Consider the following 72,089-nt stretch of genomic DNA (forward strand, 5'->3'; position numbering starts at 1 on the left):
AGTGTTGTCTGGTCCAGTTTAGACTACGGAGCCACCAAGTGCAGTCAGACAAGGGTTGACACAAGGTAGGTTGGGCTTAGCTCTGCTTGCATCCACTATGAGGAAGAATCCATCCATGTGATGAGTAAAACATCTCTACTGGCTGTCTGCTGACTGCTCTCCCCTCCAGCAGTCTTCCCTCCATCTCTTCTATCCGCTTTATCCCGAGGATCTGTCAGTGCTTAGCAACCTGCATTCAGCGAAGTGTTAGAGATGTGAGTCTACACACAATTCATGTGACACGTCTTACACACAGAGTCTTGTGTTTTGACGGAGTTCAGGACACACCGTGTGCACAGCAGTGTGCTCAGGATCAAAGTCAGCGTATTATTTTTAGAATACACCGATGCTTTCGATGCGCTGCAATCATATGCAATTTCTCTTTAATGTTTAATTTTCTTGTGTTTGTTACTTTTTGCGTTCTTTCCTCTTGTTCTGCATGAGGACATTTATCTACACTTCCCCTGAGTTACTCATTTACCCAATGTACACACACTCAAACAGATACTAGAACGTTCTTGTGGCAATTTTTCTTTTTCTCTTTTGATAGATTGAATTAATCGGTTGCTATGGTTACCAGGACTGGGTATAAGTCCGTCTACAAGGGAACTTTAAGGCACTTAAATCCCATATGCTCATCTGGATCAGTTGAGGTGATCATACTGTTTCCTGATTAAACACTTCACTCCCCTGCTGCAGGTTTGATTTAGTGCCACTGTCCTGTACATACTGATCAGAGTCAGAGCTGCACCGCTTGAGCATCGTTATTGCCATGTGCATGTGTGCAATAGTCGCAACACAGGTCCTGCAATGTAAGAGGCAAATGAAGTCAGCATGTTCTCATCAATGTCAAGGGAACCTGAAAAACAAACCTTTATGGTAAACAAACAATTCATGTTTGCAGCTTACTGAAGGAAACATTTACCCAGAACTGTCAAAAACAGAAAAAAAAAAAAAACACTTGTAAGATCTGGAAGAAGAGGGAAGATCAGTGCAGGTTGATGTCAACAGAATGGCAGGAATGCAGCAGGTCTTCAAGTGGTAGTTTAATCATCTGTTGAAAATTGGTGTGTGACTTCATATCGGGATTTACTGTATATTGCAGGGTTAGAAAATATAGCTATGTCAATTTGTTTTTCCAATATCATGGGGCTGTAATTAATTACTGCAAGGAAATTTAGCCCCACACACACACACACACACACACACACAGCTGTAAACAATAACCACTTTACTTGTGAATAAGGAATGTGAGATGAGACAGAGCAGAGGATCAAGCCAGGTGAATGAGCAGCTGTTAGAGTCCAGGCTCCAGAGACAGGATGAGGATGGAGGCAGGAGGTAAAGATTAAGGCAAAGTACTTATCCATAGCGAAAGACAAGGCTTGGGGATCCAAAGGGAAAGCACGGGTCTGTGACCAGAAAATCCAAGACACTAGAAGTGTCCGTCGTGGGCAAGGCACGTAGGTCGAGAATCCGTAGACTGCTGGAAAACAACTAGACATGAATCTGCGGATAATCTGGCAGAGGGGAAGAGATTGATAGAGTTTAAGTAGGTTGTGAGACATGAAAACCAGGTGAACTGAATGAAACTGATGAGCAGCAGAGGCAATTAGGAAACCACAGGTGGATAGAGTTTCCACTGATGAGTGCCAGCAGATCAGGGAAGAAACGCATGACAGGAGCACTGTACCTTTAGGAGGAAAAGCAGTGGTCTTTTAATTGGAAAATTGAGAGATCGATTCCAGGCTTCCTGACTATGTGCCAAAGTGTCTTCGGGCAAGACAATGAACCCTAAGTTGCCCCCCCCCCATGTGCCTATCAGGTATGCAAGTCATATGTAAGTCACTTTGGAAAAGAGTGTCTGCTAAATGACTATAGAATAGAGGTAACAGTGGCCGGGGCATGTTAAAAACAAAAAAATAAATAAAGGAAAGAACAAACAGGTAAAAACGCCCTCCCGGTCACCTTGGTTCTTTTAAAAATCAGTCAGTCAACCACACTAATTCTCAATAAAAACCAGTTCATTAAAAACAAAATAATTAAAGAGGCTAAATAGGTTAAAATAATAAAACCTCAGTCCTCTAAAAATGTCTCCTAAAATGTCCACTGTGCAGCTTGGGGTGGTCGTCCTCTCTGCAGCGACTGATCCAGTCTCTCAGCCTTCCATTCGGTGGCATCACGTCCCAGGACCTGCAGAGAGGAGCATACACGGCAGTCTACGATATTAAAAGGGAAACCCTCCTGCCTGGCCCTGCAGCCAGCCTCTCCCTCTGGACCCTAAACTAAGCCATTTTACTCACGCTTGGTCCTGGGCCGGGAATATCCGTAGGCCCAGGACTGAGAAGCTGCGCCTTAGGATCCAGACCAGCTGCTGCACTTCAGGTTCCGCCTTGCCACCACCAAGCCACGGTGGCACCAGTCATCACTGGCCCCTCAGTGGTCCCTTCCTTGTCATCACCGTCATCCATTTTTCTCCTTCCTGGTCCTGCTCTCCTGCTTCTCTGTCTCTTCAAACCTGTTGCTCTCCTTTAAATGATCTGCCCAGACACTCACAGTTGGTCCGTCTTGCAATTAGGGGTTGAGTGACGGGCCTCCAGGGGGGGTGTTAGTAGCAGCACAGCACAAGTTAAAAACACATGCGCTTAAACAATTTCATTTAAAAACCATGCTTTTTACTCCGTCACATAGAATAGAATAAGATATTGTGCAACTGCAGACAGAGATGTATTACTGTGCTGACATGACTGACTGTTGGATCTATGTACAGTAGGACTGCCAACTGGGACTGCATGCTTGGCAGAAAACCTGACTGATGGTGTTTGTTTCTGTCTCAACCATAGACTGTGGGTGTTTCCCAATTCAGAATCTGCACCCCTCCAAGTGCGCAGACTACGTAGGCAACGAAGTGATGTACGAGGTCTGCACACACCGAAGTGCGCTTACTGCCAGTAAAATAAGACGGCCTCTCTAGTGGGCGAGAATTACCCAAAGGGCTCCAGTCCTCCGTTGCCTGGCAACTATATATGACAAGTTCATCTAATTACTGATCCCATTCTTCCACAAAAAGACATAAAAATATTTTTAAATGACAGAAAATGATGCCAGTAATTAAACTTTGATTTATTTTAATTTTCCTTTGTGTGTAAATGAGCAACATGAGGCGGTTTAGACGATCTCTCCTCTGGCTGACAGCTCATCCTGTCAAGCTGACGTTAACTTCAGTGGAAAATAATCCTTGTTAGACACATGTACATTCATCCTCATATGTATTCATACCCTCCCATTAAAGAAGGAGAAAACAGCTGCCTGGGAAATAAGCTGAAATTGACAATAGTAATAATAAATGAAAGTGTTTTGAAAACCATGACATTATTTTCTAATTCTGGTTCAATGGAAATATTTTTTAAAAACCAAACCAATATGATAAAATAACAAATGGTACATCACTCAAACTAATTATGTATGCATATATATATATATATATATATATATATATATATATATATATATATATATATATATATATATATATATATATATATATATATATACCTGTTGACAGGTATTTTGTCCCACTGTTCATCAGTAAAATGCTCTAATTTGTCCAGGATCGATTGTTTTTTTTTTTTTTTTTTTTTTTTTTTTTTAACTCAATTAAATGACAAAACAGTGTCTTAAATCACTGGATTATAATTTAGCACATTTTTAATTATTGTTCCTTATTCCTGTCTCCAGTTATCTGAGTGACTGTAATAATTTCAGCCTTTTCTTTAATGAAAGTTGACAAAGACATCTGAGGACGACTGGAATGAAATTCATTTGTGGTTATTGGACACAAATATGTGTGTGTTTATACATAAAAATAAATAAACAGTCTGGCTGGTGTGGTACCTACACCAGCTCTCTGCTGCTCATTATTTTATATCAGGAACGCAATGGATTCTGGAATAGGAGAGGGCACAAAGGATACATCTCTTGTACCCTTCGTTTTAATCTGGAGCCAAACGAAGTGCGCATTTGAAGGATGGATTCTAAGGAGCCTTTGAATTGGGACAGCACTTGGTGCGCCACGATGACGCACTTCAAAGTGTGCAGACCCTGAATTGAGAAACATCCTGTATAAAAAAGATGGACGGAGCCTCCGTGACATCACCCATTGGTTTCTGAAGAGCTGAATTGAAGCTCGGTGGGCGGTTCCTACCATCGGCATCTTGGCAGAGTCATACATGTCGTCTCGCCCAGAAAAGAGGTGGAGCTGAGAGGGGGTCTGTGAGCGTCATGGTGGATGATTGACATAGAGCGAAATCTGAGCTGCCTGTAGCTAAGAGCTAACCGAGCTAACAACGAGCTAACAGGAGCTAACCAGCTAACGGAGGTAAGCAGGCTAAAGCTAAATCGGGTTGTTAACCGACTAAAAACCGCAGTTGTTCTACGTTCTTCTTACTTGAAGCGAGAGATCAGGTACCTGTCAATCAAAAGGACACTCCCCTAAATATGCCGAATTTCGACATTAAATGACTTTTAAACGGGTGAGTTAGACAAAAATTCACTCCCCCCACAGTTGTCATGACCTATTAAACCGAAAATGGATTTTTGTACCAGGCTGTAAACATGTTTATTTCTGCTGTGAAGTTGGTCTTGAGAGCCTATAGGGATTTGCTCTGTTTTGCAGCCCCTAGTGGATGAAGGGGGAACTGCAGTTTTATTCACTTCCACAAAGGCTTCAGTTTTAACCGCCAGAGGTTGCTGCTTGGTCTCAACTCCCATGTATGATTGTCAGGAGGAAGAAGACATCCAGACATCCAGCATGAATACACTGAGACATTTTGTCTGTTCTTTTTTCAGGTAAAATCTTTTTTCAGGTAAAATCTTCCTTCTAGCACCATTGCAGGACAGCACTTAGTTAGACTACCAGTTAAAAGTTTGGACACACTTTCCCATTAAATCCAACAGGAAAGTGTGTCCAAACTTTTGACTGGTAGTGTATAGTATGTAGCCCAGGGTGATGTGGTTGGAATGCAAATCAGCACCTCTAAACCTGAGGTCTGAACACCAATGGCATGCTTAAAGCTGGAGGGTGAAAGACTATCAGGTGGAGGAATTCAAGTATCTTGTGATCTTGTTCACAAGTGGTGAAAAAGGAAACATGAGATCAACTGTGGAACTGATGCAGCCTCTGCAGAGGAAGTGAGAAGGTACTTAAGGTTGTTCATAAGGCAATACTTTTACTGCTAATTAGAATTTAATGCATTTTTTCACAAGTTTAGAAAGTCATTCTTCTCTTGCGACACCCAACATGACCTCCAATGGGAGATTTCTCTTGTGTCTGCACATTTCGTATCTTTTGCAAACTGAGGAGGTCATTAAAATGAAGTTTGGCTGCAGTAAATGAATTGTTTTCTGATGTTAATATCCAAACTTAGCCATCCAACTAAAATCAGTAAGAGTTTGCAGTGTGGATGACAACGTTCCCTGTATCTGTAGCAGAGATCTCCTTGGTGGATGCAGCTAAAAACTGAGGGGTGAAAATGGAGAAGATGTGCAGAAGAACTGCAAGAAAAGATAAGAAAAACAATGCTGCCAAATGTCCAAAAATAATTGACATGTTTGCCACAAATGGACCTTCATCAGCAGTTATGGATGATGAGGTTTATAATGGTAGAAGGTTGTCTAGCTGCACTGCCTTCACATGACTAATGAGACCCATTAAACCCAGTAAGTCTGAGCCGTATAAAACAGTTAGTGATCACACTGTTTACAAAGAGGAAGTGATGAAGATGCATCAATGAAACAGCTGTTAAATTACCACATTAGTTTGTTTCTGTACATTTAAGTTAGTCGATGATATCAGCATATCCAGCTGGAGAACATCTGCTGAACAGCTGGTTCTCCAGAACCAGCTAGACGTAGTTCTCTTATATTGTCCAGAATTAAACCATCTAAACCATCTTGTTCGAAGTGAGAAGGTGATATTTACCCAGCATTCATCAACAGTAACAGTGACTCAGCAGATTTCTCAGTTTATCACTGTCAGATAGTTTTGAGTCAAACTGTTTTAGAGGCAGCTTCTGTTGGTGTGCAGAAACAGTAAACAGAAATAAAACACCTTTTAAGATTGTTTATTTATTCACATTTTTGTTCAGTGATGAAGCTGTTTGTGTCTACCAGCAAATCCAGGTCCAGGTAAAAACCTCCAGCCAGTCTGTAGTGGAACCAGGTGGAAAGAAGACCAGCAGCAGACACAGAAACACTCATTTAACAGGAACAGTTCTCGTCTTATACATCCTTTCTCATGGATGTTCTATTTTCTTTCACCCCGCAACACAAAGTAGGATGAATGTTGCTCAAATATTCATCACCCTGCTGCAGCATGTACACTACCAGTCAAAAGTTTGGACACACTTCCCCATTAAATCCAATGGAAATTGAGTCTTTTATAAGACTGTTTACAAGTTCCAGTCTTCACCTGCACTTATTTCTGTTAACTCCCTGGATAATTTTAGTGACTTTAGGAATTAGTACGGCTGATATATTGACATTTAAAGAAGACCAAAGATTTGTGACGTTCGTTTAAAATACGAGTAGTTTTTTTTTTTCCAGCCCACCCCTCACTTTTACTCTAAACTTAACCGATTATAACGCTTTTAGAATTACTAGAGGTAAAACATTACCATGTTAATTACGATTTGGTAATTACAGAAAATTTAACATGTTAAAAAAATAACTAATTTATTAATAATCTGCATTTCAAACAACACTGAACGTTTATCAGAGCATGATTTCCTGCTAGACCTGCCAGAGCTTGGCTAAATCGCTGCTGCCTACTTTGTCGCTATATTTAGTTTTCAGATCCCTCCATTTAGATAAAGCAAAAGCAGCAACTTTTTCTGGTGCTTTTGGAGACTTTGGCGACTGACATGAAAGCCTGCATTTTTTATTCTTCTCAGTACTGCTGCAGGTCCTTCCATTGTCCAAAAGCACTCACTACAGCATCTGTCTTCAGCTGGCGCCCAGCTGCGTTCAGAGCTCCATGAAGTCTGCAAAGTCTGGCTGATCCTGCTTTGACTCACTGCCAGATATTAATGCCTTTTGATGAAGCATGGACTAAGTTGTGGAAGGTTGCGCACAGATATCTATGATTCAACTCACAAAGTTTAAAATATTGTGTCTTTCTCTGATTTGAAAAAAAAAATTTAATAATATAGGCTTAAATTGGCACAATAAAGTATAAAAAAATAAAAGTATGGTCGAAACTGTTTATCTGTTCGTCCTCTGCCAGCATAAATCTGCCTTAAGACAGAAAAATAAATCCTTTTTTCACCAGTTTTTTTTTAATCTGATTAAACTATTATCTCTAAGTAACAATCTTTGTCATCTTGAGATAACGGGTTTAACTCAGTCTCAAAATAATAATAATAATAAAAACATGTTCAAACATGGCCGTTTTTGGTGTCCGTATATTTCAGGATACCAACACATTTGTGAGTCTGATCTCTTCAGACTTTGCCGCTTTGCCAGAAGCATCCAGCAAACAAACACAGCAAACATATTTTGTGGACTGGTCTGGCGCTGTGGAGTCCTCATCAGCCTGACCAGCCTCTCTGCTAAGACCACAATGAGTCACCCATCTTCTCGCTCCACGGGGGGCGTTTGGCTTTGTAATCGAGCAGAAGGAAAACAATGCTCTTCCTATCTGCATGCTTGTTATAAGTGCTGCTTTTCCTTCCATCTGTCTCTCTTCACTCTGATGTATTTTTTTTTCTCTATTACTGTCATTCTCTATTGTGTTGTTTGTCAGCCCTGATAAAGGCTGACTGCAGCCCCCCACTCTGCCTCCCCACTGTAGGTCACATCTGGCTGTGAGACTGCTTATATTTCAGCTTATGGGCTCCTCCATCCCACATCTGGCCAGAAGCATCCAGCAAACAAACACAGCACAGTCAAAAGTGCTGTTACTCGTATATTTCTATACATCCAACTATAGCTTCCTCACTGTTGCATCTGCAAATTTTGTTCCCACATCTTTACTCTAAACCCTCCAATTTCATTCAAGGTATAATGCATCCCAACGCTTTCTCCTCATACTTAACATGAGCAGCAGTTATATAGTAACTGGGATATGGCTGGCAGGTTTTTACAGCCATTTCAGTCCCCTGGGCAGTCTTAATCTGGCACGACGGAGCACAGAAGCATCCTCTTTCTCCCTCCTCCATTCATGCTGATAGTTACTGTCTGTTTATGGATGCAGCTGGCAGCCTGCACATGTGTGTCATTACAAACTGAACGTACACAGGCTTTGCAGAGTTCACCAGCTGGCTGCATCGTATCTGTCTGCTCCTGTTCTCTGCAGTACGCTACCACAAAGGTCATTAAACTGCTATTTTAGTGCTTATAAAGTCAACATTCGGATGATGCCATCAACCCCATGAGCCCTGTGCTTCAGCTTAAACAATGCAAGGTAGCTCTTTGTTGGTTGTTTGGGATTTTAACAATCCAGGTTTCGATGGAAGTTGGAAAATTATTAATATTACCACATTTATTGATGAAATGTGGATGGGAAATAAAATCTGTTCACTTTGATGATTTATAGATTTAGCAGGACAAGATCAGGTTTGTGATTTGTAGAAAGAAATAAAAGAAAATGGGGAAAAGAGATAACAAGCATTGATGGAAAGACTTTTTAAAATGTCCAAAATTAAGATTAATGGCATATTAAGCAGTTAAGTTTAAATTCAAGTGATAATTTCTCCCTCATTTTTCATGCCTGCGTAATGTAGATCGTTCTCATTGTGTTGTATTGCTGCCATCCCATGGCGGGCTGAAGGAATGCACACACCTTCCTGCGCTCACCTCCTGTGATGCTTACATATGTCATTCTCTTTGCAAATTCATCAATAAGTCAAGCAAGCGCTGTGGTTTTGACCTTTATTGAGTCCATTTACATTTTTCCTACTGCAAAGCCATTAATAAATAAACACAAGCAGAAAAAGGGGTTGAACTTTGTGGAGTGTTGCCATAAATTCCAGGCTAACTCTTTCCCAACAATTCAGACACTGCTTGATTATGTGTTTTTGTGCCACGAGATCAAACACAGGACTTGTCTTCCATGAACTTGTGAGCTTTATAAAAGCATTTCTGCTAGGACAGCGGCTGAAAGCTCCGACAGACTGATGTAAAATGGACATTTTATAAAGGCTTCTTCAGCCAAAGCCTGACCGAAAAAAGATTTGTCTACTTAGTAACAGATGATCTCTTTGAGTCTCAAAATTTGAGAGCAGACTGGGCAAAGCATCAGGAAAAAGTTGTCAAAAAAATCACCCAACGTGTTCCTTTTTTATTTTTCCTTTGCTCTCAACTACATCTGTAGATCTGGTCTGAAATAATTAGTCACCTCTAACTGGCTACAGGGCGGGAGCAGAGTTTCCACCATATATTTTTAGATTGATGCCACATAACTGTCAATTACTGGTTTAATTAATAGAAAAATAACTAAAATATGAGTTATTAACTCTTCTTTGTTATGTTCTAAACTCTTAACATGTCCTTTTAAACAGGAGAAAAATCTATCAGTAATGTAGGAAAAGTGGTGGGGGCGTGGTGGGAAAAGTAGTAAGGATGTGATGTGGATCTGCAGTAGGGAAACTTTGGGAAAGTGCTTCAGATACTTTACTGTTTACATGTGCTCTCATATACAGTATGTAATATACATCAAAATAAGGTGTAAGATTAAAATACTACATTATATTATAAGGACTGGCATTTCAAAAAAGTCAAGGCCACAGAAGAAAAAACTGTCATGGCTGCTCATCTGTTCAGTCACGCTCCTGTCTTTTTTACATGAATCCTGGTTATGTTTGACAATAACTGAGGATCACTTTGAATGTTATGGTTACAAAGAACTGTGGGAATTGTCTGCCTTATTTTCATTAAGTATAGTCCTGTGAATTTGCAAAAGGAGAGCATGAAGGAAGAACTGAAGGATTTGACTGGCTTGCTTCCAGGCAGGATGGTTCTTAAGCAGACAAGACTATTGGATCTGTTCCTAAGTCTATTAAGCAAGCCTGTAAAAGTCACTAGACTAATAACTTGCCAAGACTAGTGTTGATTAACTAATGTTCTGTAAACCACTAAAGCATAATGATCAGGCTTTACTCTTCCTTTTCCTTTTTCTTCAGGTAAATTGTCCTTAGCCTTCAGACCTTTGTGATTAGCATGCTAGCATGGCAAAGCATGCTAATGGCCAGTTGTCATTGGTTGGAATTCAGTTTAGTTAATTTCAGCTGTGTTTTTTAAACACATTTAAGTCAATTAAAGGCAACCAGTAAAACCTATCAACCAAAGAAAAGAAAGAAAAAAAAGAATTAATGTAAAATGCTCAGATGATAAATATTACCATGCTAACTCATCTATGTAGCCAATGCTGTAAGGTAAAGTGCTCTATTATGACCACACTTAAACATGTACATTTCTAAACACCATGAAGTTTTCATTGTGACACATAGTACTGTAACTCTCTAAGATTCAACATAACTCCCCTGTCAGGGGACAGCAGGTAAGAGGCTCACAAATGCACAACGTCCGCAAGTACTTTAAGAAACCAGGTGGATCATTCAGATCCAGTCTGAGTATAGGTTTAAAATTGGAAGAGGGTTGTAGAAACAGTCAGTAACATACCAACATACACTCCAGAGAAGTATAATCCCATTCTTAAGGCACCAACGAAAACTTATAGCTTGAAAGAGAATTTATCATACAATGCACAAACTGACTTTTCGGTTCTACATTTCTTTGAAGTCAAACTAAAAAATGTAAAATTACATTTTAACTCTTGTACTATGGCACATTATAAATCTTTACCACATATCTGCCTTTAGCTTATAGCTAACCTGATGACAACATACAGTGCAATGGTTTGCTTGAGCTCAGCATTCTCCAGTGTTTTCAGCGCTGAAGACGTCTTCTTCTTAAAGACTAGAGGCACTGAGAGAAATACTCAGTTCACCATGGCAATCGAGTGCCAGTAAAAGTTCCATAAAGAACAGTTTTTGATAAAACTTTACCAGAAATAAGTAGACTAAGGCCTTAAAATGTGTACCTGATGGTCATGTTGGCTTTCAGGTCATCTCCGGTTCCAAGGTTCCAGACCTCTACATGACCCTTATGCATTTTCCAACATTTAACAGTATCTTCTAATTTATATAGAAACCTTATCCTTCCCTTGAAGATTTTTCCAAGCCCATTACTCTTCTATGCCACCAACATCCAAAGTTTCATTGGTTTTCTTTTATTTCCCCTCAGCGGTTTTCTTTTTGGTGTTATGTTTCTGTGCAATGCCGTAGGGAACATGGGCAGCAATGGTACCCATCTCTGCTGCTCCCTCCACATGAAACATCTGATCATCAAAGTAGATGTGCGGCCTGATCTTCTCCAGCATGGGGCCCTTCGGTGCACCTGCGAGGAACAGCGCCTCATCGATCTCCAACCCCCAGGCTCTGAGCGTCTTCAGTGCCCGAATGCCAGAGCTCGCTGCACTTCGGGCTGTGACCAAAAAGGTGCGGATGGGGCAGTCCAGACGTTGGCCTCTAGCATAAAACTTTTTCTGGAGCTTTCCCAGAGCCTCCAAGAAGCCCTTTAGGGGACCCTGCAGAAAGGAAAAACCAGTGAGATTATTTTCTGTTTAAATATTTTCTCTTGTGTGTTTTGTGCCTTGATTTATCAGCTGTTGTTCTTTTGACAGTGATTGCACAGCATCACAGATGCCTGAACAGCTAATTTATTTAATTGCTGCTTGTCTGTTGCAATGACACACCACATGACAGCATGAATCTTACAGCTCACTGAAGCTATCTATCATGTTATTCTATTTTACATAATTTATTCATGGATAATGAATTTCCGAAATGGATTTTAAATAGAAAAGGATATGTATGATACTTTACAGATGATTAGGGATACATGGAAAAGCCAGTAAGGTTAGAAAGATGATTAGTTTTCTTAGCTTATGTAAGGTTCTTCCATGCAATACAACTTTGGAAAGTTCTCACCTAGAACAACATGTAACCTGCAAAGATTACAAAAGAAATATTGAGTCATCAAATTATACAAACATGATCCAGCAGTGTGTCTTCATTTTCCCTCTCGTGTTCGAAGAATTTGTCCAGCCCGTGAGCCTTGAAAATTCGTTCAGACTCGTCAGAGAAGAGGACGGCATCACCATCAAATGCTACTCTCAGCTGGGACTCTGACACTTCTGTCCTCTTCTCCGGCATGAACATGGTGGCTGCTGCGATGCCTGAACACAAAAACAGATGTGTAAAATCAGGGTGTTGTCTTACACTTTGTAAAACTTCACTTTCTTTTTTCACTGCATTTCAGTCCCTCATCATCAGCATCCTTCTTCACTTTTGGGTCATAGTATCCCAGACGCCCTTACTCCTTTCACTTCTTCCAGCACTTGAAAGAAGTTGTCCCCATGGCAACTTGGAGATAAAATCCCTCCATTCAAGTCTGCGTAATCTCCAACACCTTTTGCCCAGATGACCAGAAAACCTCTTTACGGAGGTATCAAAGAGACGTTTAGACCTCAGTCCTGTCAATGACTGAAATTTATGTTCATACGTGAAAGTAGTAATTTTGTTTTCATCACATAGAAACGGCCAGTTGGAGCTGTGGCTGTAAGGTCATTGGTGCCTGTCGTGGCGGTAATCCCAGGACTCGTTGGTGGACACCAGCAGTGAGGGATGCTGTCAAGCTGAAGAAGGAGTCCTATTGGGCCTTCTTGGCCTGTGGGACTCCGAAGGCAGCTGATGGGTACCGACGGGCTAAGCGGCAGGCGGCTTCGGCTGTCACCGAGGCAAAAACTCGGGCATGGGAGGAGTTCGGCGAGGCCATGAAGAAAGACTTCCTGACGGCTTCGAGGAGATTCTGGTCCACCATCCAGCGGCTCAGGAGGGGGAAGCAGTGCTCCATCAATACTGTGTACAGTGGAGGTGAGGAGCTGCTGACCTCAACTCGGAACGTTGTGGGTCGGTGGAAGGAATTCTTCAAAGACCTCCTCAATCCTACCAACACGTCTTCTGATGAGGAAGCAGAGCTGGTGGACTCAGGGGTGGACTCTCCTATCTCTGGGGCTAAAGTTGCTGAGGTGGTCAAAAAGCTCCTTGGCGGCAAGGCCCGGGGGTGGATGAGATCCGCCCGGAGTTCCTTAAGGATACTGTGGGGCTGTCCTGGCTGACACGCCTCTGCAGCATCGCGTGGACATCGGGGGCAGTGCCGCTGGATTGGCAGACTGGGGTGGTGGTCCCCCTTTTTAAGAAGGGGGACCGGAGGGTGTGTTCCAATTACAGGGGAATCACACTCCTCAGCCTCCCTGGGAAGGTCTATTCAGGGGTCCTGGAGAGGAGGGTAGTCGAATCCCGGATTGAGGAGGAGCAGTGTGGTTTTCGTCCTGGTCGCAGAACAGTGAACCAGCTCTATACCCTCTTTGGGGTCCTGGAGGGGACATGGGAGTTTGCCCAACCAGTCTACATGTGCTTTGTGGACCTGGAGAAGGCATTCGACCGTGTCCCCGGGGGGCTCCTGTGGGGGGTACTCCGAGAGTATGGGGACGGTCCCCCTTGTGCGAGCTGTCCGGTCTCTGTGCGACAGGTGTCAGATCTTGGTCTGCATTGCTGGCAGTAAGTCGGATTCGTTTCCAGTGAGGGTTGGAGTCCGCCAAGGCTGCCCTTTATCACCGATTCTGTTCATAACTTATATGGACAGAATTTCTAGGTGCAGCCGAGGTGTTGAGGGAATCAGGCTTGGTGGCCTCAGGATTGGGTCCCTGCTTTTTGCAGATGACGTGGTCCTGTTGGCTTCATCTGGTCGTGATCTCCAGCTCTTGCTTGAGCGATTCGCAGCCGAGTGTGAAGCAGCTGGGATGAGAATCAGCACCTCCAAATCTGAGACCATGGTCCTCAGCCGGAATAGGGTGGATTGCCCTCTCCGGGTCGGGAGTCAGGTCCTGCCTCAAGTGGAGGAGTTTAAAAATCTCGGGGTCTTGTTCACGAGTGAGGGAAGGATGGAGCGTGAGATCGACAGACGGATCGGTGCGGCGTCTGCAGTAATGCGGACTCTGCGCCGGTCTGTCGTGGTGAAGAAGGAGCTGAGCCAGAAGGTGAAGCTCTCGATTTATCAGTCGATCTACGTTCCTACCCTCACCTATGATCATGAGCTGTGGGTCGTGACCGAAAGAACGAGATCTCGTATACAGGCGGCTGAAATGAGTTTCCTCCGCAGGGTGGCCGGGCTCTCCCTTAGAGATAGGGTGAGGAGCTCGGTCATCCGGGAGGGGCTCAGAGTACAGCCACTACACCTCCGCATCGAGAGGAACCAGTTGAGGTGGCTCGGGTATCTGGTCAAGATGCCTCCTTGACGCCTCCCTGGTGAGGTGTTCCAGGCACGTCCCTCTGGGAGGAGACCCCGGGGAAGACCCAGGACACGCTGGAGGGATTATATCTCTCGGCTGGCCTGGGAACGCTTCGGGATCCCCCCCGCAGAGTTGGCAAATGTGGCTGGGGAGAGGGAAGTCTGGGCTTCCCTGCTTAGGTTGCTGCCCACGCGACCCGACCCCGGATAAGCGGCATCTCCCATCTACAGTTGTCCTCAAATTTATTCACACCCTTTCAGTAAGGAAAAGGCTGAATTTACAAGAGTCACTTAAATAACTGGAGACTAAATCAGGAACAATACCTAATTATAATTCAGTCATGTAAGACATTGTTTTTTCATTTTACTGAGTTGAAGAAAAAAAGCTAAATTAAACAAACAAGTGGTCCTGGACAAATTAGGGAACTTTTCTGATGAAGAGTGCAACAATATATCGACCGATACAGAAGTCTGATTGAGATGAACAGAAAACACCTGACTGGAGTGGAAACAACAAAATGATGTGACATATTTTATTATTTCATCATATTTGTTTGCTTCTTAAAAAAATATTTTGAGTGAACCTGAATTAGAAAATAATGGAATAATTTTCATGATATTTTATTGATGATTACTTTTGTCAAATTCACCTTATTTCAAAGGCAGCTGTTTATTTTCCTTTTTTAAGAGCATGAATATATTTGTGGATGACTGTACCTTAAGCTGCTGCTTCCTATCAGTTTGCAAGAGTTGAGCATTAATCAGTCTAAGCAGATCGATACACACAGTGTTGGCATCTTTGAACACGTTGATAAATCTGAAGAAGGGATTTCAGAAGAAATTTAAATATGACTTAAGAACAAATTTAAGAAGATTCCTAAAAAGGTGTTTATGAATGAGGCTCAGTGACCCTCCACGACACCAAGGTGAAATAAATCCAGTAAAACTGTATTTTACACACTTTTAACCAGCTCCATTTAACCAGTAAAATAAACTAACACACACACACACACACAACCAAAAGAAACCTTTGCTTAAGAACAGACAAAAATGGATATCACTTCCTCCTCAAGACTTTGTTTGAGTTCCTGCAACAAGTTTTTAGATTCAGAAGAGTTTTTTACTGGCATGTTTAAGGTTGAAATGGTCTAAAAAACGTAGTTTTGCACTGACCTCCAGCTTAAAGGAAGCATTAATGAGTGTCTTTCAAGGCGATCTAACCCTTGCAGTTTTACAAAAAGTTAATTGTCAGGAGACTTTCCCTTCCTGGCATGTTTGTGTGTGTTGTTGTGTGTTTGTGTGGGAGGTGGTGCTTGCCATTCACATGAAAAACATCCCTGAAGTTACCTTGAAGTTACCTTGAGAGATCCGTCAACACCTCACTTAATTTACCATCAGCAGAAAGAAAGCCACAGTGTGGGACAGTCAAGAGAGTTTCTTGTTTTCTACTTTGTTGTACTTCAAACTTCCTCTGCAGATGTCCGTCTGTTCCGGTAAACATTACTTCCCCAGGCTAGTTCTTTCTGATCTGCTTTCATTCTTGGCTTATAGATTAATCAAGTTGTTGGAAACATTTCTCAGAAACTTTGCTCCATATTGACATGAAGCATCGCGCAGTTGCTGCAGATTTGTCTGCTGCACATCCATGATGAGAATCTCCTATTCATCTTGTTCCATAGATGCTCTGTTGCGATCTGGTGGCTGTGGAGGCCGCTGGAGCACAGCGAACCCATCGTCACGTTGAAGAAAAGCAGCTGCAGAAGATCTGAGCTTTGTGACATGGTGCATCGTTCTGCTGGAAGTGGCCATCAGAAGATATTGTGTGGTCTTGAAGGGATGGACATGGTCAGCAACAACACTCAGGAAGGTGGTGGTTAAAACAGTCTGCCCAGTTTCCTCTGACATCAACAAGACATTTTGGTCCAAACAACTGCTTTTTCATAATTATCTCTGCCTCAGAGATGCTGGTGTGTGAAAATCCCAGTAGAGTAAGACCAACAAGCATGCCACATTCAGTCACTTGTTGCCATGCTGGTCTGGTTAGATGTTTAACAAGCAAGTTAACATGTGTACCTTTTAAAATGGCCTGCCCATATGAGCTTCTCTCTATTGACAGCTGTAAAGTTGCAGCATTAAATCTGCAGGATTGAACAAATTTAAACCTTTAGAAGCAGTCATCACATCTCTGCTCTGCCTCCAGCACACTATCTACAAAGTCCTGATAGAAGCACAGTTGGAGCAAGTTAAATGTTGGCATTCCTCTCAGTTTACCTCATGATATATCACGACATGCAGGATGTTATTTCCGAGTAATGTCCAAGTAATATGCAAAGAAGACATACTCAGTATGCTGATTTATCGTAATGAAACTGCAGCCTTGAAGGAAATGTCAGTCATTGCTGCTTATTATGCAAACAGAAGCCTAAAATGATTTGTGTGACTATGTGGAAGTAGTTCTAGTCCATCCTTTAAGCCTTTGTGATGTATGATGTAGCATTTTTGTAAGTTTTTAAAAGGGAGAAAATTCAAAACATGTCTGAAGGAAACTCAGTGGGAGGCTGCAAAGTGGTTAAGACAGTGAAATCTAGTCCATCTTTAAATTATTTCTCTGTTTTTGCAGTTGCATGGCTATAAATAAACTCAGGGAAAAGAAGAGATAAAGCTGCTCATCAAAGAGCTCCCATTTGGCTTTTTATGCTGCCATTTTAAGTAGCTGATCTCTCCTCAAACTATTTGTTACCATTTATGGAGTTTTAGTTTTTTACTGCATCACATCTGTTGATAAACAAACATCCAGAAATACAGACAGTAAATTCAGATATTTAGTGTAAATAGAGCTTTAACACAGATGCCCTGTGATGGATTGGCCACATTTCCAGAACTGACCCTGCCTCTGGCCTAGTGGCAGCTGTGATAAAACAATGGAATGATGGATTGGTGTTGTTTTATACTTTCCTGATCATAATGCATACAGTCATACAGTGCCATCTTTCCATCTGTCCATAACATTTCATCCTAACTGTTTAACTTTGAGCTCCTTTCCATCACATCCGGTGGCTTTACGCCTTTTGCATCCATTTCATCAAATGTAAAACTCATTTGAACTTTGACTATAGTGACAAATATAAAGACTAAAAGGGAGATAAAACTAAAAGAAAGAATATACATTAGTTTAAAAAAAGTATGTGGACGCATGACTTGCTAATAAATTGTGTAAATAGACTCAGGAGTTGTTTTTCTTGTTTTCTTTGAACTATAAAGACACATTCACACTGCAATAGTTTGGGGGATTTGGTTAGATTGGTCAGTAGTAGAAATATAAAAAAAAAAAGTGCACTTTTCTTTGGTTTGGTTACTTTCACACTGCACTTGACTCAAGCTGACCAAACATGAACAGCATCATGCCATGACAACAACTGCTCACTCGGGGGCGATATTCCCAATGCAATCACTGGACCAAGATGAAAACAGGCAGGATGAAGAAGAAAACACATTGCATTGATTGACAGGTGGCTTCAGCTGGTTCATTCACAGCAACTGCAAGTTTATGTTGTCCTGGAGTTTCTGTTTGGTGTTCAGATCCAAACCCGTTTTCACAAAAGGCCGTCCAGCGTGAGCAGCAGGCGAGGAAGCGAGATGTCCACCATGTCGCGCCACATCCCTTCTTCTCTACTACTTTTCACTGGATGGTCTGCTTGTTTTCACACTGAAAGAGTTCACTTGCAAGAGAAATAAGGTCACATTCACATTTTGATTTAAATCCTCGTCCATTTGCTCGGAAAGTCTGCGTTGTTTGGGGAAACGTTAATGCGCCAAACAAATTCTGATTCGGACCAATGACGCTAACAAACGCAGGTCTCGGTCCGTTACTATGCAGACCAAATACAGAAAGCAGTCTACAAAAGAAAAGAATACTTCCTGCATCTAATATAGAATTGCATTGTATGTAAATGCAGAGCAATTGTCCTCTGCCTCGTATGTTGTACATACTGCGTCCATTGTTGCAGTGTATTTCTGCAGTATACTTGCATAAGAAAATAAAAAACCCAAAACAGCGATAGTTTTGTCTCTAAGTTTAACTCGCAACAAAGTTTTCTTCGTCAGTCTTTTTTGCTAAATATTAGTGCAGCACTGCCATTGATGAAAATGGGGATATATTATAGTAGGGGTTTGGCTCGTTTGACCAAAATGCAGATCACATGGATACACCCCGTTACAACTGAGCCGAGTCCCCATTCGGACCGAGTCTAGCGTACATTCCTGATGTGAATGTACCCTAAGACCTGGTTTTTAACCAGACTATTTAACGTCTGTGGTGTACACCAGCGTGTGAATGAGCATCCACGCTGCTCTAAAATAACCAAACTATCAGTGGGAGTGGACCAGGGCCTGTTTGTTGTGGACCAGACAATACATTCATTCATTCATAATCTGAACCGCTTAATCCGATCAACGGTCGCGGGGGAGCTGGACCTGTCCCAGCTGCCAATTTGGAGGAGAGGCTGGGTACACCCTGGAAAGGTCACCAGTCCATCGCAGCCAAACAATACAATCATGACCTGAGTTGGTATAAAACAGGATCATCTTATAATTTCAGTAAGTCTAGACTCATCATCAATACATGTCACCCTTTGCCTCTGCTCTCGACCCCCTTCTATCAAAACAGTCTTTGACCCACCCCTGCTTTTTAACTTCCATCTTTGGCCCCTCATTCTCCCGACTTGTTATTTATTTCATCATGCTGTAATATGGGAGGACTGCTTTCATCACTACCACCTTCTTTTGCTGATTATCAACTGCTTCAATGTCCGGTTGGTCACCAGTTTATCAGTCTGGATCACAAAGTCCCACAAAATCTTGACTCTGTCATTCTCCAACACCTTTGATGGTGTCTTCCACTTTAAACTTGGGATTTCCAAGCCAGGAATGGATGTTTGTGACAACTATTCCAGCCACCTGCTTATGCCACCATACCGTACCTCCTTACATCATTCATTCATTCCTAATGGATCCACCTCCTCTTCTTTTCCCATGGATTTCATCTCTCTGAGGCATTTCGTCACTGTGGGTCACCTTCCTGCATCTTTGTTGTTTTATCCTGGAACTGGACTGAGTTTTAAAAACTACAATAAATCAAAGACAACTTTCTTCATCAGGAAAGTTGTTACAAAGACGTTGCCTCAGTAACACACTGAGTTACAGATTCTGACCTGTATTCATCAATTTGAATTTAATTAGGTGCTAACCACTCGTTCTTCGAGCGCCGTCATCTTGAGAAAAGAAAGCTCATTATGTTGTGATAAGCTGTTAATCTCGAGGAAAGAAAAGAAGTTTTTTTTTTTTTTTCAGATGATGAGAAAAATTCATTTATCACATGAAAACGAGCCACATGTTTTGATATAATAGAATAATTTACGAGAGATTGCGAGATAACAGCATCAAACATAACTAATTGGCAGTGAAGATGTTTTCACTGCGACAGACCTGCACTGCTTTGAACAAATCAGGGTAGAAACAAGATTTCAGAAGCAAGAGACCAAATACTATTGAGTTTGCAGTATGTCAACTACAGTGGTGTTAATGGTTTCAAACTAGGATTTATTTTGTATGAAGTACTTTTTTTTTTTTAACAATTTAAACATTTGACTACATAAAGTGATAAAAATAAGAGACTGCTTTCAGGTCTGATGATTGTCATTTATTCAGTTTTAACATTATTTAAACTATTAGAATAGTTCAATTTTTGGAAAATTCAGTGGTTAATATCAAGATATACCCCTTAGCCTCATAATATTTTTGGGTTTTGGTGTCAGAACCAAGAGATAAAAGCGGAAGTGCAGCATCCTTGGTGAGAAAGTAATGGTCTCACTCAGACACTTATAAGGCATCTATGGGATCTAGACATGTAAAATACAGCTTTTTACTCTGGTGACGAGGTTATTACTTGCAGATTTGCTGTTTTTGTCTCAGTCTGAAAAAACCCCCCACTTTTTTACTCCTACTTATGTGGTATAAAGGATATTCAATCTCATTGCAGAGACACAGAATGATGACTGAAACAATTCTGTAAAACTGAGCGGACTTTGTTGTAAAGATGACTCTCAATGACAATCGTCATCCCCAAAAACCATTTACTACTGAAGTGAAATCTCCCACTTTCTCCATCAGAACTAATAAGCTCTTCTGGATGAGGGCAACATGTCTTAAAGGAGTCCTATTATGGTATTTCGAGTTTTCTGAGCTTTCTACAGTGTTAGCGTTGAATCCTCATCAGACATGTGAACGGCACTGTTTTTTTTATCACCTAAACGCATGTTTGAGTTTGAGTTCTAGCACTCTCTCCATTCGGTTTCCATGGCGACAAAAAACGCGTCATTTTAGAGAGTTTTTTTCTACTTGGAAATCCTTGTGACGTCCCGGGGGATAAGGTTTGGTGATTGGTTACCTTCTACTGGTTAACAAGGACATGTACAGATACATAAGGCGGGTGGAAAACGTTGGATGAAGTTATTTCGAACTATGGCTGGTGAGTTTACCAAAGAGATTATTGCGTTCATATTCGCCTAATCCTTCTGTTTATGAGACGTTACAATGATGGCAAAAGCAGGTGTGGTACGTGCTCCCGATGTAGCGCAGTGGCGGGAGGCGGGATCACTCTAAATTGATTCTCTATTTTTATGTTGTTATACCACTCACAATCTGACTTTGAACAACAGTTGGATTAAGAGCTCAGCTTTGCACTGGCTGGAATCCACGTGATCGAACAGATTCCACCCTGTAAATGCTGACAATGTACCCTTCTGTGGATTTTGGTGTTCCTCAGGGCTCTGGTTTTGGACCAGTTCTCTTTGTTTTCTACTTATTTCGTCTGTGCAACATGATCAGGATTTGTGTCATACATTTCCTTTCTTATGCTGAAGTTTCTTCTTCACTACTTTGTAATTTCATCCTAACACGCTATTTATATGCAGGGTGTGGCTATCAGGTATGTGCTGCTGGAGAGGGAGGAGGGGAGCCGGGGGAAGAAGCTTACGAAATATAAGAAATGAACAGCTCCATTTTGGTCAAAATGTTTGTATTGGTCAGAGTTTTTACAGATTTACAGTAAACTGAGGCCTCTAACTATATTCCGTATTGTTCATGACTACAAAATGTATAGACTACTATCAGGACGAGGAACCACTTCACCCAGAGTAAAAAAAAATGTGTCTCTTAGCAAGATTACCTACCCCAGCTTTAATATACAGCTTGAGAAAGGCAAATAGTTTTTTTTGGATTCGGTTCTGTCTTAACAAAAGCCTCCACATACCCAAAAATTAGTTTCTCTTGCAAACATCTTTTAAATTAGTTTTAATCACAAATAAATTTAAACTAAGTTATTTCCACTAAATACATGCTTTTAAAAGCAAAGTTACATTTTACAGTGTGTAGTTCATGTCTCAGTGTCCTGAGTCTTTGTGGTGCTGTAGGACTCGTTACACGTGCAGCAGTGTGTTCCCACCTTCAGCCAGTGCCTCCCGGACTTTATCAGCATCTGCAGACAGGTAGAGGTTGGTTTGCCATGCCTTCAGGTAGCCAATAGGGCTGCTCCCTCCCGTCATACAGAACCTCTCGATGAATAAATCTGAGGGATAAGACAGACAAATAGCAGCGAGCTAATAGCAGCAAGGTTTTAGATTTCAGTGCTTCCTTGGTGTTGAATGTCAACATTCAGTACATTTGCAGCATTGCAGACTTGCCACCATAGCAACACGATTTTGTGTTTACTTGTGATTAATAATGTGAGCTGCGACCGACATCACCAGCTCATGTTTGCTCCGTGAGCTGATTCGCATGAAGAGTCAGTCAGGAGTCGTGGGAGGTGAAAGTAGATGACGACATGGAGAGGATAACTTTACCACTACTTACAAGGTGGACAAGATCCAAAGAGGGAAATTAGTACGTAGAAGACGGCCCTGCAGGAGGGCATGGTTGCACAGATGAGAGGTGGAGGGAATCGAGACGTCTCTGTTTGCATGTTTTTGCTGGGTGAACTGGAGAGGGGGGCGTTTTTAATGTGTAGCCGTGGCCTGATCTAAACAGCACACGTGAGACAGTGTGTGGAGAATGAAAGGGACGCAGATATGAAGTGATTAGACCCATGATTGCAAAGCAGTAGATGATTTCTGTGTCCTCGGGCAGAATTGGGTGATATTTATGAAAGAACAGAAGACAGGAACGAGCTGGAAAGGTCACAGATGTAAACTAGGAGACTAATATGCATGAAGATGAAGATAGAAGGAAGCTAAGTTAAGTTAAAAGGTTATGAAATATTAAAAATGTAGGCGCAACCGAAGATATATGTTTAATCGTTCAGAGGAAGGGCAGCGCTGGTGGGTTTGTCTCAGTTTGGATTTAACCTGTTAACCCTTTCACACCGAGTACGATCCAGCCGGTTTTCCATGTATCCCTGCTCCAACACACAACTCTGACTGATGAGTCTTTGTGCAGAACATCATAGGCTGTTGGATTCATTTCATTTTATCCAAATGTGTTGAAGCAGAACAACTTTGAAAACCTGCTGGACTGGACTGGAATGATCTCTACCTTAACATCAAACCACTTCTGGCTTTTGTTTATTTTATTTCTTATTCTTATTTTATTACTTATTATTACTCATTCTTATTCTTATTCATCTCTTATCCTTGTTAGAATGAATTGAACACCTGTCGCTGAACCCTGCCTCTTTCTTCCTCCTTGGTTTTCTTCAACTCTTTCGTGTTTTATGGTGTGGACTGTTTTTGGACCTTGTTATTCTGGATTGTGGAAAATGTTTTCCCTGCTCTGGAGGACCACTCTGAGACTGCCTACTCCCCAATCTCCTGACCTCCTGACGATCAGACGAAGCAAGATCACTGTCAACACCATCTCTATTTCAATAAATCTGTTTAACTTCCTTGGTTGGCTGAGTTTTGGGTTCTGGCTTCTTGAACCGTAACACAGATACTCTGTTTGTGTGTCTGCATGTAGACATACACAACCAGGATTTTAGGTTTCAAACGTACCTGGCTCTGACAAAAAATGCTCAATGTCTTATGTGCGACCTGTGTTTACACTCAAACATAATGAATGCCCTCTGAATTTACCTTACAGACTTATGCAGTTAGGTGTAGACCAGGTGGTATGGACTCAGGGGGATTCAGTTTTATAAAATCCATGCTATATGTGTACATGGCCTCAACTTGTCCTTGTGTACAAAAGGCCAGCGTAAACAGATTGTCATGGATTTTATAAAACTGAATCCCCCTGAGTCCATACCACCTGGTCTACACCTAACTGCACCTAAGTGCTTGTTTTGTGTTTAATGTTTATTTGTCTTCCTAAAGAATCCAGTATGATCCCATTGTCATCAAGCTTTTGGAACAAACTCTTCAACCAGTCCTGCGCCGCACCTGGATCCACCTGCACTCCCAAACATCCATTCACCTGTCTGCTGGCCTGCAACTCTAATCAGCTCCCTGGACCACCACCTACTCTGTAATAAAGTTTGTTTCAGCGCTACATTCCCCGTCTGCTCTTTGGGTCCGAAACCCTGCATTTGTGACACAGATGGGTCTTCAGTAGAGATTTAAAAACAGATACAGAGGAGGCCGGTCTAATTTATAAAAGCAGCTCATTCCAGAGTTTAGGTGCTGCTGCTGCAAAGACCCGGTCCCCTCTTTCATTCAGTCTTTGGTACAGTCAGGAGAAGTTGGTCAGCCGACCTGAGAGACCAAGACGGTGTTAAAGGATGGAGGAGCTCAGAGAGGCAGCAACATTCAAAAACAAACAAGAGCAACTTGAAATGCATCCTAAACTGCACAGGCCTTAACGTGCTGCACTTTTCCTCTGCCTGGTTGATGATTATCTTCACCTGTACTTCCCTTTGCTTAAACACCTGTCAGAGATCTGCTCAGTGTGAGATCGTCTTTTCCAAAGCCTACAAGCGTTGTTCATGACTCTGAGAATACCTGGTCTTCACCCTGCCTGTCTCCGACCACCATCTTTGCTACGTCCTTGTTGGTACGATAACTGACCACCTGTTGCTGAACCCTGCCTGATCCTGACCCTGCCTCTTGGTTGCTCCTTGGATTTATTCAACTCTATCTTTTGGTGTGGACCCTGGAGTGTTTTTAGGACCTTGAGATCTTGGATTGTGGAAACTGTTTTCCTCTCTGAAGGACCACTCTGAGGCCGCCCATTCACTCAGCTTCTGGAAAACATTCATTTTATTTGGCCTCTTTGTCTCCTCACCCCTATTTTTGGTTCACCTCTGTATTTTGTGTTCCAGACCTCCAGACTAAGCGAGACCACCTTCAACACCATCATTATCTCAAGAAATCTGTTTAAACTCATTGGTTGGCTGAGTTTTAAGTTCTGGCTTCATAATCGTAACATGTAAAAAATGATCCAACAGTGAAACATCAATGCACTTTTTCTCTGTTATCAGATGGCATGAAAAACCATCTGCAAAGATCATCACCCTCGTCAACCCTGTTTATTTTCTCCAAAGGTGCATTACTCAACTCTCATATTGATCTCACAACCAAGTGATCACTTAATAAAGCTTTAAAACATGAAAAGAAAGACTGAGTGACTCATAAACAGGCCTCAGGCACAAATCCGGACAGAATCTGTCGCTGCCTCAAGCGTCTCCATCGCTGTAAGAATTCACCGTCCTCCATGGATTTTCTACAAGGTTTATTTAACTTTGTAGTCGAGCCCTGGTAAAATCAAGCCGCCCCCCGCCCCATTCTCACTGTACAGCACCTCATCTGTTAAAACCTGTAAATCTTCCTCTGCTTTTAAGACAGGCGCGGGAGCGTGGGAGTCTTTCGAAGAAAATGTCCTCACCATTGATGTTTTTCTATCCTTTTTTTTTTTGTCCCCTCGTACATCGATGTTTTCATATCATGTGTCTCCGCTTGATTTATTTGCTTGTTTAGAAGATCTAAAACATGGTAATAGAGGAGCAGGAAATCAGCAGGACTGCAAAGACGACGCCTCCTCAGCAAAAACTAGCAGCGTGTGGCCACGTACAGGGTTGATGCAGATACGAGGCTCGTGTTCAGGTTAAAATCCTTGCACCATGTTTCAGTTTACTGCACACGGAGCGGGGGACTGAGCCTGCCATCACTCTGCCTCCTGATCGTATGATGAGTACTAAGATGCTTTACGTTGTCAGTCAAAACAAAGGGCAAAATAACCCAATGCTTGAACCTTCCTAGATAAAAATAGTGCAAACGGATCATTTTATAAATGAATGTGCGCCATATCAAGGCGGAAGCTGAAGGGGTAAATAAATGTTTATGTCTTAATCATCGTATTTTTACTGGAAGGAATGATGAAGCTCTTCTTGCTTTGATCGCAGCAGCCATGTTTTCCTTCATTTCTGCAGAAAGATCAGAGGTTGGGGCACAGTTTCAGTGCACTGGGCCCCCTCATGCAGAGAACCACCAGGGAGATCTAACATGAAAGCATCCCGAAGGCTCTGCGTTGGTTTAGCGGCTTCGCTCAGACATGTTTTCTTTCAAACCCTCGGATGGTTCTTCCATCCCAGGAGGCGTAATCCCAAAGTCAAGCCAGTCTCAAGGTTCAAGGATCTGAAAACACTGGAGGAGCTGCACAGGAAGTGGTCTGTGTGGAGGATGTCATGGCGGGGTCAGAGATTTTCCCTGGGAAGGGTCCCATCAGTCAGCTGTTCATACACGCCACTGTTTGTCTCTCAGCTGAGCTTGCGTCAACGTCTGCGTCTTGGATTTCAGCGGCTTTTATTGTTCATCATATTGTCTGACAGCTACACGTGAGCCTTAAAGTCACAAATGAAGGAGGCAGAAATGAACACAAAGAGGAAGTCATGGGTAAACTTTTTAAATGAATTCATAAATCAGTCCAATGTCTTGATGCATGCAGACGCCTGAAGAGCAGCCAGATTGTCTGAAACAGACAGAACCATGATGAAGTACCGTATTTCTCATCCTAATCCATCTCCTCCATCAGCACAGTCTTGATATTTGAGACTAGGCTTGCTCAAATACTGCACTTTTCGTCCACTAAACACAGCTTTTGTACTCCGTAGTCCCTGTTTAAATGCAAATATGCTCTGCGTCAGAAAACCATCCATCCATCCATCCATCTTCTGCCGCTTATCCGGGGTCGGGTCGCGGGGGCAGCAGCCTAAGCAGGGAAGCCCAGACTTCCCTCTCCCCAGCCACATTTGCCAACTCTGCGGGGGGGATCCCGAGGCGTTCCCAGGCCAGCCGAGAGATGTAATCCCTCCAGCGTGTCCTGGGTCTTCCCCGGGGTCTCCTCCCCGAGGGACGTGCCTGGAACACCTCACCAGGGAGGCGTCCAGGAGGCATCCTGACCAGATGCCCGAGCCACCTCAACTGGTTCCTCTCGATGCGAAGGAGCAGCGGCTCTACTCTGAGCCCCTCCCGGATGACCGAGCTCCTCACCCTATCTCTAAGGGAGAGCCCGGCCACCCTGCGGAGGAAACTCATTTCAGCCGCCTGTATACGAGATCTCGTTCTTTCGGTCACGACCCACAGCTCATGACCATAGGTGAGGGTAGGAACGTAGATCGACTGGTAAATCGAGAGCTTTGCCTTCTGGCTCAGCTCCTTCTTCACCACGACAGACCGGCGCAGAGTCCGCATTACTGCAGACGCCGCACCGATCCGTCTGTCGATCTCACGCTCCATCCTTCCCTCACTCGTGAACAAGACCCCGAGATATTTAAACTCCTCCACTTGAGGCAGGACCTGACTCCCGACCCGGAGAGGGCAATCCACCCTATTCCGGCTGAGGACCATGGTCTCAGTAAGAAAACTCTTCTCATATTTACTGTTCAGAGTGCGGTATGTCCTGCTAGCAGTCCCACTTTTGCCTTTGGACTATTTTTTCTTCTTTTTTCTGTGAATATGCAGCAGTTAAATGGACTTGGTGCAGTATTGCAGGCTGCAGTGTGGTTTCAGCACCACTTTGGGTACTTTTCATGTGTTCAAAGTGGCGTTGCATTCAAACTAAACATGGTTTTCACAAAAATCTGCCCTGTATGAGCAGAACCAGATAACAGACAGGTTTGGGCCAAATTTGGCTACGTTTGGCACTTATGGCTCATTAGCAAGTGTTACGTGGACCATAAGCAGACCAGATGCCACCTGGTGGACTGGCCTGAAATATTCAAGTCTCCTGTGGTCCAGATGTTAGTTGTTGGCCTGGCTGTTTTTGGCAAGTATTTTGGGGCCAGAGATGGTCCTAATGTTTGCCTGGACATGTTGATGCAAATATAAATGACTGAAAAGTCTTGATGAGCTGGAAAAAGAAGATTAATGAGATTTTATTAGAATGAAACAAGTAAATAAAGCAGAAGCGGGTTGTGGTTGCAAGCAGACAAGCCGTTCAGTAGTCCGTATCTAACAGAGGTCTGACCACACGGTCAGAAAAGGGTCTTTTTGAACAGACTGACTTGGGAAGCTGATCGAAGTTGGGATAGGGTGAGATCTGGTCTGCTACCTGTCACACATCTCCATCTACTGGCAGGATCCCTTTCTGGGGTCAGAGTACCACAAAGCAGCAGGGTTGAGTTGTAAATTCAGAGAACTCGGAGCTCACACGTGCGAGAATTAGATGCGAGAAGAGAGAGACGAGTATTATAAGAGGGAAGATAAACTGTGAAATTTCCTCTGCGACACAGATTATGGCAGTTTCCTCGTCGGCCACACGTTGTGGTCATGTGACTGAATTTTTGCAGCCTCCTTCAGTTTTAATGCCATACTGTCTGGGGGGGAGGGAAGAGCGGCATTGAGCTTTCCAGTTTGTCGCTCTTCAACACGTCACTTCCTGTCTTCCTCGCTTTATAAACTTTTCTCCGTTTACTGAGGCCCAGTAAAGACAACCTTTCTACTGTTACGTAAAGGTGTATTTCTTCTTCTACTATTCTGCCAGCGTCACATTTTCCCAGACTGCCTGGCTCACTTCGTCCTTAATCCTGGTGTCAGTACTCCGGTCTGATGATGATCTTTCCTGCCTTTATTTGAGCCGCCCAGCCTGATCACTGGTTTTTAAATCTCATCCTCATTCTGTCATTCTCCCCCAGGATGGTAGAAGGACAATCATCATAATTCCCATTTTTAGCTCAACATGATCCTTAATCAGCCACCTGACAACACGTCCACCACCATTGGTATCAGGAGTCGTGGGTATCTCTCCTTTGTTAATGTGACAAAAGAAAGATTATAGTTGTGAAAAGTGACTGGAGTTTAATCTATTTAAAACCCTCTTCATTTACATTTTATACCTTTTATATAATTTCATTTGAATTCTAGATCAAAATATTTGCTTAATCATTTTCAGTGCTGTAAAATCTGTCATTTTCATTTTTATTCAAACAAATCTTAATTTAGGATTATATTTAATCAATTAATCCCAACCTGATTCACAAACTATTTACTGACTAAATTTAGTCTAGAAATTTTAATAATTATTTAATTTATTTTTAATCATTTATTTTATTATATTTAATTATTCATTATTATTTTATTTATTATTTTATTTATTTATTTATTTATTTATTTATTTATTTTTTTGCTCCCTCCCATCCAGCATCACCTCCACTTCTTAATCAATATATTTTCCATTTTTCTTTCTAAATTTTTGCAATAAATGGGAATTTAGGCAAGAAAAATTTAGAAAAAAAATCAGGTTAATTCAACACGTGAAATAAATAATTAGATTATGTTTCACAAACACAATTATAGTTATTCTTTTTTTTATTTGCTGCTTTGGCGTGAAGAAGTTTTATCTTTTAAACGTTCTTTAAAGTCACCAAAGTTATCACATTAGATCATTGTGAGACTCACTGTGATGGTTGATGGTGTTGATGAGTCTGATTCCTACGTGCGCGTGGTTGTATGTCACCAGAACGATGTCAAACAGTTCCTCGCTTTGCGGGTAAAGGTCCCGCAGACGAGTGTTGACCGCCTCCAGAGCCTGCAGGAAGCAGCAGCAGTCAGAAAACAAGCTTCACACAACAATAAAAATTCATGTATCTGTTTGGACGACTTCAACCTTCACAAAGGGGAAAGCAGGTCCAGGTTCAAAGGGTTCATTCTCGTGCTCGATTTGGTATCTTAAATATTCTTCCACACCTTCCTGCTCAAACACCTTCTGCTCACGCTCAGTTCGAAACAAGACTCGCGAAGAAACGGCGATCGTCACTGCGTTCTCCGGCTTCGGCTGCAGAAAAACACACAAGTGTAGGATGGAGCGATGACAAAAAGACAGATGAGGCAGCAATAATACCCAGTGAGGTGGTGATGAAGGGCAGGAGGGAGAGGTCAGAGGTCAGAGGAACAGATCACTGGTTTTCGCCTGAAGAATAAAAAACATCTAGCAGTAAAAATGGCTAAAAGTTGCTTCTGTCCTGCTGTGTCCTTTTATCCAGAGGCCTCGACTTCCTCGCAGTTAAAAGCTTAGTTCAGCTCACATCTGTTGGCCTGTAACATATTTCATGTTTTTACATCATCTTTAAATACTAAACAAATGATACTTTACCTGCACAAAACTCTGCTCCTATAAAAGATTAAACAAATCATCGTTACTGAGCATTTTTTCCTTCATTTTGCGTCCAAAATTAGAAGATGTCGGGTCATTCTGGGAACGTTCTCTGTCCTGCTGACTGCAGCATGAGCCCAGAGCATGGTCCTCCCGCCGCCGTGTTTTACAGTGTGTGAGGGAGATCTCCAAAAGATCAGAACGCCTCCATGAGAGAACCTCAAGAGTTTCTGAGTCCTCTGAAACTGTAACATCTCGGAAGGCAAACATGGCTGAGAAAATGCAGGAAGGACTTCCCGACCCGGTTCGGTTTATTTGCCTCCTCCTGCTAAACAGCCGAGAAAGAGAAAATCGTTGGTGGAAAAAACTGCAAAGTAGAAAAACACACAGAAAAACAAAACTCCGCCACGGCCTTTAAAAAGTTCCTGGACCCAAACGGTGATCCAGATCATCACCAAAATTAAATCAGTTCTTCCTTTTCACATTTCCAACAACTTCTAAAAATTTAGTTAAAATCGGTCCATAACTTTTTGAGTTATCTTGAACACAAACAGAAAAACCCGGTAAAAACATCACCTCCTTGGTGGCGGTAAGAAAAAAGCCTCGGATCACGCAAGGAGCAAAACCAGAGGGGGAGGAGCCAACACAGGGCGCTACTTTCACATCTTGCTAGCCCCCCAACATACCTACCCCAGCTTTTAATCAAATTCAGCTGAATTGTTTCCATCATCTGGATTTTAGATTTTAGTTTTTAAAGATTCTGTCCCAGAAACGTTTGTCCTTTTTTTTTTTCTTTTTTTTTTTTTTTTACTTATAAGCTGAAGTGAAACGAATGAAAATATAACTTTAATTTAATTTTTTATTTATTTACTTTCTGATGGGGCTTTGCAACGTTTGTCAAAACCTGCCACCACTTTGAAGGCGCATCATATTTTAACTGCCAAACAAACACAGCAGATTTGTCTCTTTGATGCATCCAATCACTGCAAATTTTTATAATTTATCTTTCCATTTCAATCTGGATGGGTTCAGATGGTGCTCATCAGTCTTTAAAGCTCCTCCGGTTCTCATTCAGCTTGAGCTCTGAGCGCTTACTGGGAACATTTAGATGTTTCCAGTATTTTGGGGGTTTTTGCGAAGTTGAAAAGTAAGCTTGTGTCCCAGTTCTTCCTTCAGAGGACCCAGAAAGACTTTCCTTAACAACTTGTCTGTATTTAGCAGCATTGATAATTCCTTCAATTCAGATCAGTTTTACTAGATCTACCAATGAAAAGTGTCCCCCGCACAATGATGTTACCACCACCATGCTTCACTGTGGAGATGATCTTCTCAGGCGGTCAAACAACCTTTTAAATTTTGCATACAGTTTATGTCTCTCTGCGATGTGCTGACGGCCTGTCCAGAGCGTTCCCTGCCTCTCGCCCAGTGATTGCTGGGACAGGCTCCAGCTTCCCGCAACCCTCATTTGGAACAGTTAAGAGAATAGATGGATGAATACAGTTTACGTTTTGTGTCTTCTTTCAGTCATTTTCCACAAACACCATCTTTTCTAGGGCTGTGACGAAATGCTTTTGTCCCAATTCGATTCCGATTTTTTGGATGCCGATTCGATTTAAATTGCGATTCTCAAAATTCTTCAACATTGATGATTTTTGTAGGTTAAAAACAAACAAAAAAAAAAAGATAAAACTTATTTTTGCTTGTAATTTTTCTTGATTTCAGTTAGGAGAAAACAACACAGTAGCCAGACCATCAACCTGCTGCTATAATGCCCAGGAAGACAAGAAAAAAGATGAATAAAAACAATAAAAATTACCCAAAATTTTATAGTGGATTAATTTTATTCAATTCCAAAAAAAAAAAAAAAAAAAAAAAATTAACAAAATAATCAATTTTAAAATTGTGAAAGAAAAAAACCCAATTTTCGATTTTTCCATTCGATTTTCCCACCCCTAATCTTTTCTGTGTCCATGCATCACGACAGTGGCTCCACTAGACATTTACTGATTTCAGAGAAAATTAATAAACATCTCTTCACAGCTTCATGTTTCTTATTCTTTGGAAATTTTTCCATTTTTTAAAAAAAAATCACTGGCCTTGATTAGTTCATGTTTGTGCTATGGATTAAATTACAGATTGATGTAGAAAAAAGAGAATAACCAAAAGAAAGAAAATAATTTTGCAGGACAGTATATTTTTAATTAAAGATAGTGAAAAAAATCTGTTTTTGAGGTCTTTTGGATTACATCCAACAATGAAACTACTGGTGGTCACAGCTGTCACCAGAACACACACAGTGCATGAAACAGGATTAAGGAGTTGCAGCATGCAGTGACTGCAGCACTTTGTAGAGACGAGAGGATATCACAATGGAGTCATAGCAACCTGTGGGTTACAGCCCATTATGTAAGCAAAAAGTGCACTGGCATGCTTGGCTTGCCATGAGAACAGAGAAGAGACATCATGCTGAGATGCGTGCTGAACGTTTTATGGATGTTGTAAAGATGTGGAGTGCTGAAAATCAAGCAAGCACGCTCATCGCAGAGGGTGCATGACACATAATTACGGCAGCCTAGACAGCCCTGAAACGTGGTTTATTTTTGATTATTTGCTAAATAAATTTTTCAAAAAGGTTACAGTTCCTGCAAAAAAGCCAAATTAAACCGAGCACAGTTAAACATTTATTTATTAGATCATGTTTTTCCAGCACAACATCAGATCCCTGCAGGATAATGCTGCTTTGTGAGGCTGCACCAGTATCATCGCATGCTTGCTTATTCCCATTGACATGAAACAAACTCTGAATAATGTCCTGACGTCCTCTTTGAAACCGCATGCATGTAGATTCAACCCAACATGTTGCTCTCAGATTAAAAGTACTCCATGGTGTTTTGGTCTCATGTTACTTAATGTGTGTTTATGCTGAGGGCAACATTACTGCTGGGGCAGCAGGCATTAGTGCCCACAGTGGGCTGCATTTAGATGATGAAAACTAAAGGGGGTGTGGGGGGGGCTAACAATAACGTCCATGTCAAAGTATGTGTGCTTGACTTTGATCGAAGGCTTTGTAATTATACTTTACGTAGGTCATAACGTGAATTTATGCTGATTATTTTAAACTTGTATTTATTTTTGGGTGTTAAAGCTGGAATTTAATTGTAGTCCGTCACGTCGGAGGCAGGAGGAGCCAGGATGGGAGTCTGTGTAATGTAGCCCTCATGGCTGTTAAATAGGCCACTGGCTGGAAAAGCCATTTCAGCCATGTTCATCACAACAGCACTGCCTGCTGACATCTTACCTACTTACCTGCTAACACACACACACACACACACACGCTTTGCCAGGATTAAACCAGATCACGTCTACATGTGAAAGTTAAAACATATTTCTCCTTTCAGAGAAACTGTGGTTTTGTTCACTGAGCTACATAAATATTCACATACAGTTAGTTTTATCAAACAAAACTGATAGAAATGCCAGTAATCTTTTATCCGTTCTGATGCACTTAGACAAACTTTTATTAACATCTCCGTGCAACTTCATGCAAAATAAGCACATGCAGAAAAATATGACACTTAACAATTTCATGAACACTTCATTTTTAGAAACCTTTGCCACACGTCTGCTATAAACAGACTATCTGGTAACAAAGCTAGAAAATATATTAATCTGTGGCCACATGTTGCTAAATCATGACCACAGAGCTGAGGATGAGATAAATAACGTGGCTGTGTTTTAGTTATAAGGTGCATATGGCAATTAAGAGTTTTACTTAATTCTCATTTTATTTCATTTAATTCCTATGTTGTGATTAATTGGAATGATGTAAATAAGCTTCCTGGGTCTGTCCAAATGAATAATTAGCTACTAACCAACAGATAGAGACCAGACCATGCTACCTACTCTACCGCAGCCCTGAGGGGACATACATCTAGTGTTACTTAAAAGTAAGTAGTTGTAGTTACTATTTACTTCTTGTAAAAGTAAAGTAAAGTAAAGGAAAGTAAAGGAAAGGAAAGGAAGTAACGTGAGGTAAAGTACAGTAAAGTAAGTAAAGTCCAGTAAAGTACATTAAGTAAAATAAAGACCAGTAAAGTGCATTAAGTAAAGTAAAATAAAGTCCAGTATAGTACATAAAGTAAAGTAAAGTAAAGGAAAGGAAAGGAAAGTAAAGGAAAGTAAAGGAAAGATAAGGAAAGGAAGTAACGTAAAGTCCAGTAAAGTATATTAAGTAAAATAAAGACCAGTAAAGTACATTAAGTGAAGTAAAATAAAGTCCAGTAAAGTACATTAAGTAAAGTAAAGTAAAGTAAAGATAAGGAAAGGAAGTAACGTGAAGTCCAGTAAAGTACATTAAGTAAAGTAAAATAAGGTCAGGTTGTTAAGACGCAGCTGTAAATGCATCTGAACGTTTAATTATAAAACTGAATATTACGTCTGATAGTAAATGGCAGACTTACATAAACACTATAAACTCAGTGCTTGAATGTCGCATCTCAGTGATGCTTTATGTGACTGGAGTCGCTTTCATCCAACATGGAGAAACTTTCTTTCCAGTTAAAATAAACATTTCTCATGTTCTTGTCTTTTATCACAAGGAGAGAAAAGTGATTTCTGTGCTTCCACTTTAGAAAGTCCTCCTTTGTTTTTCCTGAACTTGACTGTTTCTACGTGTGTTGGCATCTTTGTCTCCTAAACCGGTCTGGTGACATCAACAGCAATAAAACATAACTAGTGACAATGTATTTTAAATTGAGGTGATTACTAATGCCAGAGATAAGATAATGAGCTTGTAGCTTTTTCATAGCTAAGTGCTTGTATGTGGAAAATTATTATATAAATTGATTTGATTTTAATGTTGAATTGTAGAAATGTAGCCAAGCTTTCTGGGCTTGCCTTCTTAAATAGTTTAACTAAAAATCAACACAAAACTGACATGGTGTAATGTCTTTCTCAGTACAACAAGGTCACCGTTCAACAGCAGCTCCACAATGATATCATTCCCCAAAATCTACAAGTCCCACATATAGTCTGCCCAAAACATTATCAACAAAGATGATCTGTGAACAATAATTTCCTGCAGTCTGTTGTGATTTTTCACAACAGGACACCTCAGCAAGAGACATGTAATTCAGGTTCTGAAAGCGAGACTTTTGAAACTAAAACAAGAGGCTGTGTAGACATTGGTCAACTTTATAATCTGTGAACATGTGTTCTGGTTTTATCTCTCGATGTCACCATATTGATGCGGTGTTTGCTCATTCTGCCTCCACAACATTTTAATCCTCAGTCAACCATCGCCACTCGTGTGGTTGTTTTGCACCCTAAGCGTCCAGTCAGATGAAGTCAACTAGAGTTATTATACCAATACGCCATGTTTTTGGCAACAGGATTGTAACAATAGAATTTCTAATTAGTTTTAATAACCTTTACTTTTTTTTTTTTTTACTGCATACAAACTTCAAAATGATAAAGAACAAAATGATCTTAAAACCATATTATGTGACAATCACAGTGCCGTTATGAGTTAGAGACACTTATTTCAGCTGTTTAAGGAACATGGTGTGAAACATAGACCCAATGTGTGCAATTTGTTTAACCATTACTGGCCACAACACCATGATCTAGCAGCAATAAAAAGCTACAGATCACATGTTAGTAATATGTGGCTGTACACTAATATATATTTCCTTCCAACATCCAAAGACATGCTCTGTAGTTGTATTCAATTTAGTATTTTTCTATGTTCAGAGTTGAATATTTCTGAGTTTTGGTGTGGTTATAAGATAACCAGACCAATGGTAATGATAAAAGGGCCAACATCCATGTTGCGCCTGTTCCTCTGAATGGAAAATAGTCTCTCATCAATGCCTAAGAACAATCACATGCGATTAATCAGGACAATGAACTACTGTTCATTGAACAGAAATGATTCTCTCAGATTCTTTATTTCCTCTTTCTGAATAATGAAGACTTTAATTCAGGAGTTTCAACAGCTAAAACTTGAAGCCACAAACAAAAATGAAATGGACAGCAACACATACACATGAAATTCCAATGTTTTGTACATAAAGCGGCAATAAAATAATGTGTAGAATCATGTTATAATGAAAATGGGTGGAGTCTTTTTAAAAATCTAAAAATGCCTTGTTGCATATTTGTAGTCTAGAAGAAACAAATCATTTACTGTTTTTTTGGAAATTGTAGTTTATTGGTTGATTCGGTTTATTCATTAACTTGCAATTACCTGTTTGTGCCAGTAGATGTCACTATATATCACACACTTGACCTTTAAGTGATAACGATTTGGTTTTATTCACACCTTGGTTGTACTATTTGTCTGGGGGTTTTTGGAGATTTTTTTCTCTCGTTTTCCTCGACAGCTTGATTGCCTATTTTGTTTTTAAGGACCTGTTGATTTGTTTCATCCCAAAAAATCTCTCTTACAAACAGGAGGTCCCTGCTTGTGATTGTCCCACCTGCTCTGCATTTATTCGTTAACTCATTCAATAAAAATCCTCCTTGGTTTCAGTTATTAATTGTCCGATCCACATCTTTTTTGCCCTGGTTTTTCATTGCTATCATGTTTTCATTTTTTCGCTCACATCTACTTTCTTGAATTATAACCCACAGTGGTACAATGCTAACTTTCATTAATTTAGCCATTTGTGGGCTAGCTGGAACCATAGCAGCTAAACTGACGGGAATGGCAACCTTGCTTGAGGCAGCAGCTGCCAAGAGAAGCAAGGAAATTCAGTCAAGCTGCAACAACTAGCAACTGCATGACAGCTAGTAACAGCTGTAGCATTGATTCTACAAATATGCATGTCCAGAAGTTCAGTACTACATGTTTTGTACTTGTGTTTTTCTTCTTTCAAATAAACTTGAAACTAGGATAACCAAGGCAAACTACCTACTATGCTGGCTAGCTAAGCTGTCAGTGGCTGCTGCTAACAGCTAGGCTAACTAGCTAGCAAGGCTAGCGAAAATATTTTGTCTTCTCCTCATGGCTTCTCCTAATGGCTGCACCCTTACCCTTCAAGCTAGCTAATGGTGAATTTCTTACATTGAAATATTGGTAATTAAAATGTCTATTTAGTATATTCTCCCCCCAGCAGATACATATTATCCTCACATGCACATCATGCAAATATTGTGAAGACTGGTTCCTCCAAATTTTCTGTGCTGCACGCGAGTAATCTGACTTAAATTCTGGTTTGGTGGTATTTTGTACACTCAAGGAACATATTCACCTGACATAGCACTGAAGGCAGATTTTCTCGCAACATATTTCTTATAACCTTGAGGCTATGTTAAAGTTTACTTTTTTTTCTATCTGAGGGGAAACTTAAGTTTAATTATATCTCCATTTCTTAGTTAAAAATTATTAAAAAGTTATATTAACTGCACTAAAAGCACCCAGCCTTCACATTGACAACAGCTGTGTAATTTACTCTGACATTAGAAAATGTTTTCTATTTTTTCTTATCTTGTTGGTTAGTGTTGGAATATCCTGTGATAATTAGCAGACCATTAGCACATATCTGAGCTCTGATTTTGACAATCTTTCCCATCATCACTGTCATGGTAGCCTGTAAATGTATAGGGCTTATGGGGACTTTTGTTTCCTAAACATTTAAGTTTCAGATGCTTTTAGTAGACTACATTCTCAGATTACAATGTTTCCCAATAACTGCGGTACTCATCTAGACTTATGACCCCTGCCACGGTGCATGCTGTTTGTAAAGGCTTTGTTCCAAGTGACAAATGTCAGAGAGTCTTGCAGAGGTTTTATTATATCTGAAAGAGATCCAAGAAGAAAAGTTTACATGAACCTTAGGTGTCTGTTTGACACCTCTAAAAAAGCATTAAGCCTGTCTGCTCACATTAAATATTTAATCAGTAAAGCACATTAAAGTGGCCCAGCTGTTGAACTATTGGTTTAATAGCTCAGTTCAGCCAGGAACATCCAGAAAGAATCAGGACGCAGCACACATGATGATGTTTCAGGTCAGGTTTTTGGTTAGTAGAGTGGGTGTGTCCGTGATCATGCAGGTCACAGCTTCAGCCGGCACATAAGAGGTTAAAGAGGGTGGAAGGGCAGCAATGATGATCGCTCATAAGCCATAAACACAACTTAACCTCACGTGATGATGGGACATACTTACGAAGAACACGCCTCCCTCCACCTTCCGGGCTCGTCTCCCTGTCACCTTAGCAGAATGACAGTTTGTTTTTATTCATTAGAGATTATTCATCACATTTGTTCATTTCCTTCAGTCAGTTCAGGGTAATCTTTTCTGCAATAAGTGTGACACAACTTACATTTTTGGTTGAATGGAAACTTATAAATGCAGAAAAATTGTGTAAAACTAGTGTTAAAAACAATGCATGCCGCATTTTAAATGATATGTTTGTTGTGGAAAACACAGAACTCCCACAGCTTTTCAAATGTACGAGACCTTTGGTGTAGCTTATCCATTAGAGTCAGTTTACTCCATGAATAATATGTCACACACTCTGGGAGTGATCCCAGTCAGACTCTAGTTCTTCGCTGCAATTTGATACTGGAAGTGTTAACTGCCTGCCCTCTCTCTCAGAGGGCCTCCTACTCAGTGGGAATGTGTAGATCATAAGACTCCTCTACACAGAAAGCCATAAGTACTCTACTGCAAACGTACCATCACACATGGGTGAATAATCAAAGTGGGGTGAAACTAGACATACATGAGCCTATTGATGTTTTCACGAAGCCTTCCTTTCTATATCTTACTCCAGCCACAGCTTTGCCAAATCAGCAGGTCTGCTGCATGACTCTAACCATGAGTCATCTTTTATTTACATATCAAAGCCTCTGAGACATCCCTTTTATCAATGGGCTAATGAATAGATGAGAGATGGAAAGGATTTCCAGTCAACAGTTGGAAACAGACCAGAGGGGGAAGCAGAGGGAAAAATCAAGAGGTGACAGTGTGAGCAGAAAGTGGCAGGGTGGGTGGAGTTGGGGTGGATATTTATAGATAAGGTAAAGGCCAATGATGATGCAGCCTGTTTGTGCCTTGGCAGACACAGTCACACTGGAGTTTGGCTGTACACAGCCAGTAACACCACTGGGTCAATGGTGCTCCTTAAAAATATGAACCAGAGAGAGATAGAAATGGTACATATGTGTGATTTGTTAACATGTGATCAGTGTTGGCATGATACCTGAACTGGGTAATGGTATGGTTACTTACGAGCCACATGTGCAAAACAGAGTCACAATGTCACAATCCTTCATAGTAAATCATAAGAGGATATGCCTAGGTGGCCGTTTTTTGTATAGCAGTGTCCATGTGGAATTATGTTGTTTGTGGATACTTGCATGTAAATGTGCAATATAAGATTAGGGAGCTACAAGAGTAAACACAAAAGCTGCAGGACTGTGGAGAATATTGCCGGAAAAGCTTCGAACTAACAAGTTGGCAGAGTTATGACCCTATCTTCCATCATCCTTTCAAGAGTTTGTGCTCAAATAAAAATGGATAAAGGTGGAAAGAGGACAAGACAACAGACTTGGAGCATTGAAAATGCAGTAAATGAGCCAAAGTAAAGTCAGAGCATAGCCTTGCACCAGTCACTGGTCAGCTGCCGGTGCAAGATCATCAGTGATTCGTTCTTTAGTCGGCTTCAGGAGGGATGTAGCCTTCGCAGCTATTACCCACTGCTGGGTGCTCAACAGCCTTAATTTTGGTTCTTTAACTGCACCAAAGAGCATTAGCGTCATTGTGTACCATGAAATATGACATATAAAAACTCAAGCCGATTCTTTGTAGGTAAGAGAATAAAACAACGGGACACTGCAGAGGTTTCTGCTGTGCATCAAGGTGATTGGACAAGATTGTCATTCAGCAGAATTGAGCTTCATTAGACTGTTTTATACATTTTTATATACACGATCCATTACTACATTATTTCTATAACAAACATGCAGTTTTCCACAAGAAAATATCCTCAGCAACAACAGCAAGAAGTCCTTTACTATCAGAAACAAGCACCTCGTTGTACCTTTTAGAGTTACAGCACTGTCACTGAAGCGGTACTCTTAATGCAGTGTTTCTCAGTCCTGGTCCTTGGGACTCCTGCCCTGCGTGTTTTAGATGTTTCCATACTTTAACATGCCTGACTGAAATGAATGGCTCATTAGCAGACTTGCAAAGAACCTGAAAAGCTGTTCAGTTAATCTGAATCAGGTGTCCTGGAGTTGAAAACAACTAAAACATGCAGCACAGTGCTCTCCAAGTATCAGGACAAAAAAACCCTCCGCCTTAAAAGTACGTCTTGGGTACCCTCAGCAGTGCATTTTGCATCTTATAAAGACTAATACTGCATCTCTGAGGGCTGCCTGTCCTTAAAAGGTGCAAACTGTGCTGTTTAGGTTACAACAGAAACACCTCTAAAGGCAGTTTATGCTGTAGATGAAGTTGACATGCACCCAGGGCACAATCTATGTAAGGACGAACAAGCAAAAGGAAGGCAAGAAAGACACAAATGAAAAAAGAAAAGAAAAGAAAAGATCTATAATTTGTCTCAACCAGCTTTCCAAACTACTGCTCCTTCGCATGCAGGTCGGCTGAGGGCATTAGGCCAGAACCCTCTCTCTGGTTCCACCACATTCACAATCCTTTGTAACCCTGAAGGTACAATTCAGTACTTTATTTTCTGATTGTGTACATCAGATGATACTGAGACAAGCTAAAATACATTTAAAAAAAAGATGCAAAGGCCAGAAAATTACAATAAACATGGTAACTATGGGTACTTCAAAGGCACTGTGGTGCTTGTATTATGACTCCATGCTGAAGGAAAATATATATATATTTTTACATATACACAAAGGACCATTTATTTCACTCATATCTTTTTTACTGATCCAGGATGTGAAATGTTGCTGTTTACATCAGCAAGCTTTCTGCTGGCAGTGTGCTCTCAGGCCTTGAAATGTGAAGAAGGGCATGAAGGGAGCATCAGTCCAGTGTGTACATGAGGCTGTGTTTGATAAGGAAATTACGATGTGGCAGTGCTCATGTGGTCTTCACAGCACTAAATGAGGCTTGTGTTAATGTTAGAACTACACATATCTGAATCTATCAATAATAATGAGGAGCAAGTAGAGCAAGATCAGCAGAAAAGCACTGAAGCAGCAGCTAACTCACCTACAGAAAGGTGAATGTTCCAGTAGCATGCTGCTAATGTTCATACACCATCCATAGATTTCACTAAGAAGTCAGGGCAAATGATTTGGAAATTTGTTTTCACACTTTTCAGGACACTAGTTGGCTACTTGTATGAAAATGGTTTTGAGGTCTCTAACTACAGTGGAAAAGTTGTTTAATATTCCAGTAAAGTCTTTTAGAACCATTCAGATTGGTTATGCTTATAAGCTAACACTGTGCTAGCAAGACGCGATGGCAATAATACTGCTGACATAAAGTTAGTGGAGGATAATGTTACTTTTAAAAGCCACTAGGTGTATCACTAGGTGTGATAAAATTGCCACTAACATTTATCTTATGTTCAGAATAACCTACTCAGAAGAAAACGAGCAGAGTTTTTCTTGTTTCTAAAAACAAACTCTTCCTCAGTTATTTTGTCAACAGGGCTCGTAGCCTAATGAACACCTGACTTTTCAAAGTAGAATCTCCTTTACCATGTAACTATTTTAACTTAAGTCAGATTACCAGATTTAAGAAAGTAAAAGCCAGCAGACATTCTCCATTTCAATGCACTTGTAAGCACCCAGACCACAGACGTGTTTCGGCCGAATTCAGGCTATTTTTGGTGCTTATGGCTCAGTTCACTGGCAAGTGTTGTGAGAGCCACATGTGGTCCAAATGTCAGTTAATGGACTGAACGTGGATTACGACAAGTACCGGTATTATTTTGGCCAGAAGTGGTCTAATATGGGAAGTCTCCCTTATTTTGGTGAAGGCTACATGTGGTGGTCATGTGGCTGAGTTTCAGCAGCCACACTCACATTGAATCAAAACTGTAGTTCAAGAGCAGATTTTGACCAAACAAAAATGCACAATTGGGCCAAACATTTCTGGGCAGTGTTGTGGAGCTGTCCTCAATGTGTTGGTACTCATTTTACTGCTAAAAGACAGCACATTTCTGGTGCGCTTATACCTATAAATTCAAAACATACAAAAGACTGATTATGGTAAAGCTGTCCTTTCAATCTTCCTAACTAAACTATACATGAGTTTCAAGGAAAGTAAAGGGACAAAGTAGTGGAAGTGGTCTCTTTTTTTAATGGATGTGTGTATTTCCAGCTGTAGACAGTTTTAGTCAATTAAACGACAAAGGCGACATTGTGAAAAAGAAAATAAATGAAAAAATAAAGTATTGACTGAGAAAAAGTGGTGCAGATTATAGTCACTATCTGCTGTCTTGTAAATCCTCCTGAGACCATATTCGTCCACTTTAGATATTACAATTTTACTCCTTAATGTCACATTTCATATGTTATATTATTAAATGATATTGATCCTTACAGAGGAGCAGCATCTTAAAGGAGCTTTAAGATGATGTCACACGAGAGGGGGTGTCACATTGCTAACTTGCTGTCATCACGCTTTTCAAAATGGTATCTATTTTGGCATGCACAATAAATAAACAAAGAAGAATATCACAAAATCATGGTATTACTGATTTTTATTTTAGATTCCAATTCTAAGCCGTGTCTAAACTATTTATGGATAGTTCAGTGGCTTTTCGGAGCTGAAGTTATTTGTTTACTTTAGAAAATATTTTCTTTTAATAATGTCCTCTGTACTGGACGTCAGAACTTTCACCTTCATGACAGAAGTAGAAAATATCCTGAAAACCATTGAGGGTAAAGAATCTTCAGACATTAAAGTCCAGAGAGAGGATGCAATAGGAAAAAATGAAAGGAAAACAAGACGATGAAGACCTAAATACTGAGCCAGACGTGCGCATCGTCCTCTGTGGCCGAAACAAACACGTAGTGTTTTAAGCGGTGCTAACCATAAAGACAGAGAAGAAAGTAATGCATTCAGAGATGTTCACCATGAAATAGATGCGAGCACTACTTAATTCATATGTTCATCTGGATTTATCTATAGTCTGACTGTTACGAGACATGCCACCTACAATGATGAGTGGTGAAAAATAATCACAAAAGGTTCATATTAAACGTCAAACATTCATGTTTTCCATTAATCGTTGAATGGTTTCTGTATTTTACCAGACGTTTTATCAGATTTGTGGATCATTTATTCATTCAATAAATGTTTCTTTTGAGAACAAGGAAGTGCTGATGTCCACTTCAGAGAACTTCTTCTCAAATGTGAACAAACTAATAAAAATGATTTAATTTGTTTGTTTTGTTGTTTGTTTTTTCACAACTCCAAGATATCAGTCTACTATAACAACTGTTTTATTCACAGAGTCAAGTGAATTGTATCTTATTACACACACACACTGGTTTATGTTGTGTGTGATTGTTGGTAATGTAAACCACTGTGCCATACCATGAGAAATAATCAGGTGTGTCCTGAGAAATGCTCCAATTTCACCAAATTTGTCTAAAAATCAGGTAAATTTGATACATTTTTCATTAAATATTGAATATATTTATTTTGTAAATTCATCTAAACAAGCCCAGGTGAAAGATCATAAAATTAATTTTTCTTGTGTTTATCTGTTTTCTATTTAACACACTTTGACAAGATGGACTTTATATTATTTATATAGACTTAAAAAAAAAAAAAAGTTCTGCTTTTTGGTGTGCCTTGTGATTTTTTCAGTAAAAAACAGTGTACCTTGGCTCGAAAAACACTGATGTAAACCACAGGTGAAATTCCACAGACCTCATAGAGCTGCTGTTGCTAGATTACATTTTTATTTATTTATTAGTTTGTTTGTCTGTGCCTATAAAGTAGTTGATAAAAGAGATGACTGAAAATAAAAAATGGCTGTTGTGAGATTTTGATGGATCTCAAGTGAAAGCAATATATATATATATATATATATATATATATATATATATATATATATATATATATATATATATATATATATAAATATATATATATATATATATATATATATATATATATATATATATATATATATATATATATATATATATATATATATTTTAAATTTGGAGAAATAAGTAACAGGTTAGCCTGGATGTGAGCTGAACTTGTCCCGCTCGCTGCCAAAGGCTTAGTGCTGTTTATGGCTTTATATGTATATATATATATATATATATATATATATATATATATATATATATATATATATATATATATATATATATATATATATATATATATATATTATATATATATATATATATATATATATATATATATATACATATATATAGGATTGATGAAGTTTATTAATAATAATAATAATAAATCCATTTAAACATTAAACAGTGATGGCACGTATAGTATTTAGACTGATAGTGAAGCACAATCACTGGGACATGATGAAAACACTGCCACACTAATCCTCACACAGCAGAGATTACTCAGCTTTTAGCTACTTTTAGATCCAGGACTTCGTCTGTACTTTGTGTCCCTCACGTGTGTCTGTGTTCCTCTGTTCCTATGCTCTTGTTTCTTCTACCACCAGCTTACCTACTGCAGTATTTGGCTGTCAGAGTCACTCATACTGGCTCAGGAGGCTGCTCCCTGATTCTGTGAAAATGCTACAGCGTGTCCTTGTCAGTATGCTGATACCTTGCAGAGCCATAAACAGCACTAAGCCTTTGGCAGCGAGCGGGACAAGTTCAGCTCACATCCAGGCTAACCTGTTACTTATTTCTCCAAATTTAAAAGTTGCTGCCAACCAAGACAAATACACATTTAAACTGTACCTATGTCATAAAGTGTGAGTCCAACCCCAGATGCTGTAGACTGAAAGGTACATATTGTACTCAATCCATTAATGAGCTGTACTTAAAGCTGCTTGTGGCAACATGAACATCTGTCTGAGAAGAAGAAGCTGAAGGGGAGCAGCATCAGGTCAGGAGAGAGCAGAGAAAAAGACAGAGGGGATGTTTGGTAGAAATTTCACCAACAAAAACTCTGATGATGGACTTGAACAACAGATGCAAACAGATAAATGACCTGCACCGACTGTCAATGAGACTTACTGGTTTTGGCTTGGTGGTGAGGCCCAGCTGGTCTTGATCAAACACCGGCTTCTCTTCCCACGTTCCTCTGGTGTCCCCATTGGATGACGGAGAAACTTTCAGCTCCTTCACCTGTCCGCTCATCATCTGCACAGGGTCCAGACTCATCTTCACCATAGAAAGTTCCTGCCTTTGTGCTCCCAGAGCTGTCCACAACACTCGAGCTTCCACAGAAACACTCTGCTCCTCTTGGGGAAAAGAAAAGAAGAGGTAGAAGAAAAAGGTGCGAAAACAAAACTAAAGAATCCCTCTGCTGTCTGTAGCATTTAAGCTTCAGCTGTCATGTAAATCAAACCCTGCTTCACTACAGTTTCCTGCTAACTTGCACCTGCCCTCAAAGCAGCCAAAGTATGACGACTTCACTTTTTCTTCCTCGTGCTCTTTAGTCTGTATCCCGCGTTTTTCCCCTCCCAAGAGGATTATTGCTCTCAGCATCCAATCCAGAGGACATCAGAGACGCTCAGTGCTTCACAATCATTATCCCACCCATAGTTCCTCCTGTGTTACAGTACGGCTGCATGCAGTCACACATACTGTCTGTCCTTTGTAAATGTGTTGCTGGCTGTACAGCAGTACATCTGCTGCTACCTCTCTGTCTCTCTTCCCCCCCTAACCCCCCACCTCCCTTCTCCCTGTCCCATTCAGTCACTCTCACAGTTCCCTGCTTTCATTCGTTTCTCTCCAGCTGACCAATCACAGCCCTGCTTCCTTATTCAGCGTGGACACGCCTCCACTGTCCCCACGTTGACAGTGCAGTTTACCCATGAGGCTCATGGGACGTTCAGGGACTCTCTCAAAATAAAAATAACCATCATTATGAGCCTTAAAAAGGTGCAAATCAAATTATTTTTCCCTTTTTTTTTCAAGGTATTTCACTTATTTAACATGGCAATCATGTAAAAAGCTGCAGAAATATTTAGCATTGCATCTCCTTTTGTCTGCATATTCTCATCTGGGACTTGTGTGTGTGAGGGGGGGATTGATCAGGGAAAGGGGATAATTTAGCCTAAAGTTAGCAGATAATGGATCTAACCTTCATCAAAAAAAAAAACAATGTTGAACTCAGAGCCATTAGTGTCCTTACATGTGCAAGTTCACGTTGTGGTGGTTTGCTGTCATTCTTTATGAAAAACATTTCTTACTAAACATTTCAAGGATAACTTTAAACTTTACCTCAAGTCTGATTCATTTGACATTTCATTCACATAAGACATTCAGATAACTTTAAAGTTTATTTTTGGAAGCACAATAAATCCAAATGATTCAACATAGCAGCCTCACATATTCGCGAGTTAATGCGAGGCAGGATTTAGAGATGTCATATTGATGGAAATATCTATTTGTCGTGGCTTGCACAGCTCATTTAGAGATGCATCACCTTGCTTTCCAACTTTAAAACTCCACATTCTGGACTCAGGACATTTATTTTGGACTTTTCTAGAGTCATCATGGCCTGAAGATGAAAAACCACATTTCACTACTTTTTGTTCCAGGATCCTGCATGACGTTCCAGCTGATTTTCGCTTTATGCAGCGAGTCACACAAATATCAACACAGGCCTTTTTGAATGTGCACAGTGGCTGATTCAGCAAAGAAACACTAGATTACATTTCTGAAAAAGGGAAAAGAGAGAGCCCCAGAGATTAAAGGAGAGTCAACATCAGACTGGCTGGAGAGCTCACAGTACAGGTGGGATGCAAGATGGATGCTGTATTAGCCTTCGTTATGTGAACTAAGAAAATCTGTAAAAGTTACAATACTGCATCTTTAAAACAGACTCTGAAGCAGTTGGTGGTGGAGAACTTTGTTGGTTTAAAAGGTTTATTTAGGAGCTAGCTTACAGGTTTCTCATCGTTCTGTGACTGATTCGCTCGTCAGCCAATCAGTCTCTGACTTTCAGGCCTGCTTAACCTGCCATCACGTCGCCTGTCTGCTCTCAGCCAGCCCGCCCCAACCCACAGCAGACCTAAAGGAAGAACGTAAGACCCTGAGGAACAAAGGATGGCCTCCATGTTGTCTAGCTCAGGTTTGTGGAGTCCGGAGAGGTCCAGCTCTTCATGTTACACCTGTATCTGATCGGCTCCTGGAGTCTGGGCTTCTTCATCAACCTGGCTAACCTCCATTTCTGATGGCCTGTCCAGCATCTTCAGGCTTTTACGTCTGGGACAATATCTGTCCACTTCAGTTCAACTTTATTTGTATAGCGCCGATTCACAACAAAGTTATCTCAAGGCACAAAGCACAGACATTATCCAGTCTAAGCCAATTTAATGTGATTCAGCACCGTAACCGTGTTCATGCAATCATTAAAAAAACCGCCTAGCTAAGGCAAAAAGATTGCATCAAAATATATTTTCAATGCAGTGAGCATGCACAGGGGCAGGGGGCAATGGGGTGAAAGGGAAAACTCTCTTTTAAAAGGAGGGAAACCCTTTAGCTGAAGCAGTCACTTTTTCAGGTTGATAGTCAACTTGGATGGCCTCCAGAGCTTTCAGCAGTCTGATTATCCCTTTTAGCTACTTTGCTTTGCTGTGTGACATTCATCTGCAACTTTGCCGCTGCCAATACAATGGTCATCATCAGGGTCTTGAGATTCTGAACAGGTTTTGTCTGCCCTTTTACCAGTTTTCAAGTCAAAATGTGCATTCAGTCCCATCCTAGAGTGCCAGAAACCAGTATCCCAGGGCTACTTATTCAATCCCACAAGGGACCAAATTGAGCAGACCTATCTGGACCTTTAAATGTTAATGTTAAAGTTGGCAAGAGCCTGCTACACGAAGCACCATCCTGCCAGTTTCTCTGGATGCCTATGTCCACTCTTCAGAAGAGTCTATATGATGCTATTTTAGTCCAAGTCCATAATTCATCCAAACTGTCTGCAAGTGCAAGTCCTAGAGTCTGCAAGACACCAACCCTGAGACCAGCAGGCACCGAACCCGGTCCAGTTCATGGCATTCTGCCACCAGGCTATGCTACACCAAGTGGGTTGGTGTAGCATAGCCTGGGTGGGTGGGGTTATTTCACTCTAACAACCACTGGAGCAGTTTCTCCCTTAAATGTTGGCCAGTCTTAGAAGGGGTCTCTACCTGGCTATTCCTTATAAATATCCTGGCATGCCCCACATCCGGGGCACTGGAGTGGCCTTGATATTGTTTGGAAGGGTCACATGGAGAAATTTGGCAACACAGCTTTGGTTTGCAAAGCATAATTTTAACCAAGTAAAAATCTATTAGAAGAAACTCCTTTTGGAGCTATGAGACTAAAATTAAGATGTCTGGCCATAATGTGCAGCTCTATGTTCAGGGAAAACCTAACACAGCATTTTGGTATAAACCATAGACTGTATATAAAAGATGAACAGACACTCCGTTACGTCACCCGTAGGTTTCTCAACAGCTGAATTTATGGTCATCGGATGGTTCCTACCGTCGCCATCTTTACAGTGTCACTCTCTCTCCCAGAAAATACAAAAAATGAGCAAAGTGGTGGAGCTGAGAGGGGGGCTGTGAGTGTGGAGGTGGACGATTGACATCTATTAAACTCCGCCCTGCTTGTAGTTTGCCCAAGCAAACTTGGAGCTAACAGGAGCTAACCAGCTAATGGAGTTATGCAGGCTTAAACTAAGTCATGCTGTTAACCTCCTAAAAACCATGGTTGTGCTACATTCTGCCTTCTTAAAGCGGGTTATCGAGTACCTGTCAATCAAAAGGACACGCCCCTAGTTATGCTGAATTTTGAGATAAAACTATTTCTAAACACAAGAGTTATTTAAAAAATTAACTCTCCACAGTTGTCCTGAATATAAACCTGATCTATTAAACTTAAAATGGATTTTTGTATCAGGCCTTAAACATGTTTATTTCTGCTGTGAGGTTGGCCTTTTTTAACATGGGGGTCTATGGGGATTTGCTCTGTTTTGGAGCCCCTAGTGGATGAGGGGTGAACTGCAGTCTTTGGCACTTAAGGCATAGGCTTCACTATTAACCGCTAGCGGTCGTCACTTGGTATAAACATCATGCACGATGGTGGAGGGCTGAAAATTTGGGCTTGTAACTTCAGCCCAGTTCTGAGTCGAATCAGCTGCATGATACCTGGAGCTTCGGTGAGAGCAAGTAGCTGCTGCATTGTGAGGTGCCTGATAATAAGGTGGAGGGCTAGAGTAGTGCTGAGTTGTATCAGTTTGAGATTTCGGCTTCAGCTGCAGTGATCCCTGACACTGAAGCCCTCAGAGCTGAGGCAACATGAAACAGTGAAAGTGAGGCAATATTCGCACTAGTGCTGTATGACTCGAGATGACGTGAATATGAAACAAACCTCTTGTGTTTACAGTGGACCCCTTGGCTGGATCTGCTATCAAGGAGCAGTTTTTTCTGTTTTTCTTTTCTTTCTCTTGTTTTTTCTAGTTAATATTTACCTCTGTGGTACAGCTCTAAGTAAATCCTGACACCTGCTGGCGGTGCATTAAATACAGGCATGATTCTCCACTGGAAATCACTGCATAGCCTCAGGAACACTTCTCAATCCAGCCTTGCAGTCCTGGACTGGTGGATTTTCTCTTTCATGCTCAATGTTTTCGAGTGGTGAAAAGTCTGGACTGCAGCAGGCAAGGTCAACACCTGGACTCCTCTCCTGTGAAGCCATGCTGCTGTAATGGATGCAGCATGTGGTTTAGCATTGTCTTGCTGAAATCTGAAAGGCCTTCTCTGAATGAGACATCGCCTAGATGGGAGCAGATGTTGCTCCAAAACCTAAATCTACATTTTAGTAGTGATGAAGCTTTATCTTTCTGACCTCAGAACTTTTTTCCACTTTGTCTCAGAACATTTTAAATGAACTTTCATCCAGAGAAGATGGCGCTGGATCATCTTCACATATGGCTTCTGCTTTGCATGATGGAGCTTCAACCTGCATTTGTGGATTTTAGGGTGAACTGTGTTCACATCGTGATTTCCATTTCCATCATGACTGTTTTTAATACAGAGCCAGCTGAGGGCCCAAAGATCATGATCCTCCTGTTGTGACCTTTAACCTTGTCCCCAGTGCACAGAGATTCCTCCTGATTCTCGACATTTTCTGATGACACAGTTTTATCAAAGTGCTCCTGATTTTTTAAGGGATGCACGGTGACGTTGTGGTCAGTGCTGCAGATGGAGCCTCAGCAGGGGGGAAAGTTCATACAGGGGCTTTTCTGTATGGTGTTAGTTGTTGGTTAGTTGGCGCCTAAATTGCGAGTATAAGCATGAATAGTTGTTTGTGTCTCTGTGTTGACCCCTGTGATGGACTGGAGATCTGTTCAGGGTGTCCCCCGCCTCTCGCCTGCAAAGTGCTGGGATAGGCTCCAGCTTCCTTGAATTGGACCAGGCGGTATAAAAAGTAGATGAATGTGAAATTCTTCTACAACCTTCAGACAGTTTGTTACAGTCTGGCAAACCTCTGCCCATGTTTACATCTGAGAGACTCTAAAATGTTCCTTTTAGTCATGTTACTGGTTTTTTTGTTGTTGTTTTTTTTGTCTGCTAAACAATCTCATTTGTTGTGAAATGCTCCCCCAGTTGGTCAGCCTGTAGTTTTTCCAGCTTTTTGTTTCCTTAGTTCCAACGTTTTCTAGTTGCTGCCATCAGATTCAAACTAAAATAATATTTTCAGTGACCTGGTAAAATGTCACATTTTAAACATCTGATATCTTGTTTATGTTCTACTGGGACTAAAATTACTTATAAGTTTCACTAATTCTAAATTTACTCACTTTTCACACAGCATCCCAACTATTTTGGCATTAGGGTTGTGTTTGTTGCGGTCAGAGGGATGATTGTGTGATAATCAGTAGGAGGCGATTCATTGAGAGCTTTTTACTTCCTCCTGCTTCTGCACGACTTTATTTGAAAACATCAAAGCTTTGCAAGCATCTTTTACTCTCATCTCCAGAGTCTCACATGAGATTTCTGCTCAGTGCCCTTCATCCCTCCATCGTCTCATTTTGTTTTTACATGAGAACAAGCTTGCCGTGAAGAAAGTAAACAGCTGACCTTTACCTGCTCTTTGTCCAGTCTTTTACAGTTAAAATGTCACCGACATGTGGTTTAGCAGTGGAAGCTGCAGGGTGTTGGGCTTGCAGCTCCATCCCGTGGCTGCTCTGCAAGCTGCACCCCCCTCACCATGACCTCTATCGCTGCAGTGTGATTCACGGTGTCCCCGCTGCTTGTTGCCTCCTGTGTGCATTTGTTGTGTTTGGTTTTCCACTCAGCTGGAGCCTGATGTGGTTAGGCTTGAAATAGATTTACATTGATCCGGCATGGACGAGCAATGGAAAAAGAAAGAGGGAGAGAATTGTAAGCTAAGAGTAAGAGCTATAATAAGTCTGCATTGGTCTTTATTGATGGCAAATACATCACACAGAACAAAAGCACAGACACTGAGAGCTTCACTGGCTTTTTTTTTTTATTTTAAAAACTATAAATATGACTAATAACAATGAAATTAATCCGTTCATGTTTACACCTCTCGTTGGAACAAAGTCTGGAAAAGTAATTGTCTGTCTTGAATTATTAATTCAAAGCTCAATCCTTATGAGTCACCTCATCGTGTTCAGTTATTTCTCCATCGCTGTCCAGCTGAGTGTCCACACACACCACGGGCCAAATTCATTTCCGCAGTCATTAAATATCACAACTCTGTGTGTGTACGTGTGTGTGTGGATCCACACGTGTGCATAAATATGTGTGGCAACTGAGGTGTAAGAGCTTGTTTTGCAAGCTTGTCTGTAGCCGCCTCGTGGACTCGGTTACCATGAGAACAGTGTGATTGGTGACATCACTGCAGCAGTGTGGCATCATCGGTAGATGGTGACTCATACTTGGAGCTGGCTGCTGTATGCGTGAGGTCGACTTTAGATGTGTGTGTGTGTGTGTGTGTGTGTGTGTGTGTGTGTGTGGGTGTTCCAACACATTTTTAAGAAGAAACACATGGACCAGAGCAAGACGACACGTCACTGCTGACATTTATGTTTTATTCTATGTACCAAAAATAATTACATCGTCCTTGTTCTAGGCGTCTAACAATATTGAAAACCAAAGAAAAGAAAAGTCCTCGGAAGGGACATAAAGACATTTACATGAACATTATAGAGAAGTGTTGAAGAGTAGAAGTATATTGCACAACAGAGCACAAATGATTCCCTGTCAAGAAGAGAAGAATATTCATGTTTGTATTCTTGTCACGCAGCTCCGTGTGTTTTAGAGCTGACAGCTGATGAACTGCATCACATGTAATCAGTACAGCATCACTCCATATGAGCACCACATTTTCCCATTCCAGCCAAAGAAGTCACACGTCTCTGTGTCTTAATGCAACACAATCATCACTAAAGATGCAGAGCGAGTGCCGAACTTCTGCTTGTGTCATTTCGACTTTGATCATGAGTAAATGAAAAAAGGGAAAAAAAAAAAAAAACAGAGGATCCAATTAAGATAAGAAAGAAAAACTGTTTATGTCTGCAGTCTTAGTTTGAGTGGAAAACATGAAAGGATGTTTCTGGATCTGAAGGGGCGCTAATTAGGATGGACAGAGTCTAATCTGCAGAGAACTGCACAGATCAACACGCTGCAGAGTCACTTTGTGAGCCAATCTGTTCCAATAAACCATTTTACTGCATACTGGTGGATGTGAAATTGGATAATCATCAGTGCTTGTGACTGGAGTCAAAACAACAAAGGCGAAAAAGTGGATGTGTACACCAGAAACAAATGACAACCACCATTTTATTAGAGCTCATCTTAGTCTTTTTTTTTTTTTTTTTAATAAAAGTAAAAGCATTTTCTAAAATAAATCATTTAACTTTTACCTATATTTGTTTTGAATATTATATTTTTATATTATATATGTTATTATATATGATATATATTTGAGGCAGGTTGTAAATCTGTGACTGCAGTTATTATACCAACTCAAAAGAGACATTTTATAGGGGAGGTTTAATGCTGCATGAGCAGAAACTTTAGCAAGTCTAAAACTGTCATATTGGACATGTTAGTAAATGTTTGCCAACGGAGTTATGATTAGCATTAACATTCACATGAAGCGCCATGCGATGGACTGGCGCCCTGTCCAGGGTTTACCCTGCCCAAAATATTGCTGGGATAGGCTCCAGCTTCCCCACTACCCTTATTTGGACTAAGCGGATAATGAATGAATGAATGAATTTATATGAAGCTGTTAAGGCCAATAGTCAAATTAGAATTAGCTTAGTGACGAAGGCTAATTGGGACATGTATAAAAAATATATTTAAGATCACAAATGACTAGTAGTGGAAACAAGATACATAACTGCTGTCTGTGGGTTATTTACATGTGGAAATTCCTGACTATAGCACGCATGTGACAGATAATTTTGATTTTATTTTATTTTATTTTAGATATTTGGATGAATCATTTTGATGTAACCAGTTTAACAGGTTCACCTAAACGAAGTTTGCTTGAAAACAAATGGAGACTGGTACGCCACCATCGGAGGTTACATTGTAACCCAAAGACCATAAAAATGGGCAAAAGTCTGCTCAGTTTGAAAATTATGTAATATGGTCAAAACATTACCATTCAGATAACAAGATGGTTTGTTAAAAAATAATAAAATATTCATTAACATATTATAATCTGGAGAGACACGTAATTCATTGCAGATTTTTGCACTTAGTCACCCCCCAGCGATGGTAAAACGCTCGACACACGGCGTGGGGGGACAATGTTGCTTCGACAGTGGCCAACGGTTTTTAATTGTTCATAAATATAGGTAGTAATTGGGTCAAGGCTGATGTATCCCCTGCACAACAACAAGCCACATGACTTTACTAACTTGTTTGAAGTGTAAAAGCCCCAGTGACAAGCAAAGATTCAGTGTTGTTATAGGTGAGTTACAGATTTAGTCTAAAATATATTTCACTGTAGACAGCCGTCGCCCTCATCCATCCAACAGGCAACATTTGTGCATGTGACATGTCGCCCTCATTCAAACAATATGCGGACATGAGGCAAGTAGTTGCCTTTATAGTAAGTTTTGGCCATGACATCATGACCTTTACCGTTATGTTTACTGGATACTCGCTAATGTTTTTGGTTTAATTGGTGTCACGTAGCGTTCAATAAAATGATCAAAGTAACACATACACAAAACATACACATACACATACACAAAAAAAGCACAAGAAAATGCAAATAAAGATACAAAAAGAATTAGTAAATAAATAAATAAATAGTAAATGGAGGAAAGATTCTCATATAATTCTGTTTACTCATTGGTTAAATCGTTTCTTTTGTTACTTATTGTAATTGCTGTGGACTTTTTGCATTTTGTGCTACTTTTACGTGATTTGTCCTTACACTTTTCTGTTTTTATCAAGCAGATTTGTCATAAAATGGTCTTAAACATGGCACCGTACTTCTAACTTCCAGGTAAGTAAAACGAACCCCTTGATTTAAAAATCATTTCCACATTTGCTGTCTAATCTAGCAGAGATTGTAAATTTATAAAAGCTGCCTGTTACAGTGGAAAATGTGATGAATAAAACCTATTTGCACCAAATCAAAGCAATGACTTTAAAAAGGCTAAAAAGCTCCATAAAGACAGAAAGGACAGCGGAGTGGAGGGTGGGTTTATCACATTTTATCCTTCGGTAAATTATTGAATGTGCCAGTTTCTTCCAACAGTAAAGTCACCAAATGTCAAAAAAGGTTGTTTGTTTCCTTCCATAAAAGATATTTAATCTTTAAGAGGGTCATTTCATTTGTTTCCGGTGTGGAAGTCCACATTTGACGACCTTAATTTGACTGCCGTCAGTAATAGAGAAGACCAAAAGTGTAGACAGATTTGCGCATTTCATGTAAGAAACATGAACGCAAAGAATGATCGTAGTCGTCTGTGTTATGCAACATCGCTCACCTTGATCTCCTGGCATGTATGTGACATAATAAACAAAGGGAAAACTGTACAGCAGTGGAGCTGTGCTGAAGGGTAGCATCACTCTTCCATCCACTGGGTGATGCTGTGACACAGAGCAGCGTCTTTATCACTTCCATCACTGTCGTCTCCTCACACCTCAGGCTGCCTGACGGTCTGTCTGCTCTGAAGTGGTGCAAGCTAACTAACCGCCGTGTACATGTATTACTTGTAGCACTGCGACAAAACAATATGTTTCCATATTGGAGACGGTACATAATATATACCAGCAGACCACAAAAGCAAATGCATTTGAGGGTAATAATACTCAGTGCTTCAGTGTGAGGATGCACACTCACATTTATACAAAGTTAAACTAGACTGAGGCATCTCTTGTTAGACAAATGATACAAATACAAAACACTTAACACTCGCACATGTGCCACACACACTGAGCTTTCACAACAACCCACAGTTACTCAGACTCACACTCATTCTCTCACACTCTCAGTCACACACACTCACACACAGTAGCTGTGGTGTCATTTGAAATTAGGTCTAAGCTAGTGGTACATTTACATCTTATATTTGTTTATATTCATAAATACGATTACACTCGTATTATAATGTACACGTAGATTTATCGTTACTTTATCACACAAAGGAGGCTCTTGCTGAAGCTGTAGGGAGGGAGCATCTTCACTGGCCATGTGAGAACAAGCAGCTCATCGCATTTACTGACAGGAGGGAAGTTTTGTGCAAAAATGCCAAAGGTGACAAATGATCCAAAAGTACATGAGTTAATTGGAATCCCTGCTGCAGAACGATGACGGATTCAAAATAAGGCAAAGAATGAAGAAATGGTTGTGCAGCTGTGGTTATGACAGGTTTCTAAGCGCTAACAGAGATGCTAAATAGGAAGGTGCTTTCTTGCCTCTCCTTTTCTAAATTCAGACTACATAGTTGTATTCCTCACTTAAAAAAGGGTTAAATAACAGTCTAAGACAGTTGGGCTTTAACTCTAAAACAGAGCTTTAAGTCAGGCTGAAAGAATAAAGGTGACATTTCTTGCTTGTTAGCAACATTTAGATGATTTACCAAAGGTTACTGTAATATTAGCTTACTAGTTGAGTTTGGCTAGTAGATAAGAAGACTGACATATGTCTGTACAACACTGTAAATATTAAGCTAAAACCAGGGGATAACTGATTTAGTTAAAAAGTTAAATAATGTCCAAAGAGAACACTGTACTCTCAAGCAGCAGGCTAAACCTGGTTCCTCAGCTCTGTACGATTAGACCGGGAAGTAGAGAGTTTAGTTATCAGGCTTTTCTCTTCTGGAACCAGCTCATTGTTCGGACAGTATAGTTTACACTGTACCAGCATTTTGTGATCAGCTTCTTGTATTATTGTTTTGTTCATTTTGATCATTATTGTTTTTATATTATTGTTGTTATTTACATATTGTTTCAATGGCATTTACCAATACCATCCATCCATCCATCCATTTTCTAAACCGCTTAATCCAATTCAGGGTCGCGGGGAAGCTGGAGCCTATCCCAGCTGGCATTGGGCGACAGGCAGGGTACACCCTGGACAGCTCGCCAGTCCATCGCAGGGCCATTAACCAATACATTTATTGTAATTATTTACTGTTAGATTTAAATAAATTAATATATGAACGCATCTTCATTTTTGTCTGAATGTTGACCAATTGGATTTTCATGCCTGGTTTTTATCATAGTATTCGACTTTTAAACAATCAAAATTTTCTTTCTCTTGTCTGTGACTTAATTGAGCTAGCTAGAGTAAGCTAGGCCAAACAGTATGCTAAGCTACTGTACATTAAGCAAAGCTAGCAGTAAGCTAACATATTAAATTTGGGTTCCTGTAAGTTAAACTAAGCTGCTCCTGGAATTAGTTTCTTATCTACATATATGAAATCTTCTTCTTCAACCTCATTAAACACTCAGTTTTCTTGTTCTAAAGTGAAAAACTGAACTATATTGTTGCATTTCCAGCCAATTAGCTGACTAACACACATCAGGGTTATAGCTGCACATTTCCGAGTTTATTATTTTTTTTCAGTTGAATGCACACAGTTACACCTTCCAGTCATCTGCTTTCATTCACCCTCACATGTGTCACACCACCTGAGCTACCTTTTCAACCTTTTGCTCTGTTTCACATCGATTTTAGATCTGAGCTGAGTTCAGCTAAGTTCTCCTGCCTGTGCAGATTATCAAAGTGCTTCCTGTGTGACATTTAGTGAGGAAGAAAATAAAAAGGGGCAGGAGAGGGATGGATTCACCACAGCTATTTCATGTGAATCATAGGAGGCAGGTTTGGCCTTTCTCAGAAATATTGTTCTGTCATAAGGCCTATTATTACAGTCCTGCTTGTCCCCACAACATGCTGATCTTATGGCTCTTCCTGTTGCTCAAATGAGCGGTTTTACTAAAGCAAGCCTGTGATTTATTGTAGGATTAATATTTTCATTTTTTCCGACTCTTCTTCAATCTATAAACCAGAAAGTTGAGAAGATTTCTAAAAATTACTGGAGCCTTGATTGTTTTGTTTTTTTTATCAATAAGATACATTATATGTCAAAGCACAGACATAAATTATTACTGGAAACTGAGGAAGTCAGTGACTTCAGCACCCAGAGGAACGATAGGGGACACAAAAACACAAACTGAAATGTTCCATTAATAAATATAACACATGAAAGGTTTAGAGAAAAACTGCTAACAGGCTTTACTGACAATCAGATTTCCTGAATGAATAAGAAAGCTAATAAAGGAAGCATGTATTCCTCCTAAACAAACCTCAGATTACTTAAAGAAGGGGACAAGACTTAACCTTCACCTGATTAGGATTATTAAATCATTTCTAATCATTTTGACAAGGTACTTTTTTTTTTTTGTGGAAGCTTTAGGTGCAACCAGGAGTCACTGGTGGGAGCACATCAGCATGCCTCACGTTGCTGCTGACAGCAGCTGTCTGAGACCTTCATCGTCTGCCTTCCTGGTATTTACAGAATAATAAAACATATGGACACAGAGCAGCGATCTGCCACTAATACTCCATATCAGTAGTGGTGAATCAGGCTAATGAATGCAGCCAGGGCAGTTTGATCTGGCTTCATGAGACAGCGCATACATATGCACACACCATGGTGAACACACACACACACACACACACACACACACACACACACACATAGCTGATGGTATTGTCTATCAACTCATTTCTCTGTCTAGCAGGATTAGCACTTGTTTTTCCTGACGCTGACAAGCATATGGACCTAACAACAGGCTTTCAGTTGGGTTAATACCACTCTTATTTTTTTCTAAGCATACTTTAAGTAGGGGTGTAAATAACAAGTAGTATCACAATACACTATATTGATTCAGTGAAAAACGTGTCAGTGTTTGCCAATATCACAAATGTCACCACAATATGATTTTGGTTCATTTTTGGAGCGAATAGGGAAATAGAAATATCACATTCTAGTTCATATGGAAACCAAGAATGTCCTTATCCTATTATCTCTCAACATCACTTAATCACTGCATTTCAGTATCTCAAAACAATTTGAGTAATAGCTTTAATAAACCAAAAAAATATATATATAATTATAAAAAAAATCTTTGTTAGAGTTCAGTATTGCCATTACATTGAAGTTAGCAGGATAACAGATACAAGCCTTAAAGTTATTTAGCTTCTGAGCAATTTTGACAATTTCCAGTTAAATGCTAATTGCTCATTTTTCAGCCCAATTTCAGCATTTTTTTTTTTTTGTTTTGTTTTTTTTGCCACTTGAGCCCTTCATTAGATAGCATCTAGACAGGACAGGGGCTGACATGCAGCACAGAGCCTCAGGCCTGGTGTTCTGTCAAAGTGTGCTACCTTGTCAAAACATCCTACAGCAGGCTGAATTTATCGGAGTATCTGTCACTCCGTGGTATCACAATACCAAGCAAAGTTTTCATGTGTAGGATGAAATGCTAGAACACTGGATTCTAACATGGATTGGCTGCTTTAAGGAGTTATAGCCTTTGTCTATCAGCAAATATTGCTCCTTAAGCTTATTAGTTAAACCATAATCAGTGACAGTTTGTGGCTGTCGTAAACAAATTATAGATTTCCCCAGATAAAAAGGTAAACAGGGATAATCGTATCAAAATGAGTGTCATTATCTTGAGATAACAGCCTTAAATGTTAAAAAATTGTTGATATGACTTCTTGGCTTCCATAGGTTTAATACAATTACTTTCATGGCCGGATTAAAAGTGCAAAGGCCCCTGGGCCCAGAGTGTCCCACGGGCCCCCCTTCCCCAGCACAACATTGTGAAAATTGTGAATGATACAGTGTGAAACGACATTTCTAACATCTCTCAGCCAGTGGTACCAATAGCAATACACTAGACACTGTGGTGTAACTATCTGGTCTTTATGTACATTTAGTTTCATGTCCAAACTCCTGGTGTATGCCCTATGTGGGTTCCACTAGTCCCCAAATGGGCTGGACCCCATATGGGCCCCAGGTAGGCGCCCATCATGCCCATTGGATAATCCGGCCTTGATCACTTCTATCCATGTTTACAGAGCCCCTAGGGGGATGATGACTATATAAAAATATTGGTTTCTTGGGCACCTGAGAAAGTATCTTGTGCTCATGAAGAAAACCAACACCTCTTGGGTCGAGTTCTTGTGGAACTGTTTTTTTTTTCCTGATGTGCAATCCATTTTTAACGCACATCCACTGATCAGGATGAAGATGGTTCTGTGTTTGTAACTGTTCTTGAGTGTTTTTAGCAACTGGGTCAAGGCTGGTGTAGTGTCAAAACAAGCGCCCCCCCACCCAACTGTACTAACTTGTTTTAAGGGTAATAGGTGGCAAGCAAAGATTCAGTGTTGTTATCAGTAAGTCAAAGGTTTTAGTCTAATAAGTATCTCACTGAAGCCATTCATTGCCAGTTCTATACAGCTGACTGAAATTCATGGACTGGTCTCATGAGCACAAGAAAATAACGTCCCCTCACAGGCTGCGTACATATGAGATGATATGAGAAAAAAATCAACTAAAATAAACATCAACAGGTCTGCACTTCCTTTCTAAAGCCCATCTTACCAGTGATCACTGAATCAATGTGTTTTTACACCCCTGACTTGAAGTAGGGAGTTTACGTCGTCATCTAAGTAAAAACTAATAAAACATCTACTGTTACAAGAACACAGTCGTGTGCTCAAAATGTAGCTGATCTTCACGCTTTTGTCCCCCTGCAGGCTTGTAATCTCACGCTAAGCACAGAACTTGCCAGTGTGAAAGCAGGAGTAACACCATATTTCTTCGGTCGGTGCCAAACAGAGCAGGAGGGATTTCCACTGCTCACACGCCATCTGACTGGATTTATCAGGACACCTATCTGGACTGGAGCAGCAGTGTGCTGCAGGGGGAGTGCTGCACAGCGGGGTGGACTCACACAAAGAATGACATCAATCAGGGGTCCAAACATGGCTCATTTCCAGTCATAGCCGCCTCACAAAAATAATAAGAAAAAGCTCCCTCCTGGTGCATCCCTCCCTTTCCCTCCCTCTGCTATTCTATCAGCCTCCTCCCTTCGCTAGTTTCACCAGCTCTTACCCCTTGCCTCCCTCCCTGTTTTTCCACCCCTCCCTGTCTACTTCTGCATGTCACACTGCAGCAGTAGCACGATGGAAGGGTCAGACTTGGCGGCCTCTTTAAACTCCTCCAAGGTGATCTCATCATTGTGGTCCTTGTCCATCTTGGAGAAGATCTTGTCTACGCGCTGCTGCGGGGTCAGCCCGTCCTCATTCATCCTCATCATGATCACAGTACCCACCATCTTATAGATGGCCTGCAGGAGGGTAGAGAAGATGATGTTTAGGTCCGATATAACATTTTATAATCCTTCTTTTTCCATTTAAGCTCACAAACACACACCTCGATGATCTCCAGCATCTCCATGCGTGTGATTTTTCCATCTCCATCCAGATCGTACATATTGAAGGCCCAGTTGAGCTTCTGCTCAAAGCTGCCCCTGGAGGTGATGGACAGGGCGCAGATGAACTCCCTGAAGTCGATGGTCCCGTCGCCGTTCTTGTCAAATGTCCGAAATGCGTGCTGAGCGAACTTGGAGGCATCGCCATAGGGGAAAAACTGGGGAGTGAAAAAGATAAACAGAAATGAAATCATGTATCTGTTTCAGTTCTTGTGGGAAATGAGGGATTAAGTTGTTGAAGTTCAGATTCTTTTTAAATTGTCTCCAACAACCAAACACTGGCAGATAGTTGTGGTTTACCTTTAAATTGTACATCAGTTTCTCTTTTAATCAACAAATCTATCTTTTTTTAAACAAGACTGCCAGCACATCCTGCTCTTAAATCAGTGGTTCACGAACTGGATGGCCCACCCCGCAGGGTGTTCAGAGTTATGACAGGGGTGCAGCGCAGTTAGTCTGAGTAAAATGCATATATTTTTAATTAATAGTAAAACATGGAACGGTTGTGAATGTATCAATGGACAAAAAATGATGAAACAACAATTAAGATTTCAGTCATGAAATTGCAGTTGATGATTAGGGGCCCTGCATAGAGGGCCATTGCTAGCTTTGTGGGGGCCCTAGACAAGTTTGGGGAGCTTCTAGTTTGTCAAACAGTGATGAAGAGATTCCTAAACCTTTAGATCAAAATTGGTTCTCAAGGGCCGATGTACTGCAGGGTTTCGATGTATCCCTGATCCAGCACAACTGGCTTCCATTAAATGGATCCAACAGTCACTGAAGTTCTGCACAGTCAGTGATTAGTTTGAGTCAGGTGTGTTGGAACCATAGACTGTATATAGAAAGATGGACGGAGCCTCCGTGACGTCACCCATAATTTTCCGAAGAGCTGAACTAAGGCTCGGTGGGCGGTTCCTGCTATCGCCTCTTGGCAGGGGCTTGCATGTCATCTCACCCAGAAAATACAAATATGGGCGAAGAGGTGGAGCTGACAGGGGAGCCGAGAGCGTCATGGTGGATGATTGACATCAAGCGAACTCAGAGCTTTCTGTAGCTAAGAGCTAACCGAGCTAATCCGGAGACAACAGGAGATGACCAGCTAATGGAGGTAAGCGTGCTAAAGCTAAGTCACGTTGTTAACCGGCTAAAAACCGCTGTTGTTCTACGTTCTTCTTACTTAAAGCGGGAGATTGGGTACCTGTCAATCAAAACGACAAATATGCAGAATTTTTAGATTGAATTACTTGTAAACGGGGAGTTAGAAAAAAATTCACTCCCCCAAGAGCTGTCTTGAAGGTAAATCTGACCTATTAAACTGAAAATGGATTTTTGAACCAGGCTGGAAATGTGTTTATTTCTGCTGTGAAGTTGGCCTTTTTAACATGAGAGTCTATGGGGATTCGCTCTGTTTTGCAGCCAGCCCCTAATGAATGGGGGGGGAACTGCAGTTTTGTGCACTTCCGCATAGGCTATACTTTTAACCACCGGAGGTTGCCGCTCTTTTGGAACAGGGACGCAAGGAAAACCTGCAGGATTGTGGCCCTCGACGACCAGAGCTGGGCACCCCTGCTTTAGACGATCTACTGAGATGCCACAATCTACAGTATTACACTTCATGAGCAAAACAGGCAACAGGTAAAATTAGACATCTTAAGTCATCAGCATATGACCTAATAATAGCAGACATTATGCATTACACAGGCCGTAGCCTGGCTTTTATGCATGCAAAAAACATTTGGGATAAACTGCCTTAGAAAGTATTCAAATTCAGTAAATACGACCTCATAAAATTTTCCACCAAGTTATTTTTTTTAACTAAATCCAATGTGTGAACAACTGAGTCCTCCCCCACAACTCAAAAGCTTGTGAAACTATCTTGAGCAGCGGTAACTTCAGCTAACCATTTTCTGTATGATGTTAACACTTTTTGGATATTGCCATTAGTGTTTTGTATTAGTGCTCTGTATCCTACTTGTAGAATTTAGAGCTCATCATAGCACAGAGACAGCACTGGTGAAAGTCACAAATGATTTTCTCATGGCCTCAGATAAAGGACTTCTGTCTGTATGCATTCTTTTAGATCTCAGTGCTGCATTCGTCTATGGCTTTATAACTTCCAGACTGGATTACTGCAATTCTTTATTTATAGATTGTCCAAAATATGCCCTGAAAAGACTCCAGCTGATCCAAAATGCTGCAGCGAGGGTTCTGATGAGGACTAGCAGGAGAGATCATATTTCACCAGTTTTAGCCTCTCTACACTGGTTCCCTGTTAAATCCAGGATAAAGTTTAAAATTCTTCTCCTCACATATAAAGCTCTCCATGACCAAACTCCATTGTACATAAAAGATCTTATAGTTCCATATATTCCAAATAGAGCACTTTACTCTCAGACTGCAGGTTTACTTGTGGTTCCAAGAGTCTCAAAGAGTACTATGGGAGAAAGAGCCTTGAGCTATAAGGTTCCTCTCTTATGGAACCAGCTCCCACAGTGGGTTCGGGAGGCAGACTCCCTCCACACCTTTAAGATGGAGCTGAAAACCTTCCTTTTCCATGATTCTTATAGTTAGGATATGAGCATCTCCTGAGTTGGAGTCTGCATGTACGGGACCCAACTGTCCAGGTTATGCTCTTTGCTCTTATAGTTATGGGTAGTCTAGCCAACCTTTACTTTTGTAGCAATGGGGATGTCACCTGATGCACTGAGAAGCACCTCGCTCTATTTCTCTATTTCTCCAGACTAAACATGGAGACGTGGCATTTAGCTGTTACGCTGCAAACAAGTGGAATAATCTGCCAGTGGAGATTAAACCTTCTCCAAAATGTAGAAACTTTTAAATCCAGGTTAAAAACATTTCTTTTGTCATGCGCCAATGTATGACTGTTATGATGTGGTGGTTTGTGTTTTTTCCTTGGTTCAGGTTTCCTGTTTTATTTTGTAGTATTTCCTGTTTGGTTCCCTTGTTTGTTGTTTAGCTTTATTGATTTCCTGTTCATTGAGTTCACCTGGTCTTGTTTCAGTTCATTCCATTCACCTGTTTCTTGTTTGGTTTTCCAGTGGATTTATACCCCTCTGTTTCAGTTTGTGTTGTTGGTTCATTTTGTTAGTTCTGCCCTCATCTTGTTCTGGAATAAATCTATCTTCGACCTGCATCCTGTTTTCCCTCATGTCTGCATTTGGGTCCACATCACATCTCCACTGCCACTGTGACAATGACATCTGCACAGTAACTTTTACTTAATTCTGCTTTTAATTATTTTAATATAATTTATGATTGTATTTTGATTTTATTTGTATTTTCTTTTATGCTTTTTTCTGTAATGCTTTTAATGTTTCATGTAAAGCACTTTGAATTGTCTTGTACATGAAAGGTGCTATACAAATAAACTTGCCTTGCCTTGCCCTTGCCTTGCCTAATGTATTAATGTATAACTATATGACAATATTGCCATCTGTAACTTATTTCTCCTTTTTTCAGCAGGTAGTGCAGTTGTACATGTTGATCTGTCTTTCCTGTCCTCTCCACCCCAACCAGTCGAGGCAGATGGCTGCCCTCCCTGAGCCGGGTTCTGCCGGAGGTTGTCTTCCTGTTAAAAGGGAGTTTTTTCCTTCCCACTGCCGCCTCCTCCAGCTCAGGATGGGGGATTGGATCGAAGTCATGATTCGATGCAATCAGTTGGTTTCTATTATAGGCTATGTATGAATTGGCTTGAAATGATGTGTCTAGAAAGTGCCCTGTGACAACATTGTTGTGAAGTGGCGCTGTACAAATAAAGCTGAATTGAATGGAATTGAATTGTTGTTTGCATACATGTGAAATTTTATCCTTTAATTTGTTGTATTGTTCTCTCCTCGTCCAGGGAGGGCAGATGTAAAATAGCTATTTGGCTAACTCTTTTACATTTACAGTAATGTTTATTAATACAGTATTTTCCCCCACTGAGCCATGGCACACCAGTGTGCCTTGAGAGATTGTCAGGTGTGCCAAGGGAAATTATCCAATGTCACCTAATTGCTCCAAAAAATAGCTGTGTTCATCCACACAAGGGAAGGCAAGTTTATTTGTCTAGCACACTGCATGTACCAGAAAATTCAAAGTGCTTTACATAAAAATATTGCTGTAATGTGCAAAAAGCGTTAAAACTAAGCAAACAAGAAAAGTAAACGAAAGTGATTAAATAAAACAAGAGGGATTGAAAATGCTTTGAATAAAAATGACAGTATGAAAGATTAACAGTGACATTAACAAAAGGCGGCAAATAAAAATGTTTTTAAGATTGATTTAAAGCAGCTGAGAGTGTCAATGGACCTGCAGTTTTCTGGGAGTTTGTTCCACATGTGAGGAGCATAAAAACTGAACGCTGCCTCTCCATGTTTGGTTTTTGCTCTGGGAAAAGAAAGTAGACCAGATCCTGTTGACCTGAGGGATCTGGTTGGTTCATAACAATTTAGAAGATCCTGAATGTATTTTGGTCCAAAACCGTTCAGTGCTTGATAAACTAACACCAGGATTTTGAAGTCAATTCTCTGACAGACAGGAAGCCAGTGTAAAAATCTGAGGACTGGAGTTATGTGATCCACTTTCCTGGACTTAGTGAGGAGCTGCAGCGTTCTGTACTACATGCAGCTGTCTGATGGACTTTTTAGGAAGACCAGTAAGGACATCGTTAAAGTAGTCTAGTCTACTAAAGATAAATGAATGGACAAGTTTTTCTCAATCCTGTTGAGACATCAGTCCTTTAATCCTCTAAATGTTCTAGGCAACTTAACGGTTGTCTTAATGTGAAGCTGAAGTTCAGGTCTGAGTCCAGGACTACTCCAAGATTTTTGGTGTTTTCATAAGTTTTTAATGTAGCAGCCTGAAGCTGGTTGTTGACTTTAAGCTTTCTTTGGCTTTGAAGAATATTATTTCAGTTTTTTCTTAATTTAACTGAAGGAAGTTCTAGCACGTCCAGTCTTAATTTGATCGATGCGTTTTGGATCTGCAGTTTGGATCGGATTATAGTCTCCTGGTGAGATAGTCATGTAGATTTGTGTGTCATCAGCGTAACTATAACATAGTTTGTTGTTTTTCATAACTTGAGCGAGTGGGGGCATGTAGATGTTGAACAGTTGTGGTCCCAAGATGGAGCCTTGAGGAACACCACAGGTTCTTTTAGTTCAGAGTTGTAGTTACCTATTCTAATAACTATCTAATAACTATATATTGTTAATATAGGCTAAAGAGTTTCATTTATCAACATTTTTGGTTTATGGTGTGGCCTGTGATTGTTTCAATGAAATTAGTGTACCTTGGCTCAAAAAAAGTTGAAAAAACTGTATTAATGTACAATGTCACTGTTAAATTAATCAAATTACATGAAATGAAACATTTTTAGTCACTCTGTTGTAGATCAGCTGCTGTGTTTATGTCTTTGTCCTCCTACATGAGCTGTTTTAGCCAAGCTTTAGCTGACAGACAGATGGTCTCACATGTGGCTCTAGAATACTGTTGAGTTGCAGTGGTGGTGCAAGACCCAAGTGCAGGCTGTACGAGGCTGGTGCAGGCAGTAAGGTTTAAATAGACTATAAGAGATAATCTGAGCAACAAAACATGACATGATTCAAACTATGAACTGACAAAGAGGAAGTCAAATTGAGGTGCATAAATACACAGAGGAACACTACCAGGAAACACATGAAGTGCATTAGCTACATAAAACCAGGTGAACTAATGACAGGAAGCAGAAAACAAAACAAAATATACAAGGGACAAAACTACAAAATAAAACAGGAAACTATTACTAAACATGACATGACTATAAAACCACAACCAAAAGCCTAAGAACATGACACACACAGAGGAGTTTAGGGTGACTCCATGACTATAAGGCGTCCAGATCCAAATAATCAACCCTCCACCACCGTGTTCTATAGTTACAGAAACCTGTTTATGCTGACTTGATGTGTTTCCTCCAAACCTGGTGTGTATGTATTCTGTTCACACATCTCTTGTGGTTTGTTCAGATGCAGTTGTCCTGCCATGTTCTTCTTAGATAAGCGTCTTCCTCCCGCAACCCTTCCAAACAAGCCTTCCTTGTTCAGTCTTTTTCTTACGGCACTGTCATGAACTGAACATTCAACTTGCTAACTGAGGTCAGAGATGTAGCTCTTGTGGTTTTGGCAGTTTCTATGAGCATTTCACAGGCTGACCTTGGGCTGAATTTGCTGGGGAATCCACTTCTGACAGCTGTCTGGAAACCTTTGAGATTAATCCTTCTGTCTGCAGAAGGATGGACTCCAAAATGTAAGGAAATGGCCTTGTAACCCTTCTGACGTTGATAGACAGCAGCCATTGCTTCTCTAAAATACTTGCTGTTATCTTTCCTCCTTGGCATTGTGCAGACACACACCTGAGGTGCTCAAACTGATGAAATTAATCAAGTGCATTTGATCAGCAGCATCTGACTGTTACTGACCATGTTCATCCTTATGGAATTGGCAACAATGGACTTATGTTGCTCTCTGGTCTTCCAGAGTACTTCTAGTTTGCAGATACTCCAGAACTTGGCGACACGAGTTCTGACAAGGACCAGAGGGCGGGAACACATTACACATGTTATAAAATCGCTTTACTGGCTCCTTGTGCGTTTCAGGATTTATCTTAAGGTTCTTTAGTTCTTTACAAATGTCTTAAAGGTCTTGGGTCTTCTTATTTATCTGAACCTCTTTCAAATTATGAGCCCTTATAGACTCTGAGGTCTTCCGGTACCGACCTTTTTAATAGACCAAAAGTTAGAACTAAAACGTACAGCGAGACCTTGTTCCAGTTTTATGGCCCTCGCCTTTGGAACAGCCTGCCAGAGAAACTCTGGGCAGCAGAGACTATCGATGTTTTTAAAATGAGGTTCTAGATCCACCTTTTTAGTTTAGCTTTTACTTGATTTTTTTTTTAAATAATCTGCTTATTTATTTATTTATTTTTATCTTTATTTATCATTGTCTTACTTCATTTCCTATTTGGCCTCATTTTGTGCTACAAACAGGATGCATTAAGAGACTCAACATAATGGTGCAGATCTTATGTATCCCAAAAACAATGACAGATTCAGCACAGAGGACAAAAACAGATCTGTGGATCATAGTATACAAGGAAGTATCCATCTTTTAGTACACAGGGACTTAAAATTACAACTTTTTGTTGATGAATGGGTTTTAAAAAACTAAAAGAACAACAATAAGAAAAGTTACATTATGCTAATGCAATGTTCTGAAAGGTTTTAATGTTACATCATATTAATAATAACACAGTTTTACTTAATTAGGTTAAATATAAATCCCAAAAGTTTAATCCCAACAAATTAAACAATTGGATATTTTATGTTTTAGTTGAAGGTTCAATATAAACTTTCACCAGACACAGAAAAAATTATTAGGCAACCATTATTTTCCTACATTTCCAGTACATTTTAAAGCCTGGTATAATGAAAAGTACATATGTTTGGAAAACATGCGTCATTTTACAGTTTTATTCATGGCTGTAAGTATTGTAGACCTTCTTCCAAGCTATCAGGGTTGTTTTCCATCCTATTCAAAGCTCGCCTTACAGTATGCAAGGAAGTGGTCAACTGATCAAAAGTCTAATAAATCTAAATACACTGATGTTGAAAAAACATCCATGTGTACTGGTGCAGATGTAAAGAACCTGCACTTTCTCAGAAATATGAGCATGGCTGCACAATGTCAAGAAAACATGTGATAACCCTGAACGTTAAAGGTTGCAACGAGGATATGATCGATATAATCGAATCTGATGCCACTGGTGTTTTTTCTCAAACAAAACTCCTTTTGAGAAACTCTCATGTATTGGCATCAGGTGAACATTATAGCTCATGCAATAATAAAGTTAGTGCTGATGTTTAGCTTTAGAGTTTAGTAACTCTGTGGTGTCCTTCAGCCTAAGAGCAGATAATAAAAAATGACCAGTCTTTGCGAAAGTTTGAATGAATTTTTTTTACAAACATTAAATAAATTAAAACCAGATTAGTGTTTCATTCCAGTGTGGCTTGTCAGTTATTAAAATTTGTTTCTATCAGATGAAGCAGGGTTTACATTAAGGATCCTAAATTATACATGTTTTTAATAATTTCATATGGGTGTCAGAGGTCCAACAACACTGTTTTCCATTTATTTTACCCAAAATTCACCCTTGGTCCCCAATTTCAGCCATACCAAAGTCACTCTATTGAGCTTTACTGAGATGCTGTGTCTGTGTCTGAACCTTTAAATGTTCTTGAGCGACACCTGTCCATGCTGGCTTCTTAATTTTAGAGGCTCAACTAGTCAGGTGGTGGGTCAACAGCACCTGAGGTCACAAAGGGAAAGATCTCAGACTCGCCCATTTAAACACACATTCACTAAAAAGTAGTGCAAGCAAGAGAAAGAGGTGACAGAATTGTCTCATTTTTGGATCTCATACACAGACAATGGGAACAAAGACTGCTAGAAAAGTGAATTTTGCATAATATAGAACCATGAAGAACCATTAATGCACTAACATCTCACAATGTAAGAAACAGAAGATAAACACAAGATAAACTTAGCACTGCCTGTGGACCGCTGTCTAATATCGTAAGTCCAGCTATCCATGACCAATGTCACTAGGACTTAGGACTCTCAGTAAGAGGGTGCGACACACTGCTGAATTCATCTATAGCTCCTTGTAGTCATCCTGCAGGTGGCAACGGAGCCTAAACATGTGTTGCTGACAGAATGATTAAATGTGTCTCCACTGGTGGTTGGCACAAGTATCAGGTGTTTCTTGCAGAGTACCTGTTGGTAGTGTGTTTCAGCCACACGTTCTTGTGCACCCACATTTTCATTGCTTCTCTTGTTATCTTCCACCATCAAAACACTCCCTTTGAGCTCCATTGCCACAGAGCATCTACATGCAGCATCCAGGGCAGTGAGAATATGATTCATCATTGATGCACAAAAGCATATGAATGCACATCAGCATTCAAAACGTTGCATCGCTTCCTTAAAATGTGCAAATATAAAGACGGTGTTTCACCTACAATTCTATGCACTTCACCCCATTCTTTATACTTATTTAAGTGGGGGGTTTTGCTATTTGTTTAAAAACATTTAGGTTTAACCCCAGATTATTAACACAGGAGTATTCAAAATCAATGTATAGACTCCCATGTTAAAAATACCAACTTCACAGCAGAAATAAACATGTTTACAGCCTGGTACAAAAATCCACTTTCGGTTTAATAGGTCAGGTTTACCTTCATGACAACTGTGGGGGGGAGTGAATTTTTTTCTAACTCGGCCGTTTAAAAGTAATTTAATCTTGTAGTTCTGCATATTTAGGGGTGTGTCCTTTTGATTGACAGGTACCCGATCTCCTGCTTCAAGTAAAAAGAACGTAGAACAACCGCGGTTTTTAACAACGTGACTTAGCTGTAGCCCGCTTACCTCTGTTAGCTGGTTATCTCCTGTTATCTCCAGGTTAGCTACAGGCAGCTTGGAGTTTGCATAAAGTGTAATCATCCACCATGACACTCACAGCTCCCCTCTCAGCTCCACCTCTTTGCCTATATTTGTATTTTCTAGGTGGGACGACACACATGACCTTGCCAAGATGGCGATGGTAGGAACCGCCCACCGAGCTTCAAGTTAGCCTTCAGAAACCTCCGGGTGACGTCACGGAGGCTCCGTCCATCTTTTTATTTACAGTCTATGATTCTAGGGTTAACTTAAAATAAAAAAAATTAAAAAAACGCTTGATATTGTTGCACAACCAGTTACCAGTTGTCTTTTCACTCTTTCATGTCTTTTCATCCCTCCACACCCCCCTCACCTTAACGTAGAGCTGCTGAAACTCTTCCAGGTTGAGAATGCCAGAGGGACAGTCTTTCAGGAAGCCTTTGTACCACTGCTTCAGCTCTGCCTCGTTGAATTCGGTGTTCTTCGTCAGGTCATCCAGGACCTCCGGAGCTAGTTTGCTGTTGTGTTTCCCCATGACGCTTCACTTCTCTGGAGAAGAGGACAGAGAAAGGGGCAGGGTTAGCACTCATGAGGTGCTAAATGAATAAAACAACAGCAATGGTGCCTCTGTGTTGTTGAGAAAATCTGTCTCTTGAGGATGTAAGCAAACAAGTAATTAGTTGTGCATGGATGCAGGTAAAAGAAGTGTGTTTTATTATGGCTGTGTGTGTCAAAATATTCAGCAACTTTCTTCTTAATGTGCCATTTAGCTCTGGAACATAATTAAATGTGGAAAATAAAGACATGCTTATAAGCCATAACATTACAACCGCTGCCAGGGGAAGTGACAAACACTAACTATCTTGTCACAGTGGCACACGGTAGGCAGCAAACGAACATCTGGTCCTCAAAGTTTACATGTCGACAGTAGAAAAAATAAAGAAGTGAAATGCTAACTTTGACAAGGATCACATGATGATGTTAAACAGCTGGATCTTTTGGAAGTGTCAGTTTGAGTACTGTCATGTCTTATACAGTTGTGCTCATATGTATTCATCCCCTTTTATTAAAGAAAAGGCTGAATTTACAACAGTCACTCAAATAACTGGAGACTTAAAAAAGGAACAATAACTCAAAATTTGCAAAAATATAATTTATTTATATAAGACACCATTTTTCAATTAATTGAGTTGAAGAAAGAAAAAACAAAGAAATTGGTCCAGGACAAATTAGAGCACAACAACAGTTTTGACTGGTTCTCCGAGGACCCTAGATGTCCCCTAGACAGCAACAGGAACCTGACAATGAACCTTATTTTGGATGAATTTTTCCATTACTCTAGTCAGGGATCGCCGACCCTGGTGCACAGGGGCTCGTGTCCTGCAGGTTTTCCTAATGACCCTGCAGGAAAACTGACTC

General features: G+C 40.5%; 2 protein-coding genes across 3 annotated transcripts; both read right to left on the minus strand.

The window, feature by feature from the left end:
- Positions 1 to 8,953: 8,953 nt before the first annotated feature.
- Positions 8,954 to 45,848, minus strand: nt5c1aa (5'-nucleotidase, cytosolic IAa). The gene is made up of 7 exons (XM_079258805.1): positions 45,200 to 45,848; positions 38,193 to 38,237; positions 29,539 to 29,706; positions 29,331 to 29,460; positions 21,950 to 22,072; positions 12,150 to 12,334; positions 8,954 to 11,683 (listed from the first exon to the last, which is right to left on the minus strand). The coding sequence occupies exons 1-7, from the start codon at positions 45,353 to 45,355 to the stop codon at positions 11,327 to 11,329; spliced, it is 1,164 nt and encodes a 387-aa protein (XP_079114931.1). The 5' UTR covers positions 45,356 to 45,848; the 3' UTR covers positions 8,954 to 11,326.
- A 15,004-nt stretch (positions 45,849 to 60,852) lies between these two features.
- On the minus strand, positions 60,853 to 71,205 carry LOC306769835 (hippocalcin-like protein 4; the record flags this gene model as incomplete). Of its 2 annotated transcripts, XM_079258569.1 has the most annotated exons (3): positions 60,853 to 61,050; positions 61,137 to 61,352; positions 71,044 to 71,205. In XM_079258569.1, 3 exons carry the CDS (start codon positions 71,203 to 71,205, stop codon positions 60,853 to 60,855), a joined length of 576 nt encoding a protein of 191 aa, XP_079114695.1. The 2 variants fall into 2 exon arrangements, with proteins under 2 accessions (XP_079114695.1, XP_079114696.1); XM_079258570.1 differs by lacking the exon at positions 61,137 to 61,352.
- Positions 71,206 to 72,089: the final 884 nt, after the last annotated feature.

The sequence above is a fragment of the Telmatherina bonti genome, assembly GCF_933228915.1.
Source record: "Telmatherina bonti genome assembly, chromosome: 19".
In the NCBI taxonomy this organism is placed as follows: domain Eukaryota; kingdom Metazoa; phylum Chordata; class Actinopteri; order Atheriniformes; family Telmatherinidae; genus Telmatherina; species Telmatherina bonti.

Bases quoted from the DNA above. Each gene is read 5' to 3' on its own strand.
- nt5c1aa (XM_079258805.1), bottom strand. From the start codon at position 45,355: ATGGTGAAGATGAGTCTGGACCCTGTGCAGATGATGAGCGGACAGGTG. The intron at 29,461-29,538 runs GTTGAAGTCGTC...TGCTTCCTGCAG, and splicing joins CTGCTTTCCCCTTTGTGAAG to GCTCTGGAGGCGGTCAACAC. The intron at 22,073-29,330 runs GTGAGTCTCACA...CTTATCCCTCAG, and splicing joins CAACACCATCAACCATCACA to ATTTATTCATCGAGAGGTTC.